Here is a 72,089-nt window from a genome sequence, read left to right as displayed (position 1 = left end):
ACACAGTGCAATGATACATGAAGAACATAAGACAGGCTCTCTCCCCAACAGAGGAGACCACGTCTTATCAAGCCAATGTTTTCATCTCTGGTTGTTCTTTACCCTTCCTCCATTTCATTCACTATCCTGTCTTGAAAATATAAGATCTATGGATTAAGTTAAACTGATGATCAATAAGCCAGCTTATATTTCAGAGAAATGAAATTTGAGAGGGGGTAGAGTTAAGTATATAGGCATAGAAAAACTATGTATATGATGAACTCAAATAGTTATTGGTTCTACAACTCTTTACTTGGATGTATGTTGCATTTATAACTTTCTTTCTCTACCATATATTTCTCAACCAGCATCAAAGTTGAAGATGTGACTAAATCTGGTAGGCTTGAGCCCTCAGAGTTTCTTCTTATAAGGGTTTGGTGGACATGGGAGTACTAAGAAGTGGTCTAGAGTATTCCTTGGTTTCCAGACACATGCCTCCCTGTCTACTGTGTGTAGCAGTAATTCTCTTTCCTCTTGATAATTAAGATCAACTACTGAAGCTACAAAATCTCCCTGTTTCACCTATTCAGTGGCATTAAGAGACCCTAATGGCAGAATGGTATCATAATTTGGAATTGAATGGAAATATTGTTGTGATTCCTGGTCTAAGCTTTTCACCCTTTGATGCGAAGACCTCTAAAATATATGAGTCCAGTAGTAGACCTTTATGAGTGGTTCAATAGATATAATAGTGATAAAGTCTAACTATCATATAAATAGCACCATTTATTGGTAACTGCTTTAAAGTATATGTTATATCCTGTTGCATCACACCCAAAGATATTTTTTTTTAATGCATGATACTATGAATTGGTCTTCAGTCAACCATTCTATTTAATCTATAAGGATACCTATTTCTGGATTATAGAAAATGTGGTAAGACTAATAAAACTGTTAAGAATCAATACATTGCCTTAATTAATTTGTCCTAAAAGGATTTCCTTCTTGAGAAGCAATGTTACATTGGATACTATGATTATGAGTAGGGAATTTAGAAAGTTAATGGATAGTGATGCAGGTATAACTTCGATAGTGAAGAAAGGTAAATCTTTATCATCGATGTGTATATTCCAGTGAATAATTATTCCTGTCCCATCCATTCATTAGAGAAGGGGTCCAGGCTCTTTTGTCAAATTGAGAGGAAGTCCATGTTATTGAAACTTGTGTAAACTTCATCCCTGCTGTCTTGGCAACTTTGTTCATCAGAAGACAGAACAAGCATTGTCATGGCTGGTGGAAAGCACTGACTATAATCTACTTGGTGGAAGGCATTGTAGGTCATCTATTAAATAACTGCCTCAGGGAACAGCAGCTTTTGGCAAGAATTCACACCAGACACTCATATCTCACACTGTGGGCCATTCTTAGAGATCTAAACATGTATTTCTTCCAGAAAGCCTTTTTCGCAAAGTCTCCACCCTTTTTTCTCCCAGTTCTCTGTTTACTGAGTTAAATTCTTTGTCCCTTTTCATATGCCCCACACGTTATCTTTCATTCCATGCAAAGAAGAGATGTATCACCCACAACTTCTTTCCACTAATAGAATGTCACTTCTGTATCCCTGAGGGCCACGCTGAATAATTCTGTAACAACACAGCGCTCCACTTCTGGCCACTGCTGCCATGAAATTCAGAGATATCTATGGATGAGACTCAAGTAATTTTGTTTTTGTTTTTGCTTTTGCTCTTTTTCTTCTGTATTCCCCCTTCTTAGGCAACTGTTCATAGAAAAATGTGGCAGAGCCCACTAATTAATCACAAAACCCACATTGTCTCCCTCCTAGATATATATTTATACCATATTTTTCAGCCTTCCTAGTAGTTAGGTATGGGCATGTGAGTGAATTCTGGTCAATAGGATGTAGATCAACTGATGTGAGCTGCATAGTCCATAAAAAAAACTCTCTTGCGCCATTCTACAAGTTGAATTCTGGGCATATTTTAAATGCAGAGCTGAAACAGTTTATAGTTGGACTGGATATGGGGTTATGAGAAAGAGCCATCATAAAATCACTCCAAGGTTTTTGGCCTGATCAATGGAGAGAATGATATAGCTCTTAGCTGATATGAGGAAGACTAAAAGAATCAGATAAAAGGGGACTTCAGGACCTCATGCTTGTAACATTTTGTTTCATTTTCATCCAAGATATAGCTTTTATTATAGCTTTTATTACCTTTAATTTGTATTTTAAAATTTATTTTATGTTTTATATGTATACATTGTAACCCCTGACTGTATTTTAAGCCAGTACCAGTGGGGCATTTACATAGATTTACAAGGAGAATGAGAGAGACAGAGACAGAGAGAGAATGATAGATGTTTCTCCATTAACAACTAGAACTGGCTCATAGTAGTTATTCGGTAAGTATTCATTGAATGGATGAATCAATGAATAGATTGACTGACAATATAATAGATTATTCACCAGAATGCTTTCTAAGCATGAGTAACTACTTCTAGTCTTTCTTAAATTAAATGAAACTTGATTGTTGCCTACTACCAAAACAGTGAGTTCAAGTAAAAGCAACATTTGCTTTAAATGTCTTTTCTGGGTCCTTGGTTAAAATAATGAAAGAACTGATCTAAGAACATTAGTAAAGCATAATGAAAATAATCAAAAGAATTATTGGAAATGTCAGCTATATGAGTTTAAAAAATCACATAGTTTTGAAGAACTGGCACTTTGTAGGTAAATTCATGGGGACATTTAAGTTCGAATATGCATTTCTTCTTACAGTGAAATACAAAGCCATTTTGAGAAAGAGTAACATTTTGGAGAGAAAAATGAAGAAACCTTAATGTTGTTTTTATTTTATCATCATTAATAGTATTGATATATAAAAGAACCAATGTATTTAAATAAGCAGATGACAATGCAGATGAGTGCATTGCTCTCTTTGCTTATATCCACAATCTCAAAGAGGACAAATGCCTTCCCCTTTCCCACCGGCAGTAAGTTTCTTCCCAGTCTCTACTCATGGGGCCCATAGTTATCAAGACTTGTTTGTGGGGACCCTCCCCTCCTTTCTGTCCTCATTCTCATTCTGCCTCTTTCCTTTCTTTGCTGCTTCTTCTCCATCCGCCTCCCCAGATCATCTCCTGCCCTCCTCTGCCCTGACTCTGCTCCTGAAGGTTGGCGTCTGCAGACAGGTCACCTAGGCTCTTCTGTTCTGACTTCTGGATAGATTTTGCCAGTAGGAGGCATGGACAGAAGACCAGAGTTTGGGAAGGGAAAGACACTGGGTTGTTATTCTCCATCGCCCAGCTCCCTCCCCACACTTTGGTGGCTGCATCCCAGAGCTCCAGCTCCCAGTCTGCAGACCCTGTCCCATGGCTCCAGCTTTTAAAAACACAGACAAAGCCTAAATTTAAAACCTCTGTGCCTCTCTATTTATTATTTTTTATTGAGATATAATTGACATATAACATTACTTTCAAGAGTATAACATAATGATTCAATATTTATTGAACTCTCCATGTCCTGCTGGATAAGATGCATACTCATCTGCATGGCGTTTAATGTGCTTTAATCTCTGGGCCCTACTCTCAAGAGTCCATGATTTTATCCATGTTTTCCCCTCAACTGATTTTTGTTAGCTTACTTTTAGTTTTGTTTTCTTCTGATTCCTTTACTAATGAACTTTTCCTTATGTTTCAAATCTAAACCCAGAGGTTTTCTTTTTATCTATTTATTTATTTGGTGAGGAAAATTGGCCCTGAGCTTACATCTATGCCAGTCTTCCTCTATTTTGTATGTAGGATGCCACCACAGCATAGTTTGATGAGACTGTGTAGGTCTGTACCCAGGATCTGAACCTGTGAACCCCTGCCACTGAAGCAGAGTGTGTGAACTTAACCACTGTGCCCCTAGGCTGACGCCCACAGAAGTTCCCTTTTCTGTGAAATTTTCCCTGATTCTGGTATAAAAAAAAAACCCTAATAATTTCATCTACTGTAACTCAAAAATATTTAGCACATATAAATATTGTGAAACATAGGATGTCCTATAGTAATAAGTTTAACAAGCTTATATTTGAGTATATCCTTTGACTTTTTAAGGACAGACACTGTATACTGATTCTCACAATAATCTCAACAAATAGTTGAACTATTAACATTCAAATTCAATTAATATATGCCAAATCAGTTAATTACATAAACAAAAAATTAGTTGATATAAGGAAATAAGAACTACCAGATTGTTACTAGAAACCAATTATTGATGTATTTGTCTTTAGAATTAAAGTTGGGTAGGGAAGAAACTTAACAAAGATGATGGAAGGAGTAAATGAATGAAATGAAGACAAGATAATAGCAACTTAGAATGAGGTAATGGAAATTGTGTTTAAAGAAGAGATATTTAAGTAGAAAATCTAAGAGTGTTATATGATTTTTGAGTTATTAAGTATTACTGGATCACTGAAGGCCAAAACAAAACTCAAATGGATTGAAAGAATAAGCAGCATTTTTTCCATGGGATGAGAAAAGATATTGTTGGAACATGGCCAAGTTAAGCATCCATGGACACTTTATGCAGCTGGAAAATTAATCAAGTGGTCAGAGTGGGTATCAATTGAAATAAATTAGGGTTTAGAAGTGAATTGGACGTAGGAAAGAAAGAGTAGGTGTGAGGAACGGAAAAGCATGGATTAACTTCATTGATCACAGGTGAAAACTTGGCAGCAGCTCCTCGTTGAATTACACTTTCTTCTGACTATGTGTGGTTTTCTGCATTTGTCTTTTTCTTTACATCATAAATTTAACACTCCTTATTGCACACATTATGTATCAAAATGGTGTTTTGCTTTGAAACGACTACAGTTTTCCCTGCAAACTATTGAAGGATTTTGACTCAGCTTGGCCTAAATTTTTAAAGTTTACTTTAGGAATTATAAGGACATTAACTTAGAAGTATGAGTAAATCATGTATTAAAGTAGGCCTATAGGGTAGGATTGAATGTACATTTTTCATCGCAATGAAAATGACGCTTTTTACTAAAAATCTCAAAGTTTCATGAGGATTAAAAGAATGACTATATAGAAAGCACTTGTAGCAATGCCTGATACCTAGGAATCCTTAAATAAATACTGGTGTGTGCTTTTTCTTCTTATTAATATCATTTTCATGACGAATCAAAGAGATTTCCAGGGTAAGAGTTATCCTAAGAGGAGGAATGGTTGTTCTGAGTACAACCTGTTGGTTGTTGGACAACGTTTCCCAGTTCACTCACATGGGCTCATGTTTGAAATTCAGAGAAAGAAAAGGTTGTAGCTAAATCTTTGTAAAACATCAGAACGTAAAAGTTTGGTATTCATTCTAGAAGAATGTAACATAAAAGAGAAAATAAGCATTTTTCTCACTTAAAGCCCAGAACATAGCATAAAAGTAGCACTAAGGGCTCCAGATAGCAAAGCACCACCTTGGGGATTCCGGGAGTTTCCCAGGATCAGCGAAGGGATTGGTGGTGCCCAGTATCAGGGCCAGGTATGGCAGTGGGCAGCTGAGTGCAGGACTGGAAGATCAGGGAACATGTCTAACCTTCTCACAGGGAACAGCAGCAGCAGTCATCTCCAAATTGGTCCCACATAAGGCATTGGAGGAAACCACACCAAGGGTGCCAGGGGTGGGCAGGAGGGGGAAGAGTGATGAATCAGCAGAGCTGAGAGGAATTTTAGGACAGTGAAATACTCTATATGATATTATGATGATGGGTGTATGTCATTATACTTTTCCCCAAACCCATAGACCCAATGAGTTTTCCCAAAGGCATACAACACCAAGAGTGAATCCTAAGTCAAACTAGGGTAAATTGATGTGTCAATGTAGATCCATCAATTCTAACAAATGTACCATCATGGTGAGGAAAGTTGATAATGGGGAAAGCTATGCATGTGTGGGGTCAAGAGGTATTTGGGAAATCTCTGTAACTTCCTCTCAACTTTGTTGTAAAGTTAAAACTGCTCTAAAAAATAAAAAGTCTTTAATTTAAAACAAAAGGATGTCCTCATGTAAAATCTACATATTAGCTTCTAGTCTAGAGCTCTTCAATTCTGATGATAAACTAATGAGAAATTTTCAAATCATGGCACTACAGCTCTTTTTCTGGGTGGTGAAACTGGTGGAGCACCCCACACAAAGCAGTGAGGAAATAACATTGAACAGTGGCACGTAGTAATCAGACTGTAGAACTGTTTTAAAAGAAGAAAGAAAAGGTAGTACTTATTTACAGAGTGATGGGGACATTTGTATTTTTAAATAAAAGCTATTGTATAAATGCCATATATTCATTCAAAACTTTAAATTAAAAGCTCCAGAGTATTCTTATGATGATGATAATAAAGATATTAGGCAAGTAAATCCTCAAAGGAAAATGCCAAAATTGTCTTTTGCAAGGGGTGCAAGGCCTGGTTTGTATGTCCCACAAGATAAGTTCAGTCTCTTGATGCGCTTCATTATCATTCCCTGTAAACCGAGAGAACACTCCACTGTGCAAACAGGAGGAACGCTTTTCTTCTGTGGGTCCCATGCTTCGCATTGAAGGGAGAACTTTAGTCTCACCTAAATATCTTCCTTCAGTAAGACATTTTTCTAAGACTGAAATAATTATCACCATATAATAAGTCGTGTCTCGCCTACAGAAGCTACCCCCTTGTTATAATTATTTCATTGCTAACAGCTCCTCCTCTGAACACCCCACGTGTGTGGCTTCTGAGGAGGCAACATACAAACCTGGTATTTTTGAAAGGAATCTAGTAATAGTAACACCATATTTTTCTTTCTCCAGATGCCCAAGTATCATCATTTACTTTTATTTTTTCCTTCTTTTACTGACTTTTCCTTCTAAATGTTCAGTATGTCTATTATCACTTATTCTGAACTAAATCTATATGTGTGGAAGTTATTTTTCACTTTTGCCACTTATTCAAACTCCTAGTAGAAAATTCTAAAACATATAAGGCCTGGATAACCTCACATAGATTTAAAAATTTATTGTAAACTTGATTCTTATTTACATCAGCAAAAATCTTCTCAAGTTCTATGAGTTTTTGCATTTCTGTGAAATACAAGGGTGTTAATGGTGATAACTAGGATCTATTGAGTGCTTACCATTTAGAGCCAGGTGCAGTTCTAAGAGCACAGCATTTGTAAATCATCTGGAATCAACCCAATGAGATGGGGACAGTATCTGCCTCATTTTACAGATGAAAATTGTGCTATCAAGTGTTTTAGTAATCTGAGGGCAAAAGTTTAAATGAATCTCGATATATTCTTAATTTCCTTAAAAGTTTAAGAACTCCAGTTATATTTGTCTACTGCTCCATTTAGGCAAAATGAGAGGGCCTGGAAAGACATTAAATTCTCTTATACAGGTGCGAGCCCCAGTGTCCTAGTGGTTAAGTTCACCATGCTCTGCTTTGGCAGCCTGGGTTTGGTTCCGGGTGTGGACCTACACTGCTCTGTTAGCGGCCATACTGTGTTGGTGGCCCACATACTAAGAAATAGAGGAAGATTGCCACAAATGTTAGCGCAGGGCAAATCTTCCTGAGTAAAAAACTCCCAAAAAACAAAAAAGGTGCCTATACAGAAAAATCAGAAGAAGACAAAATATTTTTTTAATTTTTTTATTAATGTTATGATAGATTACAACCTTGTGAGATTTCAGTTGTACGTTTTTGTTAGTCATGTTGTGGGTACACCACTTCCCCCTCTGTGCCCTCCCCCCACCCCCCCTTTTCCCTGGTAACCACCGATCAGATCTCCTTATCAATATACTAATTTCCACCTATGAGTGGAGTCATATAGAGTTCGTCTTTCTCTGACTGGCTTATTTCGCTTAACATAATACCCTCGAGGTCCATCCACGTTGTTGTGAATGGGCCAATTTTGTCTTTTTTTATGGCTGAGTAGTATTCCATTGTGTATATATACCACATCTTCTTTATCCAATCATCAGTTTCTGGGCATGTAGGCTGGTTCCACATCTTGGCTATTGTAAATAATGCTGCGATGAACATAGGGGTGCAACGGACTCTTGAGATTTCTGATATCAGGTTCTTAGGATAGATACCCAGTAATGGGATGGCTGGGTCATAGGGTATTTCTATTTTTAACTTTTTGAGAAATCTCCATACTGTTTTCCATAGTGGCTGTACCAGTTTGCATTCCCACCAACAGTGTATGAGGGTTCCTTTTTCTCCACAACCTCTCCAACATTTGTCACTCTTGGTTTTGGATGTTTTTGCCTATCTAACGGGTGTAAGGTGATATCTTAGTGTAGTTTTGATTTGCATTTCCCTGATGATTAACGATGATGAACATCTTTTCATGTGTCTATTGGCCATATTCATATCTTCTTTTGAGAAATGTCTGTTCATGTCCCCTGCCCATTTTTTGATCGGGTTGTTTGTTTTTTTGTTGTTAAGCAGTGTGAGTTCTTTGTATATTATGGAGATTAACCCTTTGTCGGATAAGTGGCTTGTAAATATTTTTTCCCAATTAGTGAGCTGTTTTTTTGTTTCAATTCTGTTTTCCCTTGCCTTGAAGAAGCTCTTTAGTCTGATGAAGTCCCATTTGTTTATTCTTTCTATTGTTTCCCTCAACTGAGGAGTTACAGTGTCTGAAAAGATTCTTTTGAAACTGATGTCAAAGAGTGTACTGCCTATATTCTCTTCCAAAAGACTTATTGTCTCAGGCCTAATCTTTAGGTCTTTGATCCATTTTGAGTTTATTTTGGTGTGTGGTGAAAAAGACTGGTCAATTTTCAATCTTTTGCATGTGGCTGTCCAGTTTTCCGAGCACCATTTGTTGAAGAGACTTTCTTTTCTCCATTGTAGGCCCTCTGCTCCTTTGTCGAAGATTAGCTGTCCATAGATGTGTGGTTTTATCTCTGGGCTTTCAATTCTGTTCCATTGATCTGTGGACCTGTTTTTGTACCAGTACCATGCTGTTTTGATCACTGTAGCTTTGTAGTATGTTTTGAAATTGGGGATTGTGATTCCGCCGGCTTTGTTTTTCTTGCTCAGGATTGCTTTAGCAATTCGCGGTCTTTTGTTGCCCCATATGAATTTTAGGATTCTGTGTTCAATATCTGTGAAGAATGTTCTTGGGATTCTGATTGGGATAGCATTGAATCTGTAGATTGCTTTAGGTAGTATGGACATTTTAACTATGTTTATTCTTCCAATCCATGTGCATGGAATGTCTTTCCAACTCTTTATGTTGTCGTCAATTTCTTTCAAGAAAGTCTTGTAGTTTTCATTGTATAGATCCTTCACTTCCTTGGTTAAGTTTATCCCAAGGTATTTTATTCTTTTCGTTGTGATTGTGAATGGGATTGAGTTCTTGAGTTCTTTTTCTGTTAGTTCATTGTTAGTGTATAGAAATGCTTACCTATTTGGATTCCTTTTATTTCTTTTTCCTGCCGAATTGTTCTGGCCAGCACCTCCAGTACTATGTTGAATAGGAGTGGTGAAAGTGGGCACCCTTGTCTTGTTCCTGTCCTCAGAGGGATGGCTTTCAGTTTTTGTCCATTGAGTATGATGTTGGCTGTGGGTCTATCATATATGGCCTTTACTATGTTGAGGTACTTTCCTTCTATACCCATTTTACTGAGGGTTTTTATCATAAATGGGTGTTGGATCTTGTCGAATGCTTTCTCTGCATCTATTGAGATGATCATGTGGTTTTTGTTTTTCATTTTGTTGATGTAGTATATCACGTTGATTGACTTGCGGATGTTGAACCATCCCTGTGTCCCTGGTATAAATCCCATTTGATCATGGTGTATAATCTTTTTGATCTATTGCTGTAATCGGTTTGCCAAAATTTTGTTGAGGATTTTTGCATCTATGTTCATCAGTGATATCAGCCGGTAGTTCTCCTTCTTTGTGTTGTCCTTGTCAGGTTTGGGGATCAGGGTGATGTTGGCTTCATAGAATGTGTTAGGGAGTTCTCCATCTTCCTCAATTTTCTGGAACAGTTTGAGGAGACTAGGTATTAAGTCTTCTTTGAATGTTTGGTAGAATTCTCCAGAGAAGCCATCTGGTCCTGGACTCTTATTTTTGGGGAGGTTTTTGATTACCGTTTCTATTTCCTTACTTGTGATTGGCCTATTCAGATTCTCCATTTCTTCCTGATTCAGTTTGGGGAGATTTTGGGAGTCTAGGAATTTGTCCATTTCTTCCACGTTGTTCAATTTGTTGGCATATAGTTTTTCATAGTATCCTCTTATGATCTCTTGTATTTCATTGGTATCTGTTGTGATTTCTCCTCTGTCATTCCTAATTTTATTAATTTGCGATTTCTCTCTTCTTTTCTTGGTGAGTCTGGCTAGGGGTTTGTCGATTTTGTTAATTTTTTTGAAGAACCAACTCTTTGTTTCATTGATCCTTTCTATTGTCTTTTTTGTTTCAATATCGTTTATTTCTGCTCTTATTTTTATTATTTCCCTCCTTCTACTGACTCTGGGCTTTGTTTGTTCTTCTTTTTCTAGTTCTGTTAGGTGTTGTTTGAGGTTGCTTATGTGAGCTTTTTCTTGTTTAGTGAGGTGAGCCTGTATTGCGATGAATTTCCCTCTTAGGACTGCTTTTGCTGCATCCCAAATGATTTGGTATGTCGTGTTCTCATTTTCATCTGTCTCCAGATAATATTTGATTTCTTCTTTAATTTCTTCTATGATCCATTGTTTGTTGAGAAGCGTGTTGTTTAGTCTCCACATTTTTGCACCTTTCTCTGCATTTTTCTTGTAGTTGATTTCTAGTTTCATAGCATTATGATCAGAAAAGATGCTTGATATTATTTCAACTCTCTTGTATTTATTGATGTTTGCTTTGTTTCCCAAAATATGGTCAATCCTTGAGAATGTTCCATGTGCACTTGAGAAGAATGTGTAACCTGCTGTTTTTGGATGAAGTGTTCTATATATATCTATTAAGTCCATCTGGTCTAATTTTTCATTTAATTCTATTATTTCCTTGTTGATTTTCTGTCTGGATGTTCTGTCCATTGGTGTTAATGGTGTGTTGAGGTCCCCTATTATTATTGTATTGTTGTTGATGTCTTCTTTTAGTTCTAGTAAGAGTTGCTTTACAAATTTTGGTGGTCCTGTGTTGGGTGCGCATATATTTATAAGTGTTATGTCTTCTTGGTGGAAAGTCCCTTTTATCATTATATACTGTCCCTCTTTATCTTTCTTTATCTGTTTTGCTTTGAAATCTACCTTGTCTGATATTAGTATAGTGACACCTGCTTTCTTTTGTTCATTATTAGCTTGGAGTATTGCTCTCCATCCCTTCACTCTGAGTCTGTGTTTGTCTTTGGGGCTGAGGTGTGTTTCCTGGAGGCAGCATATTGTTGGATCTTGTTCTTTGATCCATCCTGCCACTCTGTGTCTTTTGATTGGGGAGTTCAATCCATTTACATTTAGAGTGATTATTGAGATGTGGGGGCCTAGCACTACCATTTTGTGTCTTGTTTTCCATTTTTCTTCAGTTTCCTTTGTTTCTCGTCCCATGGTTTAATCTGTTCTGATGTAGAGCTGCTACTCTCTGTTGTTGTCCTTCTACTTATCTCCTCTGCTCTTGGTTTTGTAGCCCCTTTCCTTCTTTGGATTTTTCAGGAATGAGGGTTTTCCTGAGAATTTCCTGAAGAGGAGGTTTTGTGGCAATGAACTCCCTTAATTTTTGTTTATCTGCAAAAGTTTGTATTTCTCCATCGTATTTGAAGGGTATTTTTGCTGGGTAGAGAATTCTTGGCTGTAGATTTTTGTCCTTCAGATTTTTGAATATATCATTCCACTCTCTTCTAGCCTGTAAAGTTTCTGCTGAGAAATCTGCTGATAGCCCGATGGGGGTTCCTTTGTAGGTTAGTTTCTTTTGCCTGGCTGTCCTTAGTATTTTCTCCTTGTCGTTGATTTTGCTAGCTTCACTAATATATGCCGTGGGGTTGGTCTTCTTGCATTGATAAAGTTTGGAGATCTATTGGCTTCTGTCACCTGAAGATCCATCTCCCTCACCAGATTTGGGAAGTTCTCAGCCATTATTTCTTTGAATAGGCTTTCTGCCCCTTTCTCCTTCTCTTCTCCCTCTGGTATACCTATAATCCTTACGTTGCATCTCCTAATTGTGTCTGATAATTCTTGGAGAGTTTCTTTATTTCTTTTTAGTCTTGCTTCTCTCTCCTCCTCTGCCTGCAGCAATTCTATATTGCCATCTTCCCAATTGCTAATTCTTTCCTCCATAATATCTGCCCTACTTTTCAGAGCATGTAGATTTTTCTTAGTCTCCTCTATTATGTTCTTCATTTCCAATATTTCTGTTTGGTTCTTCTTTATCGTATCAAACTCTTTTGTGACATAGCTCCTGAACTCGTTGAGTTGTCGGTCAGAATTCTCTCTTAACTCATTGAGAATTTTAATGATGGCTGTTTTGAAGTCATCATCATTTAGGTTATATATCTCATTTTCTTTGGGATTGTTTTCTGTGTATTTGTTTCTTTCTGTTCTGGAGATTTAATGTATTTTTTCATATTGCTTGATGTTGTTGATTTGTGCCTCCGCATGGAGATAGAGTTTAGTTGCTCCTTTCACTTGTTTCAGCTGCTGTGGTGGGGGAGCAGCTGTTTATACTGCACCAACCAGGAACCCTGTCCGCAGTTGCTAACTGGGCCTGGGCCCCTCCTCGTAGCCACAGGGGCCCTTTGGATTTCCTCCTCTGCCGTGGGGGCCATCACAGGGGGGCTTCAGGCTGCTGGTGCCTACTGTTGCAGCCCACCTAGATGTGCTCTCTCCTTGGGGTCTGCAATGGTGTTATGGGCTTTTCCAGCGGCCTGGGGTGGGATCACTTATATTTGTCGCTCCGTCACTGTCGGCACCCACAAAATCTCACTTGTCCTCTATGGGTCGCAGCAGAGCTATTGGCATCTTCTACAGTCTGTGGTTAGTTCACCTAGCTATGCTGCTTTTGCCCTGGGGTCTTCCAGCCTTGTGGCTGGCGGCTGGGTGCCTTCTACTGGTGCTGTGCAAAGGCTTTCCCTAAGGCTGCTGTGAGCCTGTAGGGTTTCCCCCTAGGCTACGAAGCTGGGTCTCTGGAACTCCCCCCAGCCCCAGTCCTCTCCGTGATCTCCAGCTATCCCTAGTCCCACGGGGCGGGCAAGGGCAGCTGGGGGTCGCCCCACCCTCTGGGATTCTCTCCAGGCCTCTCCCAGAGCCGTGAATGCTGGGCATGGCCCCTCTGCTAATGGCAGACAGAGAGTTTTGTTGGCTGCCCGGGCGGAACTCCGACACTTCCCCTCCGGGTCGCAGAGCCGGCCTTTGAAAGTTCCCCCAGCCCAGGTCCTCTCCGAGATCTCTGGCAATCCCTAGTCTCACAGGGCGGGCAACGGCAGCTGGGAGACCTCTGTACCCTCAGTGACTCTCTCTGGGACCCTCCAGGCGCTGCAAACACCAGGCGGGGTCTCCCCGCCAATGGCGGGGAGAGACTCTCTCTGCGGGCTCAGGTGTGCAACTCCAAAGTTTCCCTCTGCATTTAGGAATAATTGCGGGGGGTTTAGGTAGGGTTCTGGTCACCTGTTTCCACCGTCACTCCTCTGTTGTGTTCTCGCTCCTGCCCTAGATGTGTGTAGATCCTCTGGGGGCGTCCGTTGGAAGAAAGCTGCTTGCGGGTACTAGGCTGCTCGTCGGGGTCGGAGAGTTTTCACCTATTTCCACATCCTCCCAGAGGAAAGTCCGTCCGCCTTCCGATGTATAGTCGCGTGGGTATCTCAGACATCCTGAGATGCTGTCTGGATATCCTTTGTCAAGCGATAAGTGTCCAAATAATTGTAGACTCGAAGGGGGAGAGACAAAGAGGACTACTCACGGCGCCATCTTGGATCTCCTCACAATGTCAAAGACAAAATATTTTTAGAAGAGATTTTGAACTCAGGGATCCACTGTGGGGGTTCTGTTATCCACAACCCCCCCCCCCATTTAAGGCAAGCTACTGTGTTGTCCCATGTCACACAGCTGGTAAGCTGTCAAACACAGATTTGAATCTAGGCTATCTGATTATATAACTTACAACATTATACTGTATGCATTGGAATTACATTTTCTGTTTTGATAGCACTTGAATGGTAAAAATCACATATTGCTTGGAGGTAATTTTGGTTAGTAAATTATCGACCTTAGGAACAGTGGAACAAATTCGATCATTTTGCTGACTTAAAAGGAAATATTGTACTCATATCCCGGCACTGACAATAGAGAAATAAATTCTATTTGAAAGATTGAAAATTTTAGCCATTTCATTTTGCTCATACGTGATTTTTGAGATCATGCAAAATTTTCAGTGACACTTTATAAAAGTACGTACTGGCAGCATATTTGTAAAAATGGTTGTATATATTAGCTTTCGTAGTTTGTTTTCTTCTTCTCGTGGAACTCACCATTAGTTGAAATGCTTAAGGTTAAAATGATTGTACCAGGGTCAAATTTTAAGGAAAATAAGAGGTTAGCAAGTAACAAATATAATGATGGGGACGTTAACCTAAAAGAGCACTTCTATATTTTACTAGGCTTTTATTTTCATCACTTTGCAAAGAAAGTGAATTTGAGAAAAATACGTGCAGGCCAACGTATACGGTCATGCGAGCTGTGTCCTGCACAGGGGCCCTCAGCCAAAGGAGCCTGTTAGGCTCAAACCCTTCTCAATATGCTACATGATGTGAGGTTGCATTAGCCCTGAGAGAACCATGCCTTTTTCTAGTTCATCTTTCCAGAGGGGCACCTGTTTCTAATTCAGGAAATGGGCCTTACATAATAGCAGCAGCCCTGAATATGTGGGCTGACCAAAATATTTTGCAGAGAATTTTTTTTATCAAAGTTTTTACTGAATGAGTATTTTGCAGGAAGAAGCAAATATTGCCAGGCCCAGGATTCAAAAGCACATAACTAAGTCCAGGCTTTGCAATAACTCTATAATTCTGGCAAAATGCCTAGTTTACATTTACTAGGGGAGATGTTTGTTCAAAATTATCTCTATGTCATTTTGTTCTTTAAATTCTGAGATTCATGAATTTATTATCAATGTTGGCATTCAAATGATCTTGGAAGGTATAGAATCTAAGTATATTTCCTGTAACGTTTGATATTCCTGATGTATTTTGCCACTGACATCGGAGTTAACTTTCATCGTTGAATCATCTCATGCACAGGACTCACCAACTTTTATTTTATAAAAGAAAACTATACTCTTGAGACGTACTGAAGAAATGACTAGACAATGAGCACTATAACTATCAAAAATTATAATAAAGATAGATGCACTTTCAATAAAATACATTAAATAATTCAGGAATCAAGAGGAAGAATAGTTCCTAGTTTGAAATAGGCATTTTGAATAGTCAGTGGCATCACTGGAGGTAAATCAACTCAGAATTATGATGTTCAGTTTATTATAATCCTTGCTGGTGGTATAATAATAAGTAAATTTAAAAAGTGAATAAGAAAATCCTAACACTGGTTATTAAAATGATGACAGAGTTCATTCCCAGCTTTGGTTCCCCTCACAAGAAAGCCAACTAGTAACTATTCATAGACAAGATACCATTGTGTTTATATACACTAATAATGAACTATCTGAAAAAAAATAAAGGAAACATTTACAATACCATCAAAACGAACAAAAGTACTTAGGAATAAATATAACCAAGGAGCTAAAAGATCTGCACACTGAAAACTATTAGACATTGATGAAAGATATTGAGGAAGCCATAAATAAATGGAAAGATATTCTGTGTTCATGAATGGGAATAATTAATATTGATAAAATGTCCATAGCACCCATAGCCATCAATAGATTCAATGCAATCTCTGTTAATATTCCATGGCATTTTTTACAGAAATAGAAAAAACAATCCTAAAATTTGTATGGAACTGTGAAAGAACCTGAATAGCCAAAACAATCTCAAGAAAGAAGAACAAAGCAGGAGACATCACATTTCCTGATTTCAAACTATGCTACAAAGCTATAGTAACCAAAACAGCATAGTAATGCCAGACACATAGACCAATGAAACAACTCTAAGACCCCAGAAATAAACCCATGAGTGTATGGTCAATTACTATTTGAGTAGAGAGACAAGAATACTCAATAGGGGAAAAGATAGTCTCTTCAATAAATTGTGTTGGGAAAACTGGATATTCACATGCAAAAGAATGAAACTAGATTCCGTAATTACACTATTCATAAAAATTAACTCAAAATGGATTAAAAGGGGAGTGGGCAGAGCAAAATGGCGGAGTGAGCTGACCCGGGATTCTCTCCCCTCCAAAATACAACAAAAGATTGGAAGAACTGAATTTCAGAGAACAAAAATAATGCCAGTTCGTTAGAGACCTACAATACCAAGAAGGCGGAGATCATAAACCTTGCTTACACCCTCGGAGGCGCTGGAACGGTAGGAGAGAACATCGCTCCCTCCCCTAGAGTCTGCGATCGCTGTGGCATGGGTTGGGAGGGAGCAGGGGAGGGGCCTCGCGACAGGGGGATCATCCAGGACTCCTGCCGCTGATTCAGTGGAGACCTGCTGACGGGGGGAAAGCTTCCATCTGCGGGGACCCTATAAATCAAGGGCCTTGGGAGACCAGAGAACAGAACTGATCTGAACCCAGACCGGCGCGTGTAACAGCCCCTCCCCCCCAGCAAAGCCAGTGGGCGCAGCCATCTTGCCCCAAGGCGGAGAGCTAACATGCCGCTCTCGACCCCCATCTAGTGGCGACAGGCTGTAACTGCAACTGAATTCTACCACCATGAGAAAAAACCGCTCCTCTACCATCCAGCAATTTATAAAAGCCCCAGACCAGAAGGAAACCAATAAAAACACAGAATTAAGTCCTGAGGACTTGGAATTAGGTAAACTAAGTAATAATAAATTCAGAGCAGCTATAATCAAAAAACTCAATGAGATAGAGAGAAAGATAGAGAAACAAGCCGAGTTCTGGAGTTACTTCACAAAAGAGATTGAAATCATAAAGAAGAATCAAACAGAATTACTTGAGATGAAAAACACAATGGACCAGATAAAACAGAATACGGATTCCCTGAATGCCCGTGTAGACAACCTAGAGGAGCAAATCAGCATAATCGAGGACAGACAGGGTGAATGACGCCAGACAGAGGAAGAAAGAGAACTAAGAATTAAAAAAAATGAGGAAAATCTCCGAGAGATAATGGATTCAATGAGGAGTAAGAACATAAGGATCATAGGAATTCCTGAGAATATGGAAAAGGAAAATGGAGCAGAAAGTGTGCTTAACGAAATTATTGAAGAGAACTTCCCAAATCTAGGGATCAACGGAGAAATGTGTGTAGAGGAGGGTTTTAGATCTCCTAGATTTGTCAATGTAAAAAGACCCACCGCAAGGCACATAATAGTAAAGTTGGCAAATAGGAATGATAAGGAAAGAATACTTAGGGAAGTAAGAAAAAAAAAGAGAATAACCTATAAAGGAGCCCCTATTAGACTGTCAGCGGATTTCTCTACAGAAACCCTACAAGCTAGGAAAGAATGGAGTGATATATTCAAAGCTTTAAAGGATAAAAACCTTCAGCCAAGAATACTCTATCCAGCAAGAATTTCCTTCAGATATGAGGGAGAAATTAAATCTTTTCCAGACAAACAAAAGTTAAGGGAATTTGTAACTAAAAGCCCTCCATTACAAGAAATCCTCAAGAAGGCTCTCATACTTGAAAAAAGAAAAAAGGGAGAAAGGGGACACAATCCACAGACTAGGGAGACCGATGGATAGAACCAGAACAGGATAGCAAATATTCAACTATAGCATTAGGGTGAAAATAAGGAAACTACCAAAACAAGGATGATCTTAGCACTCTAACTACAAATTAATAAGATGAGTTGGAATAAAAAATGAAAATAATTACTTAGGAGGGGAAGAGCAAAGGGTCTAAATCAGTATTGGTCGAGTAAGTAAGAGACCACCAGAGAATAGACTATATTATACATGAGATTCTAAATAGAAACTTCAAGGTAGACACTAAAATAAAGTACAGAACAGAGTCACAAATCATAGATAAGGAAAAATCTAAGAAACCCAGCATAAGAAATTGCAGTATTAAATGGGTAGTCTAAAGCACACAGGAAAAGAAACACAGGAAAACAAGATAATGAGCGACAGATTGACAGCATTAAGTCCACATGCATCAATAATCACTCTCAATGTGAACGGATTGAACTCTCCAATAAAAAGACACAGAGTGGCAAAGTGGATTAAAGAACAAGATCCAACAATTTGTTGCCTCCAGGAAACACACCTCAGCCCCAAGGACAAACACAGACTCAGGGTGAAGGGGTGGAGGACAATACCTCAAGCAAATAGCAAGGAAAAAAAGGCAGGTGTTGCAATTCTCATATCAGACCAAGTGGATTTCAAAATAAGACAGGTAAAGAGAGACACGGAGGGACAATATATAATGATCAAAGGGACACCTCATCAAGAAGAAATAACGCTTATAAATATCTATGCACCCAACACAGGAGCACCAAGATTCATAAAGCAACTATTAACAGACCTAAAGGAAGATGTTAAAAACAACACAATAATAGTAGGGGACCTCAACACCCCACTCACATCAATGGACAGATCATCCAGACAGAAAATCAACAAGGAAATAGTGGAGCTGAATGAAAAACTAAAACAATTGGACTTAATAGACATATATAGATCACTCCACCCTGAAGGAGCTGAATACACATTCTTCTCAAGTGCACATGGAACATTCTCTAGGATAGACCATATGTTGGGAAACAAGGCAAGCCTCTATAAATTTAAAAAAATTGAAATAATAACAAGCATCTTCTCAGATCATAGTGCTATAAGGCTAGAAATTAACTACAAGAAAAAAGCTGAGAAAGGCACAAAGATGTGGAGACTAAACAACACACTACTGAACAAGCAATGGATCATTGAAGAAATTAAAGAAGAAATAAAAACATACCTGGAAACAAATGAAAATGATAGCATGCCATACCAACTCATATGGGATACAGCAAAAGCTGTATTAAGAGGAAAATTCATCACAATACAGGCACATCTTAACAAACAAGAAAAATCCCAAATAAGCAACCTTAAAGCACACCTAACTGAACTAGAGAAAAAAGAACAAATGAAGCCCAAAGTCAGCAGAAGGAGAGAAATAATAAAAATCAGAGCAGAAATAAATACTATTGAAACGAAAAAGGCAGTAGAAAGGATCAATGAGACAAAGAGCTGGTTTTTTGAGAAGATAAATAAAATTGACAAACCTCTAGCCAGACTTACAAAGAAAAAAAGAGAGAAAGCTCAAATAAACAAAATCAGAAATGAGCGAGGAGAAATAACAACAGACTCTGCAGAAATACAACAGATTATAAGAGAATACTACAAAAAACTATATGCCAACAGAATGGATAACCTAGAGGAAATGGATAAATTCCTGGACTCCTACAATCTCCCAAAGCTCATGCAAGAAGAGGCAGACAATTTGAACAGACCAATCACAAGGAAAGAGATTGAAACAGCAATCAAAAGCATCCCAAAGAATAAAACCCCAGGACCAGATGGCTTTCCTGGAGAATTCTACCAAACTTTCAGAGAGGATTTAATACCTATCCTTTTCAAGCTATTCCAAAAAATTAGGGAAGATGGAACACTTCCTAACACATTCTATGAGGCCAACATCACGCTGATACCAAAACCTGACAAGGACACCACGAAAAAAGAGAACTACAGGCCAATATCACTGATGAACATAGATGCAAAAATTCTAAACAAAATTTTGGCAACCAGAATTCAGCAATTCATCAAAAGAATCATACATCAGGATCAGGTGGGATTCATACCAGGGACACAGGGATGGTTCAACATCCACAAATCAACCAACGTGATACACCACATCAACAAACTGAGGAATAAAAACCACATGATCATCTCACTAGATGCAGAGAAGGCATTTGACAAGATCCAACAGCCATTTATGATAAAAACTCTGAACAAAATGGGCATAGAAGGAAACTACCTCAACATAATAAAGGCCATATACGACAAACCTATAGCCAACATCATACTCAATGGGCAAAAACTGAACCCCATCCCCCTGAAAACAGGAACGAGACAAGGATGCCCTCTATCACCACTCTTATTTAACATAGTACTGGAGGTCCTGGCCAGAGCAATCAGGCAAGAAAAAGGAATAAAAGGAATCCAAATAGGGAGGGAAGAAGTGAAACTCTCGCTGTTTGCAGACGACATGATCTTATATATAGAAAACCCAAATTATCCATTGGAAAACTGTTAGAAGTAATCAACAACTACAGCAAAGTTGCAGGGTATAAAATCAATTTGCATAAATCAGTAGCATTTCTATACTCCAGTAATGAACCAACAGAAAAAGAACTCAAGAATACAATACCATTCACAATCGCAACAAAAAGAATAAAATACCTTGGGGTAAATTTAACTAAGGAAGTGAAGGACCTATATAATGAAAATTACAAGGCCTGTCTGAGAGAATTGGATGACGACATAAGGAGATGGAAAGACATTCCATGTACATGGATTGGAAGAATAAACATAGTTAAAATGTCCATTCTACCTAAAGCAATCTACAGATTCAACGCCATCCCAATCAGAATCCCAACGACATTCTTTACAGAATTAGAACAAAGAATCCTAAAATTCATATGGGGCAACAAAAGACTCCAAATTGCTAAAGCAATCCTGAGAAAAAAGAACAAAACGGGAGGCATCACAATCCCTGACTTCAAAACATACTACAAAGCTACAGTAATCAAAACAGCATGGTACTGGTACAAAAACAGGTGCACAGATCAAGGGAACAGAATTGAAAGCCCAGAAATAAAATCACACATCTATGGACAGCTTATCTTTGACAAAGGAGCTGAGGGCATACAATGGAGAAAAGAAAGTCTTTTCAACAAATGGTGCTGGGAAAATTGGAAAGCCACATGTAAAAGAATGAAAATTGACCATTCTTTTTCACCATTCACCAAAATAAACTCAAAATGGATTAAAGACCTAAAGGTGAGACCTGAAACCATAAGGCTTCTGGAAGAAAACGTAGGCAGTACACTCTTTGACATCAGTATTACAAGGATCTTTTCGGACACCATGCCTGCTCAGAGAAGGGAAACAATAGAAAGAATAAACAAATGGGACTTCATCAGATTAAAGAGCTTCTTCAAGGCAAATGAAAACAGGATTGAAACGAAAAAACAACCCACTAACTGGGAAAAAATATTTGCAAGTTGTACATCTGACAAAGGCTTAATATCCTTAATATATAAAGAACTCTCGCAACTCAATCACAAAACGTCAAACAACCCAATCAAAAAATGCGCTGGAGACATGAACAGACATTTCTCCAAAGAAGATATACTGATGGCCAATAGGCACATGAAAAGATGCTCATCATCGCTGATCATCAGGGAAATGCAAATCAAAGCTACACTAAGATATCACCTTACACCCGTTAGAATGACAAAAATATCTAAAACTAATAGCAACAAATGTTGGAGAGGTTGCGGAGAAAAAGGAGCCCTCATACACTGCTGGTGGGATTGCAAACTGGTGCAGCCACTATGGAAAACAGTATGGAGATTCCTCAAAAAACTAAAAATAGAACTACCATAAGATCCAGCCATCCCACTACTGGGTATTTATCCAAAGAGCCTGAAGTCAGCAATCCCAAAAGTCCTGTGCACCCCAATGTTTATTGCAGCACTGTTTACAATAGCCAAGACGTGGAAGCAACCTAAGTGCCCATCAACAGACGAATCGATAAAGAAGATGTGGTACATATATACAATGGAATACTACTCAGCTGCAAAACAGAACAAAATCATTCCATTTGCAATAACATGGATGGACCTTGAGAGAATTATGTTAAGTGAAATAAGCCAGCGAGAGAAAGATAATCTGTGTATGACTCCACTCATATGAGGAATTTAAAACTATGGACCAAGAACAGTTTAGTGGATACCAGGGGAAAGGCGGGGTGGGGGGTGGGCACAAAGGGTGAAGTGGTGCACCTACAACATGACTGACAAACATTAATGTACAATTGAAATTTCACAAGATTGTAACCTATCAATAACTCAATAAAAAAAATGATTGTTTCTAAAAAAAAAAAATGGATTAAAAGACTTAAATCTAAGGCCTTAAGTCATAGCATAAAACTCCTAAAAGGAAACTTAGGTAAAAGCTCCTTGACATTCGTCTTTGCAATGATTTTTGGATATGACACCAAAAGCAAAATCAACAAAAGCAAAAATCAACACATAGGACTACATAAAACTAAAAAGCTTCTGCATAGCCAAAGAAGCAATCAAAAAAATGAAAAGGCGATGGGAGAAAATATTTGCAAACTGTCAATCTGATAAGGGGTTAATACCCAAAATATATAAAGAACTCATACAACTTAATAGCAAAGAAACAAATATGATTAAAAGATGGACAAAAGATCTGAATGACTTCTTTTCCAAAGAAGATATACAAATGGCCAACAGGTACATGAAATGGCTCTCAGCATCACTCACTAATCATCAGGGAAATGCAAATCAAAACCACAATGAAATATCACCTCTCTCCTGTTAGAATGGGTAATTTAACAGATATAGGCCTATTCAAACTAACTTTTTTGTATGAGATTTGGCTGATTGCATTTTTCAAGGAATTCATCCATTTCATCTAGATTGTCAAATTTGTAGGCATAGAGTTATTCACAGTATTCCTTTATTATCGTTTCGATGCCTATGGGATCTCTAGTGGTGTTCCCTCTTTCATTTCTGATATTACTAATTGTAATATCCTCTCTCTTCTTTTTCTTAGGCTGGCTAGGGGCTTATCAATCTTATTGATCTTTTCAGAGAGCCAGCTTTGGGTTTCATTGATTTTCTCTATTTCCTATTTTCAATTTCATTGATTTCTGCTCTAATTCTTATTCTTTCTTTTCTTATGCTTACTTTGGGTTTAATTTACTCTTCTTCCCTAGTTTCCTAAGGTGGAATCTTAGATTATTGATTTTAGATTTTTCTTCTTTTCTAATACAGGTGTTCAATGTTATAACTTTTCATCTAAACACTTCCTTCACTCCATCCCACAAATTTTGATAAGTTGTGTGTACATTTTCATTTATTTCAAAATATTTTTTCTTTCTCTTTTGAGATTTCTTCTTTGACTCATGTTATTTAGGAGTGTGCTGCTTAATATCCAAGCATTTTATTATTTTCTAGCTACCTTTCTGTTATTGATTTCTAGGTTAATTCCACTATTGTTTGAGAGTAGACATTGTATGATTTCTATTTTTAAAAATTTGCTGTTTGTTTTATGGCCAAGAATGTGGTTATTTTGGTTAATATTCTGTGTGAGCTGGAGAAGAATGTGTGTTTTTCTGTTGTTGGATTAAGTAATCTTTAGATGTCCATAATATCCAATTGATGGATGGTGTAGTTGAATTCTACTGTATCCCTCCTGATTTTCTGTCTCCTGCATTTCTGGTAGAGAGACACTGAAGTCTCCAACTATAAGAGTGGATACTTCTATTTCTCCTTGAAGTTCTATCAGGTGTTGCCTTACAGAGTTTGACACGATATTGTTAGGCACAAACACATTAAGGATTGTTATGTCTTCTTAGAGAACTAACCTTTCTTAATTATGTAGTGCCCTTCTTTATCCTTGATAACTTTCCTTGCTCTAAAGCTGGCTCTGTCTCAAAGTAACATAGCTATTCCCACTTTCTTTTGATTAGTGTTAGTCTAGTATATCTTTCTCCATCCATTTAAACTTTAATCTACATGTGTCTTTATTAAGTGTGTATTTTGTAAACAACATAGACTTGGGTCTTGTTTTTTGATTCACTCTGACAATCTCTGTTCTTTAGTTGGTGTATTTAGACCAATGACATTCAAAGTGAATATTAACATAGTTGGATTAATATCTACCACATTTGTTACTGTTTGTTGCCCTTATTCTTTGTTTCTATTTTTGTCTTCCTTCTTTCTCTGTATTTTGTGATTTTCATTGAGCATTTTATGATTCTTTTTTCTCTCCTTTCTTAACATATCAACTATCCTTCTTTTTTTATTCTATTAGTTGTTGCCCTAGAACTTGCAATATATACTTACAACTAATCCAAGTCCTCTTTCAAATAACACTATGCTGCTTTATGGCTACTGTCATCACCTTATAATAACAAAATAATCCTAATTCTCCCTTCCTGTCCCTTGGTCAGGACAATGAATTGCTGTCATTCATTTCACTTATACACAAGCATACAAAAGCATATATATAAATAGTTATAAAATCAAATACTTGGGTGCTATTATTGTTTTGAGCCAATTTTTTATCTGTTATATCAACTAAGATTGAGAAAAATGTTTTATTTTACCTTCACTTACTCCTTTTTAAATGTAAATCCGTTTCTGACCTATATAATTTTCCTTCTTTCTAAAGATCTTCTTTTAACATTTCTGGTAAGGCAGGCATACTGGTAATAAATTCCCTCAATTAATGTTTATCTGAGCAAGACTTTATTTTCCTTTACTTTTGAAGATAATCTTACAAGGTGCAGAATTCCAGGTTGGTGTTTTTTTCTCTAGACACAAAATTTTTCACTCTACTCTCTTCTTACTTGTATGATTTCTGAGAAGTCAGATGTAATTCTTGTCTTTGCTCCTTTATAGGTAAAGTGTTTATCCTCCTCTCTCTGACTTTTCTCGGAAATTTTTTTTTTATCTTAGATTTTCTGTAGTTTGAAAATTATATGTCTAGGTGTATTTTTTTGGCAAAGGGGCATTTATCTTGCATGGTGTTCTCTGAGCCTCCTGGATGTGTGGTTTGGTGTCGATATTAATTTGGGAAAAGTCTCAGTTTCAAATATTTCTTCTGTCCCTTTCTCTCTTTTTTCTTCTCTGATATTCCCACTACATTTATGTTAAACCTTCTGTCATTGACCCACTGTTCTTGGATATTCTGTTCTGGGGTTTGTCTTCTTTTCAGTCTGTTTTTCTCTTTGCAGTTTGAGAGTTTTCTATTGAGATCTCCTCAAGTGCAAGGACTTTTTCCTCAGCTGTGTCCCGTCTACTAATTAGCCCTTCAAAGCCATTCTTCATTTCTGTTAACAGTGTTTTTGACCTCTAGCATTTCTTTCTGGTTCTTTTTAGATTTTCCATCTCTCTACTTACATTGCACGTCTGTTCTTGCATACTGTCTACTTTATCCATTAAACCCCTTAGCATAGTAATCATAGCTGTTTTAAATTCCTGGTCCGATAATCTCAACATCCCTGACATGTCTGGTTCTGATGTTTGCTTCAAACTGTACATTTTTTAATTAAGGTTATGAAAGTTAACATCCTTGTGAAATTACAGTTGTACATCATTATTAGTCATGTTGTAGGTACACCACTTCACCCCTAGTGCCCTCCCCTCAACCCCCTTTCCCCTGGCAACCACCGATCAGTTCTCTTTGTCCATATGTTAACTACCACCTATGAGTGGAGTCATACAGAGTTCGTCTTTCTCTGTCTGGCTTACTTCACTGAACATAATACCCTCAAGGTCTATCCATGTTGTTGTGAATGGGATGACTTTGTCCTCTTTTATGGTTGAGTAGTATTCCATTGTATATATATATATATATATATATATATATATATATATATATATATATACCACATCTTCTTTAACCAATCATCAGTTTCTGGGCACTTAGGTTGGTTCCATGACTTGGCTATTGTGAATAATGCTGTGATGAACATAGGGGTGCATGGAACTTTTGGAATTGCTGATTTCAGGTTCTTAGGGTAGATACCCAGTAATGGGATGGCTGGGTCATAAGGTATTTCTATTCTTAACTTTTTGAGGAATCTCCATACTGTTTTCCATAGTGGCTGCACCAGTTTGCATTCCCACCAACAGTGTATGAGGGTTCCCTTTTCTCCACAGCCTCTCCAACATTTGTCACTCTTGGTTTTGGATATTTTTGCCATTCTAACAGGTGTAAGGTGATATCCTAGTGTAGTTTTGATTTGCATTTCCCTGCTGATTAGTGATGATGAGCATCTTTTCATGTGTCTATTGGCCATCCGTATATCTTCTTTGGAGAAATGTCTGTTCATGTCCCATGCCCATTTTGTAATTGGGTTGTTTGATTTTTTATTGTTGAGTTGTGTGAGTTCTTTGTATATTATGGAGATTAACCTTTTGTTGGATAAATAACTTGTGAATATTTTTTCCCAATTAGTGGGCTGTTTTTTTGTTTCCATTCTGTTTTCCCTTGCCTTGAAAAACCTCTTTAGCCTGATGAAGTCCCTTTTGTTTATTCTTTCTATTGTGTCCCTCATGTGAGGGGTTATAGTGTCCGAAAAGATTCTTTTGAAGATGATGTCAAAGAGTGTACTGCCAATATTCTCTTCTAGAAGACTTATTGTTTCAGGCCTAATCTTTAGGTCTTTGATCCACTTTGAGTTTATTTTTGTAAATGGTGAAAAAGAATGGTTGATTTTCATTCTTTTACATGTGGCTGTCCAGTTTTCCCAGTACTATTTGTTGAAGAGACTTTCTTTCCTCCATTGTAGGCCCTCAGCTCCTTTGTCAAAGATTAGCTGTCCAAAGATGTGTGGTTTTATTTCTGGGCTTTCAATTCTGTTCCATTGATCTGTGCATCTGTTTTTGTACCACTACCATGCTGTTTTGATTACTGTAGCTTTGTAGTATGTTTTGAAGTCAGGGATTGTGATGCCTCCAGCTTTGTTCTTCTTTCTCAGGATTGCTTTAGCAATTCGGGGTCTTTTCTTGCTCCATATGAATTTTAGGATTCTTTGTTCAATTTCTGTAAAGAATGACATTGGGATTCTGATTGGGATAACATCGAATCTGTAGATTGCTTTAGGTAGTATTGACATTTTAACTATGTTTATTCTTCCAATCCATGTGCATGGAATGTCTTTCCATCTCTTTATGTTGTCATCAATTTCTTTCAAGAAGGTCTTGTAGTTTTCATTGTATAGAACTTTCACTTCCTTGGTTAAATTTATCCCAAGGTATTTTATTCTTTTTGTTGAGATTGTGAATGGGATTGAGTTCTTGAGATCTTTTTCTGTTAGTTCATTGTTAGCATATAGAAATACTACTGATTTATGTATGTTGATTTTATACCCTGCAACTTTGCTGTAGTTGTTGATTGTTTCTAATAGTTTTTCTATGGATTCTTTGGGGTTTTCTATATATAAGATCATGTTGTCTGCAAACAGCGAGAGTTTTACTTCTTCATTGCCTATTTGGATTCCTTTTATTTCTTTTTCCTGCCAAATAGCTCTGGCCAAAACCTCCAGTACTATGTTGAATAAGAGTGGTGAAAGTGGGCACACTTGTCTTGTTCCTGTTCTGAGTGGGATGGGTTTCAGTTTTTGTCCGTTGAGTATGATGTTGGCTGTGGGTTTGTCATGTATGGCCTTTATTATGTTGAGGTACTTTCCTTCTATACCTATTTTATTGAGGGTTTTTATCATAAATGGATGTTGGATCTTGTCGAATGCTTTCTCTGCATCTATTGAGATGATCATGTGGTTTTTGTTTCTCATTTTGTTAATGTAGTGAATCACGTTGATTGACTTGCGGATGTTGAAGCATCCCTGTGTCCCTGGTATAAATCCCACTTGATCATGGTGTATAATCTTTTTGATATATTGCTGTATTCGGTTTGCCAAAATTTTGTTGAGGATGTTTACATCTATGTTCATCAGTGATATTGGCCTGTAGATTTCCTTCTTTGTGTTGTCCTTGTCAGGTTTGGGGATCAGGGTGATGTTGGCTTCATAGAATGTATTAGGGAGTGCTCCATCTTCCTCAATTTTCTGGAATAGTTTGAGAAGGATAGGTATTAAATCTTCGTTGAATGTTTGGTAGAATTCTCCAGAGAAGCCGTCTGGTCCTGGACTCTTATTTTTGGGGAGGTTTTTGATTACTGTTTCTATTTCTTTACTTGTGATTTGTCTATTCAGATTCTCTATTTCTTCCTGATTCACTTTGGGTGGATTGTATGAGTCTAGGAGTTTATCCATTTCTTCAAGGTTGTTCAATTTGTTGGCATATAGTTTTTCATAGTATTCTCTTATGATCTTTTGTATTTCTTCGGTATCTGTTGTGATTTCTCCTCTCTCATTTCTAATTTTATTTATTTGAGACTTCTCTCTTTTTTTTTTAGTGAGTCTGGCTAAGAGTTTGTCAATTTGGTTAATTTTTTTGAAGAACCAACTCTTTGTTTCATTGATCCTTTCTACTGTCTTTTTTGTTTCAATATCATTTATTTCTGCTCTAATTTTTATTATTTCCCTCCATCTACTGACTTTGGGCTTTGTTTGTTCTTCTTTTTCTAATTCTGTTAGGTGTCGTTTGAGGTTGTTTATGTAAGATTTTTCTTGCTTATTGAGGTGAGCCTGTATTCCAATGAATTTCCCTCTTAGGACTGCCTTTGCTGTGTCCCAAATCGTTTGGTACGGTGTGTTTTCATTTTCATTTGTCTCCAGATAATGTTGGATTTGTTCTTTAATTTCTTCAATAATCCATTGTTTGTTCCATAGCATGTTGTTTAGTCTCCACATTTTTGGCACTGTCCCAGCTTTATTCTTGTAGTTATTTCTAGTTTCATAGCATTATGATCAGAAAAGATGCTTGATATTATTTCAACCCTCTTGAACTTATTGATGCTTGCTTTGTTTCCCAAGATATGGTCTATCCTTGAGAATATACCATGCGTGCTTGAGAACAATGTGTAACCTGCTGTTTTTGGATGAAGTGTCCTATATATATCTATTAGGTCCATCTGATCAAATTTTTCATTTAATTCTATAATTTCCTTGTTGATTTTCTGTCTGGATGATCTGTCCATTGGTGTTAATGGGGTGTTGAGTTCCCTACTATTATTGTATTGCTGTTGATGTCTCCTTTTAGTTTTGTTAATAGTTTCTTTATGAATTTTGGTGCTCCTGTGTTAAGTGCGTATATATTTATAAGTGTTATGTTATCTTGGTGGAGCATCCCTTTTATCATTATATACTGTCCCTCTTTGTCTTTCTTTATCTGTTTTGCTTTGAAGTCTACTTTGTCTGATATAAGTATGGCAACACCTGCTTTCTTTTGTTCATTATTAGCTTGGAGTATTGTCTTCCATCCCTCACTTGAATCTGTGTTTGTCTTTGGGGCTGAGGTGTGTTTCCTGGAGGCACCATATTGTTGGATCTTGTTCTTTGATCCATCCTGCCACTCTGTGCCTTTTGATTGGAGAGTTCAATCCCTTCACGTTTAGAGTGATTATTGAAATGTGGGGGCCTACTGTTGCCATTTTATCACCTGTTTTCCAGTTCTTTTGCATTTTGTCCTGATGGAGAGCTGTTACTTTGTGTTATTGTCCTTCTGCTTATCTCCTTTCTTCTGGATTTTGTAACCCCTTTCCTTTTTTTGATTTTCAGGAATGATTTTCTTCCTGAGCAATGCTTGAAGAGGAGGTTTTGTGGCAATGAACTCCCTTAACTTTTGTTTATCTGGGAAAGTTTTTATTTCTCCATCGTATTTGAAGGATATTTTCGCTGGGTAGAGTATTCTTGGCTGCAGGTTTTTGTCCTTCAGAGTTTTGAATATTTCATTCTAATCTCTTCTAGCCTGTAAGGTCTCTCCTGAGAAATCTGCTGATAGCCTTATGGGGTTTCCTTTGTAAGTTATTTTCTTCTGGCTGGCTGCCCTTAGTATTTTCACTTTGTCATTGACTTTTGCTAGTTTCACTACTATATGCCTTGGGGTTGGTCTTCTTGCATTAATAAAGTTTGGAGATCTATTGGCTTCTGTCACATGAAGTTCCATCTCTCTTCCCAAGTTTGGAAAGTTCTCAGCTATTATTTCTTTGAACAGGCCTTCTGCCCCCTTCTCCTTCTCTTCTCTCTCTCGTATACCTATAATCCTTATGTTGCATCTCCTAATTGAGTCAGATAATTCTCGGAGAGTTTCTTCATTTCTTTTTAGTCTAAGTTCTCTCTCCTCCTCTGCCTGCAGCATTTCTATATTCCTATCCTCCAAATTGCTACTTCTGTCCTCCATATTATCGACCCTACTGTTCAGAGAGTCCAGATTTTTCTTAATCTCCTCCATTGTGTTCTTCATCTCCAGTATATCTAATTGGTTCTTTATAGTGTCAAGCTTTGTTGTGACATAGCTTCTGAACTCATTGAGTTGTCTAAAAAGAATTTTCTTTTAACTCATTGTGTTTTTTAATAACGGCAGTTTTGAAATCTTCGTCATTTAGGTTATAGATTTCATTGTCTTTGGGATTGTTATCTGGGTGCTTATCATTTTCCTTCTGTTCTGGAGATTTAATATATTTTTTCATACTGCTTGATGGCATGGATTTGTGCCTCCACATAGAGATAGAGTTTGGTGTTGTTTCCACTTGTTGCGACTGGTGTAGGGGGTCAGCTGTTTAGACTGCACCAACCAGGAACTCTGTCAGCTGTTACTGACTGGACTTGGACCCCTCCTTGTAGTCACAATGGTCCTGTGCGGTCTCTTGTCAGTTGTGGGGGCGATCGCAAGGGGCCTCAGGCTGCTGGTGCCTACTGTTGCAGCCCACTTTGACGCGCTCCCTCCTTGTGGTCTGCAGCAGTGTTGTGGGCTTTCCCAGCAGCCAGGAGCAGGATCACCTATAATCGCCACTTTGTCCCTAACAGAGCCCACAAGATCACACATGTCCACTATAGGTCCCAGCAGAGCTATGGGTATCTTCTTCAGTCTATTTTTAGCTCATCTAGCTGTGCTACTTTTGCCCCAGGGTCTTTCCGCCTTGCAATTGCCAGTCGGGACCTCTCCATTAGTGCTGTGCAGAGGCTTTCGCTGAGGCTGCTGTAGGAACCTGGAATTCCCCTCTGGGCTACGTAGCCATTTCACTGGAGCTCCACTCTGCCCCACTGCACTCTCACGGGATCTCTGGGAGCCCCTTGCCTCATCTGGGACATGGCCAGAGTCCGTGGGCCTGGCGATGGCTTGTAAGTTGCTGCCTTGTGGTGAATTCTGCTCTAGGGAGCTTCCTGGTGTTCCGAATGCTGGGCGAGGCCTCCCTGCCAATGGCGAGCAGAGGCCCTCCCTGCTGGTGGGGTGCCGGACCCTGGAGCGTTCCCCCGGGCCGCAGAGCTGGGTGTTGGAGCTCCACCCAGTCCCCAAGCACGTCCATAGGAAGTCCAGGCACCTCCTGCACCGACCCGTGTGCTGGAGACCGTGGGCCCAGCAGCAGCTCGCGGTCTGGTGCAGTGCCAGGGAATCCACCTGCTGGGAGCTTCCCTTTGTTCTGGGTTCTGGGCGGTGCCTCCCAGCTAATGGGGAGCAGAGGCTTTCCCTGCCGGGGGGGTGTGGGACCCCAGAGTCCCCCACCCGAGCCACAGAGCTGGGTGCTGGAGCTCCAATCCTGTCCCCAAGCATGTCCACTGGAAGTCTGGGTGCCCTCTGCACTGACCTGTGTGCCGGAGAGCGTGGGCCCAGCAGCATTTTGTGGTCTGGTGCCGTGCCGGGGAATCTGCCCTCCAGGAGCTTCCCTTTGTTCTGGATTCTGGGCGGAGTCTTCCAGCTAATGGCTAGTGGAGGCCTTCCCTGCCCGTGGGTGCGGGACCCTGGGGATTCCCCCTGGGCTTAGGTGTAATCGTGGGGGGCTTGAGTAGGGCTGTTGTCACCTGTTTCCACTGTCGCTCCACTGGTGAGTGCACTCTCCCGCCCTTGGTGTGTGACGATGCTATGGGGGAGTCCGCTGGAAGAGAGCCTCCTGCAGGAACTAGGCTGTCCGGGGGTTGGGGGTTGGGGGTCGGAGAGTTTTCACCTATTTCCACCTCCTCCCGGGGGGAAGTCCGTCCACCTTCCAATGTATAGTAGCAGGAGAGTCTTAGGCATCTTGAGGTGCTATCTAGATATCCTTTGTTAATCGGTGAATGTCCAATTAGTTGTAGATTTGACGGGGGAAAGACAAAGAAGACCACTCACTCCGCCATCTTGGTCCCACATATTAGCACACTCTTATTGCAAGTGTCCTCTTAATTGGGTATGTACCCAGTGTAGCTGGTTGCTAGGCTCAGGGGCGTACAGTTGTGATAGGCCTGAGGCCAACAAGGCTGATGTCAGTTCTCTTAGGAGTGCAGCTGAGTAGGGCTAGCCCTTGGTATGGAGGCACTTAGTTGTTTCAGGCTTTGAAAGGTGGGGCTGATCCTTTTTATGGCTATTTGTGAAACACAAGTCTTCTGCCGCTGATAAGCCTCACCCCCCCTCTGGACCACATGCACAGTCAGCACAGTCCTGGTCCATGCACACTTCTCAACCCCCTGGATCATACCTCACCGCCACACTGCAGAGGCCCCCACCTCTGCCCCAATGCCCCACACAGTTCACCAGGTCCTCACACAAGCCCTGCCCCACAGAGGCAGACACCTTTGCCTGCCTGTAGAGGATCAAGGCACTCAGTCAATGCAGGCTGAAAAGTAGCCTGAGGGCTTGGTGATAGGTGGGCCCAGTCCCTAGGGCGGGTTGCCTGCCCTGGCTAAACTGGATTAAATCTGTGCTCTAGTGGGTGTGGCAGACCCCTGGGCTAACAGCTCAAGGGACGCACCTCAATGGCCCCCACCTGTGTCCGTATCAGCACGCCTGGACCAGCTCAGAACAACGGCCCACACCAATGTCTCAGTCTCCGGAGAGGATCCTCCTCTCACCAAGATGCCCTCAGCCCCCACTAGGTGAGTCTCGTTTCACCAAAGGACAGTGAGCCTTCTCCCTGGTGATTTTAGGTTGCTGCAAGGAGTGAGTTTGTGCTTGGGCCCTTTAAGACCTGGATCTTTTTGGCTTTCCACCAATAGCTTTTCTGGGGTGTCCTCGCTGCAGTTTATAGCCAGCAAAGCCAGACAGTAAGAACCCCTCTCAGTTGGGCTGAGTCCAAAGGATGGTTATAGCAGTATTGCCCCCGCTCCGGACCTCACTCCTCCAGGGAGGGCTCGTATCTTAGGGTGGCTCCCACCTGGCCAGCTGAGAAGCTCCGCTGCTCCCAAAGGTGGCTTTTTTCCTCTCTGGCCGGAGTTACTGCCTCTTCTGCTTTCGTCAGGACTGACCCTTGTCGTGGGGGTTCTTTTTATCCAGTTTTCAGTTTTCAATCCAGGGTGATTCTTCCTAAAATTGTTGTAACCTGGTTGTGTTCGTGGGAGGAGGCGAGTTCAACGTCTGCTCACAGCGCCATCTTGATGAGAACCTTCTGGTCATGGGCCACCTTCAAACTATATTTTTTACCTTTTAATATTTCTAGTAATTTTTTCCTTGATGGTTAGGCATGAAGTACTGGGTAAAAGGAACTGCTGTAAATAGGCCTTTAGTAATGTGGTGAGGTGTGAGGGGAGGAGAAGTGTTCTACAGTCCTACGATTAGGTGTCGGTCTTTCAGTGAGCCTGTTACTCTGGATTGTGAAAGCCTCACATGCTTCACAGTCCCACCCACTTAGGTGGAACAGGATGGCTAGAGTTGGCTGGAGTTGTGTAGTTTCCTTCTCTCAATTAGGCTCTGATAAAATCCTAGCAGGTGAGGCTCTGATTAAATATTTTTTCCTGAGAGTAAATCTTGTTAAGATGAACATAATGCTATGGTGTATTTCAAAATGGTTCCTTTTACCTTCTCGCTGCTGGAAGCATGAGGCGATGCTTCTCCAATACTCACTGTGAGAAGCTGGTAGAGCTCTGGGAAGCAAAACTCACAAAAGTGTGTAGCCCCCTAGTAACTGATCTCATTGGAGTCTTTAACTGTCAGAGTTCTCCACCTTGAACCTCCAGTGATTTGTCAGTTACAGTTCAGGTTTTCCTACCGCAGCACTTGTTACTGCACAGGTTGCTGCCCATGGATTTCTGCTTTAGTACGTTGTGATTCTTTGTATTGTCCTATTGGTCTCTCCATTTTGGGGATGTGGGTTGTCTTGTGACCTCATTACTGTTATGGATCTAAGAAGAATTGTTGATTTTTTTTTAGTTTTGTTCAGCTTTTTACTTGTTGTTAGGATGGAGTGGCAACCACCAAGTTTCTTACATGTTGGAGAATCCAGAATCCTGTTTGTTTGTTTTTTAGAAATGTGTGCATCTATCAGTACTGTAAATCACAAATGCATGGAAAGAACTTATTGCTTTTATTAGAATTTATTCATTCTCTAGTTAACATTTCTCTTGGGAAACATGGATATATTAAATGTTAATTTTTTTCTTCCCGACTTCATGTTTCAATATATGAAATATATTAAATCACCTAATCTGTGAACATTTGGGGTTATCAGTTATTAAGGAGCAAATTTTTCTTGCTTAAAATGAAGTGAATCCCATCTCTTGTACTGGGAAAATAAACAATTACCCAGATGGAAACGTTTATGCATTTGAAGCATTTTTTTTAACTTTCAGTTTATAAAACCAAAATGTATATACTAAGATAAATTCACACATTATCACAGCCTCTAAGTTTAAACCACTTCTTTTGTTACCTTAAAGTCAGGTCAACTCAACACAATTCACATATCAATGATTTAGTACTTACCTAATGACATTATAAGTAAAATTCTAATATAAATAAATTGAATCGCTACTTCTAATCCTTTGAAAATAGGACAAAGAAAATTGAAGAGCAAGCCAGTATTCAAATAAATAAATTATAAAGTGTACTGAATCATCACTAAAAGATCCCTTCTTCTGATATGAGGCACACCACAGCACATGTGTTTAAACAGGAAGCTCATACTACTCTTTGAGAGAGAGAATCCTTGAGACAGAGGCAACACAATGAAGACTGGGGGATGCTGAGAAAGTGGGAGATGTCACAGGATACCATCCTATGTACATATGGTCATGATCTCTTCATTGTTCTTTTCCATTGGGCAGAAAGTTCTCTGAGAGTTTCTTGATCTCTAAAATCTATGTTAAAGTTAGGCCACAATTTGATGTCTCTCAGAAGATGGTTTGGGAATTGCATTTTAGGGAAAATGCTTATGATCCTTTAACTCATGTTTCAATCCTCCCTCTTCTTTCCCAAGGAAAACCCATGTTGGAAGAATACTCCTAGGATTCCCAATGGGATAAGGAGTGACCACTGATGCCGAGAGCCTGGAAGTCATTGATTTGGTGCTAATGTGGTCTGCCCTTCTTTGCCTTGGAGCTGCCTTCTGTCGTCTGACAAGTGATCTATGTTCTCTTCAGTGATATTTTCATATCACAAGTACAAGGCTTCCTCAATCCTCATCCATCTGAGTAAAGACTTGATAGTATCTGGCTAACCTTTCTCCACCTGGGTTGAGAAATTTTACTCAGTGAAAAGGTAACATTAAAAAAAAAATGCATTTTGGCTTTGAGTAAATGCCACAATCACTCATCCAACTTTACTAATAATAAAATAAATACTTAAAAAAAATTCCTACTAGTACCCTCTGTCTATTCCAATTGGTTCAGGAACTGAAAAGGAAGACAGGTGGGTAATTAGGTACCCCTCCCAAAAATGTTAAAAATCTTAACAAGTCAGCAAATGAAACTTATTAGAAGAAGTCTACATGAAATTTATAGATATGTCATAATATTTTTATATTAAAAGAGTAAAAAGTACCACTCATTTCCATCTTTTAAAAACTATGCTAACGATAAGTGCTAAATTGAATCTTTTAAGTTTTCTGATTCACTTATACTGTGTTCATACACAAAGGTCAATAAGAAATATTAAGGAATAATTATGGGCTTACATTTAATTTAAGAAAATCTTAATTTTAAATAAAATGTGCTTTGATTATTGGGCCAACACTATAAAGCTTTTTTTGTATGCCAGAAAATAGTATGATGCAAAACCTAGTGGGTCTGACAAAGGTTGAGTGCTACAAGCAAGAGTGGGGTTTGGGGAAGCCTTGGAAGGAGGTTCCGTAGAAATCCTTTTTGTTACGTGGAGTAGTGGTATTCAAGGTCAGCTGCACTCTAAGCAAGAGGACACTATAACCAAGCCAGCAGCGTTTGAGCTGGTGACGTGAATAACAGCAGTGTCTGAATGAATCTGTCTGAATCATAAAGGGATTACCTTTAAAAGGAGTAAGATCTTCTGTAGTGTTAGCATTAGGGAAGAGTATAATCCACATGTGTGAAACTTCAAATGCATTTTGAAGGCAACCTCTCTGTTATAATAAACATCAGAATTAGAAAGAATCACATAGAGTATGCTTCAAGTTAGAGTTTGATGTACCAAAAAGAAAAAAAAGACAAAAAAAGTTAACAGGGTTCTGCAGGTTATGCTCATTACTACCCAAGGCTAAGCACCATAGTGGGAACAATAAATCTGATATCTGAGAGGAGGATTATATCAGCAACCAAATAGGATGCATCCTCATACTATGAAAAGAAGCTCTCAATGAATATTTAGATAAATAAAAATGAAATGAGGCAGATCCAAGAAAAACACACTATTTTTTACACTATTTGAGAATCTAGTACTGTGGCTGGAGTAGGTTTCATAATGCAAATTTAGTAAACACATAAATACATAAATGCTCATAAACAATAAAGGAACACATATCTAAAAGGAGCAGAGGTTGAAGACGTTGCTAAAAAGTATTGTTCTTAGGAAATCGAATACTTTTGAAAAATTATTGACATAATTTAATAAAATGAAGATTTAATAAAATGACACAAGCTGAGATAATAAGAAGCAAGGCTTAGATGAATTAGGAATTCCTTGATAGGCATTCAAAATATAAAAAAGATGAATAAGATAAAGGAGGAGCTTATTAGAATTAAGATTACAAGGAAACAATAAAAAATGCATTAGAAGTAGTTTATCTATTCTGAATAGTAATCTAAGGTCTCTGACCTTTCTTAATGTTCTTACCTTTCTCTTCATTCCCTACAATAAAAAAGGAATTACTACGGCAAAGTTGAGAACATTAATGGGACCCTCTTTCTAGTGGCGAGTCACTGAAGATTTGGATCTTCTCTTCTACTTTTTCAATTGGTGTCTTCAGACTAACAATAGAAAGGGATGGCTTCTGCACAAGGTAAGGCCTGGCCATCATTCTCTCTCTTCATTTTCTTCTCTCATGTGACATCCGCAGCAGCACTTAAGTGGGTTAGCTCTGCTCTAGGTTTGAAAGAAAAACACAACTGTTCATAGTCTTTATGATTATGATGGGCATGTTGGACAATCATTTTCCCCAAATCCTAAAAAGATTTTAGATTTTATTTGGGTATTGAGCGTAGGGAAAGTGAAACAGACAGCACAGTTCTCAGAGCCTCTTTTTGCCTTATATTCTTTCAACTAGCGTAGAATAAAGAAATGCTATATTTCTCTATCTGCATGTAGATACATGACAGATGATAGGTGATAGATAGATAGATAGATATCTTAGAAATCACTTAAATAAGATAGTTTGGTCCTACCTGGAACAACAATTAGGTATTCTTCAGTTTAGTAGCCCAAGAAATACTCTGATTTCATTTCCATCAAGCAAGAGTGACAAGAAGAATGACTAGGGAAAAAGCTTTGCTGTGTATGAGAATTTGGGGAAACTCTCCAAGTGTACAGAGGAACTGGACAAAGACATAATAAAATGCGGATAGAGATGACAGCTATAGAAGGTAAAGGATAGTATATGGAGAAATTGCCTATAATACTACAGAAAGACGAAAGAACAAATAAAATTTAAAAATCAATAGTACAATGGAAAAATGTTCTAGAGTTCGAGACTTAAAATTTATAAGTAAAGTAATGCTCACAGTGTACCATGGAAAAAGAATAAAGGATTCAAACCTAGAGACCCAAACATTTAGGATTTCAATAGTATTTTTTAAACTTTGTAAAGACCTTGGCAGGGAAAAGTTGTTAACCACAAATGATTTAAAGGAAAAGTAGTGAGTCCTTAGACTTTTCCTCCACAACAATAAATTCAGAGAACAATATATTGATATCTCATAAGGAGGTCATAAGGAGTCCCATGGCTGTATCCAGGACATAGACAGGCTTCGTTTAGCTCACACAACACTCTTCATATTGGGTATTTCACTTTAAAATTTTGTAGTCTGGTTTCTCCTAAATAATATTAAGATTTGGTGAAGATGGTCCCACATTTCCTCAAGGCAGCAATGAGCTACGGCTGTGTTGCCTGCGTCACATTCCTGGTTCTTCCAACTTTTTTTCCAACACTGAGAGAAATTATCAGTTGGCATTTGACATAGGATTTGCATTACTTTTCTTAAATAAAGAGATTTCTTTCCACTTATGGCTCTATCAACAGTGCAAAAATGAAAGAGAAACAAAGACTACACACTTTAAGAGAAAATGTTTCCATGTGGAGTCTCTGGTTTTTACAATGCAGATTGATATTCACTTTATCCATGATAAAAGAATCCCCCAAACTTGTTTTATGGTTTTACCTAATCTCCTTGTCTTTTCTGGGTATCTGAGGTTTGAAACTCATTTGGGGATTTGAAATGAAAGTTTGGTGCCTAATTGTTCTGCATTTTGGATAGCATTTTCTCAGAGAAATAGATTTTTCTAAGATACGCCACAGTTCACAGCTTACAAAACTCAAGTACCATCTCTTGGTGTAACAAACAAGCAGGCACGCAAACTAGTGGGAGCTTAAGGCTCACCAAACAATGAGTCTAAATAAAATTTTATTTCCTAACGTTGGATTTTCCCCCCAAATAAATATATTTTTATGTAGGAAATAAAATATATTTTGTAGAAAAATAGAAAACAAACTATACAACAAAGTTACATACCAACGTAAACAAGAAGCAAGATGAGAGGTTATGAGCACACATATTATTTGTTTTATAATTGCTTCTTGAACCATATTTATGATGCTTGCTGGAGTGTAACTACTCTGTCTTCCTCGTTCCACCTCTCTGAGTTCTCTTTCAGGTACCTCTTGTGTTATTACCAGGGTTCATAGCTGTCTTTGGCTAGGAAGAACAAGGAGAAACAAGTCTATACCATCTTCTCTGGACTGTTAGTCTCACAGAATACTCTTTGAAAATGAATTTACTTAAAATTCTCCAAGGAGAAAGTAGTGAAGACCCAAATGCTTTTAATAAATAATAAATAATGTAATACAATAAGAGTGTTTGCATTTGCTGTGAAAACATTTTAAGGTGGCTTGGATGACACTGTTTGGTAAAAGACCAACTGGTAATGTGTCAGTTATTCTCAAGGATAACAAATGTGAGACCTTTAAAACAGATGTACCTGAACATGTTTTTCTTTAAGATCCATCATTCCAAAATGTTCTTGAGAATTGTGGATACAGAAATAAAGCTTGGAACAGAGGTTGGAAGATTGGAACTTATCGAGAATCAAGAACAATTAATGACTTGACTTTGACCTCATTTGCAAGTAATGGGGTGATAAGTTACAATATAAGTGATTTCACATCAGCTGTCATAATATATTCTATCCCTACAGTCTGCTGTATTTATATAGGGAGATGGAATTTTCCCCAAAATGAATTTTCTACTATGCACTTTGCTTATTCTAAATGAAACAAAATAATATGTCATCAAGGAGATGTCTCCCCTACCCCATAGGCAATGATCTTTCTCTTCCAGAAGGAGAAGAAAATGGAATTAAAATCATTATTTGGCCCTCTGATATTGTTAACTATAAAAATTATGTTTATTATTACAAAGTCAGTTTCTTGGTGAAAAATATCCAATGGCCTGACATTGCCTAGGGAATTCTATACTATTTAGTTATCCATCTATTTATAGGGCAGCCTTATTCTATAAAGAATCACTATACAAAATGGCAAGATAGATAGGTAAGGAGATAGAGAGATAGATTAGATAGATAGATAGATAGATAGATAGATAGATAGATAGATAGATACATAAATGATAGATAGAATTTATTGTCTCTGATCAGAGGAAACATAAAGATATGAAAGTGATAAATCAGAGGTTAAGATTGATAAAAGTGATGCATGGCAAATGGCTGCACAGCTGCCACTTGGGATTCTCATTGAGAGAGCCTCATAAAGAAGACATTCTGTATAATATAACAAAAATTGGATTTGACAGTGTTCTCAAAATGAAACACAATGGTGAATTTTATATAAACCTTCTTATAATGTTTCTCAGAATATGATAAAGTGGATGGTATAAGGTCAAAATATAAATGAGTCAAAGTATTTCATCTACTTCTAATATCTTAATATCTACAGCAGAGGGAGCTCACAGTGTATTCTTTTGAGATTTGCTAAGTTACGTACTTTTACTTCCCTTGTTCAGTGGAGGGGTTGCAAAACTAAAAGGTCTAATTTTTACAAGGGAATTTTCATAAATATGTAATATAAGATATAATTTATCTACTATGCCATAGCAATAAAACATACACAAAAATAAATTTGATAACTTTACTGCATATGCATTTATTAAATTCAGTTTTAGACTTTAAACTTGAACTGCTTCCAAGTGATATCATTATTCTAGATTTCTGTGCCTTGCTCAGACCTTTTTCCTGAACTCCAGACTTTGATATCTATTCAGCATCTCCCCGAGTCCAAAAGTAATCTTCTCCCACTGCAATCCTGCCTTTCCACAGTCTTCCCCATCTTTGTTAGGGGCAACACCATCCTTACAGTTGCACAGGCCAGAAGCCATGAAGTCATCATGATTTACCTCTTTCTCATAAATCTTAGGTCTAACCCATCACATAATTCTGTTGGTTACTCTTTCAAAATATTTTCGGAATCCAACCACTTCTCAACACCCCTATGCTACCACCTGTCTCATCTCTCATTTAGATTACTGCAAGAGCCTACTAAATAACACCCTGACTTTTTACTTTGGAAACCACTTCCCTATTCTATTCTCAACACAGCAGCAATAATAATCTTTTTAAATTAATAGGTATGTCATGTCATTCCTTTCTTCAAAACCTTGTAATAGGTACTTATTTTACTGAGAATAAAAGCCCAAATCTTTGTAATTTTTCTAATCTAATCTAAGCTTTCTGTGATTTCTCTCCTCCTCCCTAGTTGCCTCTCTGACCATATCACCTGCTACTCTCCTTTGCTAGCTACAAGGCTGCTACTCAGCCTTTTCACTTTTCATCCAGGTGTGCTCCTAATTTAGGGTCTTTGAACCGACACTTCCTTTCTCTAACAAGCCTTTCTCCCAAAGATCTGCATGACCAACTCTATTAACTTTTTTGTTCTTCACTAAAACATCATCTCTCAGTGAGCTGGGCCTTCAGCAACTCGTATAAAATCACAATCCACTTTCCTCTGTCATCTCAATCTCTCTTATCCCATTGTACTGTTTTTTGCATAGTTCATACTATCTTTTAATACACTTTATAGTTTTTTTATGCCTTACATTTAGTCTCCCTTCTAAAATGTAAGTGACAAAGGACAAGGACTTTTAAAATCCCTGATGTAGTTTGGACACATAGAGCAATTCCTTACACATAATAGGTGATAAAAAATATGTTGGTTGAATAAGTATATAAATGATAAACATTAATTTTGATTATTTTTATGGTATATGTGCTGCTGTCTATTTTCAGTACCGTGCTATAGTAGCCATTCCTTTTATCCGATACACCAAGGTTAGGACTTCAAAAACAATCTTGGTGAGAATTATCAATTTTATATATATATTTGTATGTATGTCTAATAAAACATGGTAGGCATTCAATAAATGGAAACTGATTTATAGTGTAATGTACTTTGAACAGAAGGGTGCCAAAACTTTGTAATAATTTTCAGTAAAGAAATACAGTGTTACTTTCTCACGTAAAAGATTTTATGATAGGGGCTGACCCCATGGCATCGTGGTTAAGTTCACGTGCTCTGCTTCAACAGCCTGGGGTTCACCAGTTTGGATTCCAGGTGCGGACCTACGCATCACTTAACAAGCCATGCTGTGGCAGGCATCCACATATAAAATGGAGGAAGATGGGCACAGATGTTAGCTCGGGGCCAACCTTCCTCAGCAAAAAAGCTGAGGGCTAATCTTCTTCCACCAAAAAATATTATGATAAAATAATTAGTTCAAATCTCAATATAGCCTTTCTTCCAATTTATTTAAAATAATGATAATGTATTATGTAAACAAGATGAGTCTGTGGTATTTAAGCTGGTATTTTGGACTAGTAAGTATGTGTTTGCCTACCATAACAGAAAAATCATAAGTCATAACTATGTGGTTGGCTTAAGGAACATATAAGTTAAAGCATTGTTTTTATCAGCTTTATAGGCTATAATAAAAATATGATTAAATCTGCTCATTATTCAAAATGATTGAATAGCTCTCCTCCACTGTCTAAAGAACAAAATCAAAAGCTTTTGCATGGCTTCTATCAAACTACAACTTGTTTCTTTCTGAATCACACTAGGCTATTTATCCAAAGAACATGAAAACACTAATTTGAAAAGATATTTGTGACCCTATGTTCATTGCAGCATTATTTACAATAGCCCAGACTTGAAAACAACCTATTTACCCATCAACGGATGAATGGATGAAGAAGATGTGATAACTATACACCAAACATGCTCAAACTCAGGAACATTGGAATATGCTACTGTTCCTTTTTTTGAAATATTCCTGAGGGCAAACTCCGTCAGCTGTACATCAAAATCTGTTCTCCCTATCTCCAGATCCTTCAGCTCCCATTGCAGTTAGGTATGACACAACAAAGTGCTCTCTAGCTTCTGTGAGCTGAGAAGGATAAGGATAAGAAAAGAAAAGGATGCTGCTTCTAGGTGTGGCCTACGGAATTGCCCACAGGCACCCCTCCATGTGCTTCCCCTTTAGTTGATGAAGTATTATGCCTACGGGGATCTGGGGAGACACGTGTTAAAAATCCAAGCAATTATCAGCCTGGCCCAAATGTGTGTGCAGAGACTGCTCCGCTCTATAAAAATCTACCCTAGACGCCTGCATATGAAAGAAAGAAACTGTTTGTTCTTAATCACTGAATGGACGGGGCTGCTATTTGTTAAGGATTTTTAGCCTATCCTAACACAGGGCTAATAAATACCAAATACTTACAACTTTTTTTATTGAAGTAACAAGAGAAATACCATATAATTTCATTCATACGTGGAAGATAAAAACAAAAAAACAAAACTTACAACTATCGAATAGATTCCTTCTGTAACTTTTAACCCACTCACAAAGCAGAACTGGATCCTTTGTCCCTCTGAAATATCTGAATTTATTCCCCAGAGAAATTAAGACATTCAATGGTAAATATTTGTTTGTATATTTGTCTTCCTTTTACAATGCAAATTTTAAAGGACAAGGATTGAACTCTTTCTATCTTTGAGTCTCAGTTACCGGGTATCTAGAACATGCTGAGTCCTGAAGAAATAATTATTGCTTTATTAAATTAATACATGAGCGAAAGAACCCATGGCCTTAGAAATAATGCATATGTAATTCAGCTCAGGAACCCTTCCTTTATTAAAATATTAGGTACTCGAATCTTTAACAATTACAAAGTGATTCTCTTTTAGTCTCTTTTTCCTGCCTCACTCTTCTGTCTCTAGCCACACTGACATGTGAACTTGTTTCAGCGACATGAATGGTCAAGAGGCAATGTTAACCTTTTAGAGGCAAGGTGTCACCATTACTGTGGGGAAAAAATCTGAGCAAAAGAAAACAAAACTAAAACAGATCATTCAACCAACCAACCAACCATCGCCACAAACAACGAAACAGAAAGCCTACATTAATATGTCTGGGTGAAAACTATGTGTTAGAATTCAGATGGTCACATTGCAGAATATGAAGGATTTCCAGAAGTTCATCTTGTCAAATGAAGGTTACATTTTAAAGAAATTCATCATTTCATATTGAACACAAAAGAATGTAGTAGAATATAAACTATAATAAAAGTTGTTTCATTCAAATGGCCAATTGTCTCCTTGAATTGCGGGGACGATGCTTTCCATTTACACTAGAAGTGCACATCGGTCAGTGCCGTAAGGACACTGCCTTCAAAAGGTCATGGTTACTGTGTACACGGAAACCTTAATAAAATTGCATTACTCATTCACTGGTGGGGGTTAATTAGTTAAATCTTCAGCGCTGCTTAGTAATTTTCATACACATCACACAGTTCAAGTGCACACAATACAAAGCAATTACACAGCAGTAGAAATTTGACAAAGAAAAAAGGTAGATCAAATTGGATGATGCCCACCTCTTTCTTCTAAAAAGAATACAACTTTGGCTCAAAACATAACTCGTGCCTATTAAATTACTCTATATTGGAAAACAAAGTATCAGAAGAGCAAAGAGAAAGGATGATATATCAAGAGCAGAGCTAGCAATTAAACACACTGAGGGGCCGGCCCGGTGGCTCAGTGGTTAAGTGCACACATTCTGCTTCCGTGGCCCAGGGTTCGCTGGTTTGGATCCCGGGTGCAGACATGGCACTGCTTGTCAAGCCATGCTGTGGCAGGCATCCCACATATAAAGTAGAGGAAGATGGGCATGGATGCTAGCTCCGGGCCAGGCTTCCTCAGCAAAAAGAGGAGGACTGGCAGTGGTTAGCTCGGGGCTAATCTTCCTCACAAAAGTAAATAAATAAATAAAAATTTAAAAAAATAAAATAAACACACTGCAGAACAGCCACTACGGAGTTAGATGGTCCAGAATTGTAAATCACAGAAAAATTGTATCAAAACAGAAGAACTACAAGGCCATAGAAATATGGAGTAAGGCGTTAAGTTGGGAAACAATTTGATTATTTTTTTCTGTCCTATGCTTTGAAATTTGAAAGCTTTTTTTTTTTTAAATCTGCACTAACTCTTTTGAATAATTGTGCAATATTTTTAAATTATTTATTTTCAAAAGTCATCTCTTATGTTTAGAGTTCCAACAATCTAGGTCATTTCATATCAAGGGATAACACAATTCAAAATTAGACATATTTTCATTATCACTCTATTTCCTGCTTTTACAAATGCCTGTTTTTCCTGGCTGCTTCAAACATTCCATTAGAATTCATTATTTCGACAGAAAGGCACTCCTTCAGTTTGTTTATTATGAAGGGGCATATTTATAGATGCACCTCTATTAGAAGGTATGTTTTCTATGAAATTTATATTTGAAAGAATTGTTTTATAAATTTGTAGGACCATTGTATATGTATAATTTTAAATTTGCATGCAAACAAACCAATTGATTTAAGCAAAACTAGGAAAGGGGTTACCTCCATTCAGAGACTGATCAATAGGAACTCTGTCTTATACAAGTGGAGCCCTATAAACTTTATTTCATCCATTAACAACATGTTCTATATTCCCTTTAACTTCTGATTTAAAAAAAAGACAATTTGACAGGAAAAACGAGGACTGATAACATGTGCGATCACTTTGTTTTGTAGTAGGGTATTCACAGAAACATAAGACAAGATCCCTTCATTCTATGGTTTAAGGGAAATTAAAACAAATGTTATAATATGGATATATGATGAAACACATGTAAGGAAAGTTCATTGGTTGAACAGAACGAGAACACATTATTCTCTCCCAAGAAAAATTGAGAGTGCATTGAAAGACAAGTAAGATGTCAAGGGCATCTGAGGGGAAGCACAGGGAACAGTAATAACAAAGCAGTAAGTCAGGATCATTAATGTTAAATACTTTACCACAGCAAATGCAGAAACTGAGGATTTATACTGAAATATTATATTGGAAAGGCTGGGTGGAATTTTCTGGCCCCACTGAGTCCTCCCCTACACCATGCAGCTAACATCCCATAAATCATATCCCTAAGTTCATCTCCTCACACAAAAGTTTAAAGTTGGACTGGTTCATACAATGCTCTTCCAACTTGTTCCAGGTTCTCTCTGTCATCTAACCTATGTCATCTGAGATCAATTTATGACCTCATTTTGTACTGTGGAACTTACACTCCATGGATCTCCCCTCACATGGACCTCACACATTTGTCAAACAATATTTTACAAGCTTCACTCTCTTTTGAAAAACACTTCATGGAGCATCTGTGCCCTTTTCTCCCTGATCTCATTGCTTTTTATTTCCCTTTTCTCTCTGCGCTTCAAGTACATTGGCTGTTTGTTTTTGGTCTTTCATGACAGACGGGCTTTGTCCAAACTGAGGGCTTGCTTCTGCTCATTACTATATCCTCAGAGCATGGAATAATAAGTACATAACGTGCATATAATACATATTTGCTGACTGGGTTACCATAGTGACAAATAAACGGATATTCCTCCCACGGAAGGCTCAATCCCAATAATGTGGAAATCAAGTCTAACCAGGAGCCGTTTGGGGAAGGACCTTAATTGTATCCTGTAAGCAGTGGAGGATAAAATTTTATTCAGGCAGGTAGGATTTTAAGCTTCCAAAGGATACGCTACCCGATTCCTACACCCATCACTTCACTTTATTAAGTGCCATCATGAAAGGTTTGTCCCTTAATGCAGAATATTACCGATTTGACATCTTGACAAAGAATATAACCTAGAATTCTCTCGACCAATCTTTAGGAAAATCCTGGTTATAAGAAGTGTTATTTATAACTCTTACCTTACAACACGTGAAGTCTTCTGAATAGTCTAAATTTTGTAGTTGGGTCAAGCCATTGTATCAGGGGTCTATGACATTGGGTCGGAATGATTGGGCAGCAGATATTAAGAAAATTGGCAAATACTCATGAGACCTAAACAAAATAACTGCTGAGTATTTAAATAAAAAGATAACAATACAAATGGAATATGAATTTGAAGTTTAAGCAACATTAGATGGCTTAACAGTTTCTTCTGCTTAGAGTTGATAATAGATTAAGAATGTTAGCAAAACGCTAAGTGTGAAATACTTAATTCTTCTCGTAAAATTTAGAGATACTGTATAGCTCATTTTTTAAATGGAACCACTTACATATTCACTAATTAAAACCATGGAGAAATGATTCAAATCAAAAGAGAATGCCTTTAGTTTCTTTAAGAAGAATTGTGAACACATTGCCTTTTCAATAGAAGAGAAAATGTTTTGTTTAAAATTTAATTATTTAATGAATATAATTTTGTGAGCTTCATATCCAGCAGCTAAAGTGTAGAACGGCTGCTCAGTAGTTGCCAGTTGGCAAAGTGATTACAGACCTAAACTTAATTAGAATCATCAACAGAACTATGTACTAAAGATTTCCTATGTAGGTGGCAAGGTATAAGGCATTTTGAGAGTTTATATCAAATGGCTAAATACGGTAAAGCTCGGGAATTACAGTGTAAAGAATGATATGCACGTGGTTGTAAACACAAAAGATAATACATAAGACATTGTAATGGTAAAGCAATGACATATGAGGTTGTTTATGAGCAGTACCCACCTCTCTCTCTAGCGACAATTTTATGACATTTCTCATTTTAGAGCCTTAATAAAATAGTTGTCATTCTACAATTGCATCATATACTTACCTTCTCTTATATGAGTGTTTATTTGACTTTTTCAGGAGCTGACTGAGTGACCTCCTTGTGTCTCCTCTGTACATGCAAAACACACAGCCTCTGAAATCTGACGTGATGGCCTTTTGTCCTGTCTCTGCCACCTCATGCTTGTGGATCTTTGGGCAAAATCTTTAACCTTTCTTAGCCTTAGTTTTTCCTCTGACATGGGAAATAACAGGGAATGCATAGCATTGTCAAAAGTCGTACATGTAAAGCACCTAGTATAGTTTCAACCGCAGAGAAGACATTTTGCGTACCATAGCTGTTAATATTCTATAATCAATCACAAAACATCACAATGTATGATACCTGTTAATTTGTGTCTGTCTCTATTACCAGACTTCAATTTCTTTAAGAGCAAAGAACTTCATATGTTTTCTTTGTTATCTTTAGTTAGAACTTAGCAGAATATGTGGTATAATGGAAACAAGCAAGAAACGTTGTTGAATTAGTGAATGCAGGAGGATTGATGATATTCTCAAGTACTTATTTATAATCAGAAAATTAATTTAAGGCAAAAATATGTTAGAGAGCAATATACCATTAATTTCTAAGTCTGTGAATTAATATTTTTAATGGAGTTAGTCAATTAGACGTAATAGTAAAAAATTCCAAAGTAAGTCATTTGCGTTGGATAATATATATGCTTTGTTGCTTCTTTCCTCGTTGCCCTCAAGGTGTTAAATATAGTGGCAGACAGGAGGGACAGGAATCTTGCAAAATGATAGTTGTAACTAAGGCAACCATGTCATTTCTTTTTGTTTTTCTTTCTTTTCATTTTCTTTCAATCAATAAAAGCTTTCAAATGAAATGGAACATTGTGTTTATGCTAATTTTCCTTTCTGCTTGATTTTTTTCCAGGTGTGTTCCTGCTGTGTACATGGTAATTATTTTTATTTTTAAACAAAAGGGTACTCTTTTCAAGGAAACATTTAGGTCATTGCTTTATTAAAGTTTCTTAAAATTTGACACATAAAAGTAAATGGAAGTCATTATTAATAATAAAATTCCTAATATTTCATTAACACTGAAGTTTATTTTGTGAACTTTTGATATTTTGAAGCTAGTTTGCCAGAATATGAAAACATTTATTAGTAGACAATTCCATATGGAGATATGAAGTCTTCACAAAAATCCAGCTTAAAGGAGCAAGCACATAATGTAAAAATTGTAATTTTATATATAGTTAATGGAAAACAATGTACTCCTAGATGTTAATCATGTATTCTTGTTTAACAAGGAAAGGAAATAGCATTTCAACCCGTTAAATTTCCCTGAGTTACCTAATTAAAATTCTAATATTAACTCTATTAGCGTGTGAAGTAGTTTTATTTATCTTGGACTTTTAAAAGAAGTGACATTTGAATTCAAAAGCCTTGAAATAAAATTGATAATTATTTAGCTGTATGTAGTGAGATGAGTGGGTAATTAAAGACATTCCTGGCAGCGGACAGTACATATCAAATTCCAGAGGCATGAAAAACCATAATGCATTAGTAACACTTCAGGTGGGAATACAGAATATGTGGACAGGTAGGGGAAAGGACAAGAGGTGTCTCTTCGTTTTGCAGGAAAAGAATTAGGAAGCTAATAAAGAGTAGTTACAAGTTTGAACTTTGATGAGACCTAATGGAGCAGAGTTTAAGTTCTGTGCTTTGCTTGTGGCTGTATTTTCTGCACGTAGCACAGTGCCTGGAACATAATGGACATGAAATATTTTCTTCAGAAATATTTTATTGAATGTACATTGTTATTTGAATATCACAATGCTAATCTTAGAGCATGGTAAAGAATAGATTGGAAGAATGCAAGACTAGTATAGAAAGACAGGTTAGAAGAATCTTTCAAAAACCCAGAAAAAGAGGGTGAAATCCTCATCTAACAACACTGCCATGAGTTTGACGAGGGATGAAAAAGATGGGAGAGACATCTAGAGGATAGATACTGTAGGACTGGGTGAGACAAAGTTACAAAGTTTCTGATGTGGGAAACTCATGGATAGTGTTCTCTGAGACAAGAATTACAAAACAAGAAGGAGACAGAGAAAGGGTGTGGATAGGTAGAAGGGGCTAAGAGGATTCAACTTAGAACCATTGGAGATTTCCAAGTGAAAATGACAAGTCATTAGTAGGACCTGAAACTGAGCAGAGAGGTCTACAAAGTTTCCAGTCAGATTAGGAAGATGAGAAGAACACATATGAAAAATTAATGAACAAGGAAATAATGCCACCATTATAAAGTACATTTAACTAGATCAATTTCTGTTTGGAGAATTAAAAAATATGACAATTTATAATGAGATACTAATCAGCTATTCCAAAGAATAAGTACAAATGAAGTTGTAACCATAAAATCCAGTTTGAGCTGGTGTCATGATGAAGCCCTTATAGGGAGATTAAGCTTCAGTTTCCATCCTTATTTCAACTTTTATTTATTATTTTCTGGGAAAAATTAGCCCTGAGCTAACATCCACCACGAATTGTCCTCTTTTTGCTGAGGAAGATTGGCCCTGAGCTAACATCCATGCCCATCTTCCTCTATTTTATATGTGGGATGCCTGCCATAACATGGCTTCATAAGCTGTGTGTAGGTCTGCGCCCGGGATGGGAATTTGTGAAGCCTAGGCTGCCGAAGTGGAGTGTGCAAACTTAACCTCTATGCCATCCGGCCAGGCCCTCAACTATTTTTTTATTTAACTAGTTTCCTTGTGTCTCGGGGCAATTATCTCTCCTTTTTAAAAAAACTACTGATGGTTTTATTTTGCATAGGTCCACATAGTTTTTAAAGAAAGACCAGAATCAGATAGGCCTAGATTTGACATCAGACTCTACTCATTAGCAGTACTGTGATGATAGAAAAGTTACTTAATTCAATGTGCCTCTCTTTCCTTCTTCTTAAACTATTGATAAAATTAAACGACAATTGGGTTTCACCAGGTAAAGTAAGAATCAACTGGAATTGGAAATATTGGATAGTGAATTTATAGAACACATCCATCATCACAGAAAGTTCCATCAGATAGTGCTGCTGTAAATCATTATAGAAATAATATAAATATAAATAATATAAATATAAAATAACATTTGCTAAAATAAAGGCTATTGCCCTTGATGTTAATATTCTTTTAGGATTCCTAAGTTAGTTTCTCCACAATTTAAACAGAATTCTTAAATAGGACACAAAAGTCATTTACAGTAAGAAAAAAATGATAAAATTATATTTCATTAAGTTAAAAAAGAACAACGAGTTTATCAAAAGACACTATTTAAAAAGTAAAAAGCAAGTTACAGCGTAGAAGAAAAATATTTGTGTTATGTATGTCTGACAAAAACTTGTATTCAGAATAGAGAAAAATGTAAATTAATAAGGGAAAAGCAAACAAAAATAAGTAGATAAAAGAACAAGCATTCAAAAAAGATGATATACATATGAACGATAAGCATTTGAAGTGGTGCTCAATATCATTTGTCACCAGGGAAATGCAAAAGAAACATAATGAGATACCACTTCTCTTGTACTAGAATGGATACAGGTTTAAAAATAAAGTTGAAAATAGCATGTGAAAGTGTTGGCAAGCATATAAAATGACTTCTTTATATACCCTTATATGCTGCCTTTTGGGATGTATATTTCTACAAACACTCTGGAAAACCCCTGGTAAGTATCTACTAAAGTTGAATGTGTTCAAACTCTATGATCCAGCAATTGCATTCATAGGTATATACCTAGCAGAAATGTGTATTTTGTCCATCAAAAGACACAAAGAAAAAAGTTCATAGAAGCATTATAAATCCATTTTCAAGAAGTACACAACATAAATAGACTTAATCAGTTTTTGTATCCTCATCTCTCACATATATTCTTTCCTAAAACTGAGACTATTTCTTTCTCAATCACTTTTTTCCCTACAATTAACAAAGAAACCACTTGAAATATTGATCTCCAAGAAGCCTCCTTTAATTAAGGCAGTCTAAGTCCACATTAGGACTTTGTGTTTTTTCCTATTTTATACAGACTTCTATTAAATGCAAAGTGTGGCTCAAGAAATAGATAATTTTGATTTACTTGAGATGTTCAGAAATAACATATATTGCAAAGTAGAAGCGACAAAATTTTAACTAGACTAACAGTGAAAAAAGAAAGAGGATGTAAATAACTAAAATAAAAAAAAATGGAGACATTATTATTAATATTATAGAAATAAGAAGAATTATAATAGAATCCTAGAAATAATTGTACCTTGACAAATTAAATTACCTAGATGAAATGGACAAATTCCTAGAAATACATTAATCACCTAAGCTGACTCAAGAGGAAATAGACATTCTGAACAGATCTATAACAGATAAAGAGATTGAAGCTGTAAGCAAAAATCTTACAACAACAAAGGTCCAGGACCAGACAAATTCACTGACTAATTCTAGTAAACATTTAGATAAGAATTAATTCCAATCCTTCTCAAGCTATTCTAAATAATAGAAGAGGAGGGAACACTTCCTAACCCATTCCAAGAAGCCATCATTACCCAAATACCAAAGTCAGATAAAGACATCATAAAAAATGGACAAATGTCCCTTAGGAAGACAGATGCAAAAATCCTCAACAAAATACTAGAGAACTGAATAATAGCATATTAAAAGAATTTTATACCATGACTGAGTGGCATTTCTCCAAGGAATGCAAGGATGTTTCAATTTAAGACAATCAATCAATGTAACACATCACATTTATAGAATGAAAAAAAATTACATGATCTCAATTGATGCATAAAAGACCTTTGACATAATAATACTATGTTATATACTTAAAAGTTGCTAAGAGAGTTGGTCTTAAATGTTCTCATTACAAAAAAGAAATGGTAATTATGTGACATGATTGAGGTGTTAGCCAACATTATTTTGCAATATATAAGTGTATCAAATCAATATGTTGTATACCCTAAACTTACACAATGCTATAGGTCAATTATATCTCAATAAAGCTAGGGGAAAAGGTTTTTGAAAAAATTCAAAACGTTTTCGTGCTTAAAAAAAAGTACTCCAGAAAAGTAGGTATAGAAAGGAACTTGCTCAATATGATAAAGGAAATTTATGAAAAACCCACAGATACCATTATACTCAATGATGAAAAATTGAAGATTTCCCCAAAGATCAAGAACAAGACAAGGATGCCTACTACCACCACGGTATTTAAATTGTACTGGACTTTCGAGCCAAAGCAATTAGCTAAGAAAATAAAAATAAAGAAATAAAAGGCTTCCACATTGGAAAGGAAGAAGTAAAACTATATTGAAAGATGATGTGACCCTATATATAGAAAATCCAAAGAGTTTACAAAAAACCTACTAGAGCTAATGAATGGATTCAGCAAAGTTAACAGGGTATGAAATCCACACACAAAAAATAAGTAATACCTTTAAACATGCAATGAGCAATCCCAAAAGGAAATTTAAAAAATGATCCCAATTACACATTATATTCCATTTTATATTCCTGCGAGCAAAATTCCTAGGAATAAATTAAATGAAGAAGGTAAAGTTCTTATACACTGAAACTAACAACATTGCTGAAAAAAAGTAAAAGTGCTCTAAATAACTGGAAAACCATCCTGTGTTCATGGGTCGAAAGATTTAATATTGTAAGGATTTCAATAAAATCTAAAGTAATCTACAGATTCAATGCAATCTCTATAAAAATTCCAACAGCCTTTTTTTTTTTTTTTTTTTGCAGACATAGAAAATTCCATCCTCAAATTCATATGGAATTGCAAGGGACCACAAGTAGCCAAAACAATAAAAAATGTTAAAATAATCCTTTTTAGACTTGAAAAAGAACAAAGTTGGACATGCATATTTCCCAATTTCAAAACTTATTCTACAAAGTTACAGTAATCTGAACAGTGTGGTACTGGCATAAGTATAGACATATGGACTAATGGAATGGAATTGAAAGTCCACAAATAAACTCATTCATCTGTGGCCAAGTCCTCTCTATTGGGAAAGAACAACCTCTTAAATGAATCCCCGCATGCAAAAAAATGAAGTTAGACCTTTACACTTGATAAAAAACCGAACTCAAAATGGATTAGCAACCTAAATATAATAGCTAAAACCATAAAACTCTTAGAAGAAAACATAGAGGTATATATTTGTGACCTTGGATGTGGCAATGGATTCTTAGATGTGACACCAAATCACAATCAATGAAAGGAAAAAAGATAAATTGGTCTTCAACAAATTTAAAAACCTTTTTACATCAAAAAGTATTATATAATACTCCTACAATTCAACAAGCAAAAGGTGAACAACCTCATTAAAAATATCAAAACACTTAAACAGATGTTTCTCCAAAGGAGATGTACAAATGGATAATAAGTACATAGAAGATGCTCAGCATCATTAGTTACTAGAGATATGCAAATCAAAACCATGAGACACCAGTTTACAACTACTAGGATGGCTATAATTAAAAAAATGGAAAATAACAAGTGTTGGCAAAGATGGGGAGAAATTGAAATTCTCATACATTGCTGGTGAGAATATAAGATGGTACAGCCACTGTGGAAAACAGTTTGACAGTTTCTCAAAAGGCTAAACATAGAATCAGTGTAATACCCAGCAATTCCATCTCTAGGTATATACTCAAAAGAATTAAAAGCAGGGACTCAGATATTTAAATGCCAGTGTTCACAGCAGCATTATACAAGAGCCAAAAGGTTGTGTCCATGGATGGATGAATGGATAAACCAAATGTGGCATATACGTACAATGGAAAATTATTCAGTCTTAAAAAGGAATGAAGTTCTGACACATAACATGACATGGGGGAACCTGGAAAATATTATGTTAAATGAAATAAGCCAGAAAAATAAGAACAAATATTGTATGATTCCTCTTATATGAAATAACTAGTATAGGCAAACTCAGAGGGAGATAAAGTAGATTAGAAATTACTGGGGCTGGGGATGGGAAGTTGGAATGGGGAGTTATTGCTCAATCGTTACACAGCTTCTGTTTGGGATGAGGAAAAAGTTGTAGATAGTGGTTATGGTTGCACAACATCGTGAATAAAATAATGCTATTGATTTGTACATTTAAAAATGGTTAAAATGGCAAATTTCATGCTATATATTTTACCTCCCCTCTCCAAAAAAAAAAGGTATATTGTAAAGTAGGAGTGCAGGAGTGATGAAAATTTCTCCTTTGCCTTTGTTATCACTTGGCCAGTCAAAAAGTACATTCCTCCTGTTGAAGGATTCCATGAAAGCAAAGCAAAGAGGATGTTGGTGAGAATACCGAAGGAAACATTGCCCTAATTCATTCAGGCAATGAACTCCTACCAAGGCTCCAAAACTGCTTAACTATATATTTGTCTTAGAATTAAAACTTAGAAATTTTGTGATTGCCATTGGAACATATTTGAATTAAAATATGAAGTTAGACTTTTCATGTCACAAAATGTATGATTTGGCTGATTTGTATATAGAATGAGAGCTGACTCCGCCTTTAGTTTCTTTGGAGAAAATTTTCCATGAGCTGAGCTAAATCTACAGGTCAAGATTTTGATTTAAAAAAGGACATTTAACACATGACAAGCATATTATCAAAATAGTCTTTTGACAAAGATGAATTAATAATGGTAATAATGAATTTTCCCAATCTTTTCTGAGTATATTGGGTTAAATATACACATAAGATAAAGGGGAATAGGTATAATGAAAAGTTATTTGATAAGGTTTGGCAAAGTCTTCTGGCATAATCCCTACAAATTGAAGTCACAAAAGCATGTAATAACTAAGTAACGTGTCAGGTAGTTTCTAATTCTTTGTATTCCACAGAGATGAAGAGGACCAAATGAAATTGTTACCTAATAGATCACTTAAAGTATTTTCTGTTGATAGGTCACTATGTTATTTTTGGCAAATAACACAAATGGAGATTTAAGAACGGAATTATTTTGCTGTAACAAATACCTTCCATTTCCATCCACTTATGAGAGACGAGATTTTTCTGCTCTTGCATTTAATTAAAATAAAAAATTAGAAAATAATAGATTCCAAACAAATACTTTCTCATTGTAAAAGTAATTATTATTCAGGCTAGATACACGAACTAATTAACTAATTGGAAAGAATCCAGCTTTATCTATCTCATTAATAAATTTATTTCTGAAGAAGTTGACTTTTTATGTTTAATAATTATTTATTTATCAAAACATGAAATAGGTTTTTGTTATTTGGATCTCTTGTATACTCATGACAACTGGAACGATAACTCAGTCCAGACTTTTTGTTAACACTTAGAACTTCATGGTTGTAAGACATTCTTTAAAAATTTTTTAAAGTAATATATTTTATTGCAGAAAAGTATGATAAAATTCTGAGATAAAATTGGTATAGAAAAGATTTAAAGCAAACTCTATGGCTGTTAGAGAAGAAGCTATTTATATAGTTTTAAATAAGTGATTTGTGAATCAAATTGTTATGCAATTAGGTTCTTTTAGAATAATTTATATATGATATAAGAATTTTCCTTAAAATATAAATAATTATGTTTCATATCATTTTAAGCTATTTAAGCTTAAGGCTTTTAAGTATAAATTTAAAAATGTAAAAAGGGCTATGTAGCTTTTCCAAATTATTTTAGATCATATAAGAGCAAAATAATTTCAGTTCTTCATGATGTTTGCTAATCTCCAGGAATGAAAGGATAGATAATGCAAGGTCTGCCCGATAGGTGTCTTCAGGGCTACTAAAAGGGCCTGACATAATTTAATAATTTTGATTAAAAATGACTGTAGGAAGGAGGAGTGATGTCAGCAACATGATGGAGTGAGCAGTTTTATTTATCTTTCCCTCTTCAACCTACAACTAATTGGACATACATTGATCACCAGAGGTTACTCACACAGCACCACAGGACACCTGAGAGACCCATGCTGCTATACGTTGGAAAGTGTATGGACTACCCCTGGAGGTGGAGATAGGCGATAACTCTCCAGCCCCCACACAGCCTAATACCTGTGAGCAACTCTCTCTTGGCTGACATGCTCATAGCACCACTGTGGCCCTGAGGGTGGGCATGTGCATGGGCACAACTGTGGAAACAGGTGACTATAGCCCTAAGCCCCCCATGATTGCTTTGTGCACCAGCAGGAAAATCCACAGTTCCACTGTGGCCCCAGGGAGTGACTGGGGCTCAGACTCAGTAGGAAGGCCCCACTCTCCAAGCACAAAGCCTGGTGGAACCTAGGAGCAGATGCAGTGCAACTGAGTGAGCTACCCACTGGCTCCATTAGATGCCCATATCTCTGCTGCAGCCCCGAGGAGGCAAGTGAGATCCAGCAAGACCATGCAAGTGGGTGGTGACAATCTGCAGCCCCAGTGTGATTGCTCCTTGTTCCAGTGGGAAAATCCATGATCCCACAGCAGCCCCAGGGAGAGTCTCAGCTCAGCCCTAGTGGAGAGGCCCTGTCCACCAAGCACAAAGGCTGGGCAACCTAGAAGTAGATGCAGAAATCTATAACCTAAATGACAAAGAATTCAAAATAGCTATCACTTAAAAACTCAGTGAGTTAAAAGAGAATACAGGTAGACAATTCAATGAGTTCAGAAGCTATGTCACAAAAGAGTTTGATAGTATAAAGAAGAACCAATCAGAAATGTTAGAGATGAAAAACACAATGGAAGAGATTAAGAAAAATCTGGACTCCCTGAACAATAGGGCTGATAATATGGAGGACAGAATTAGCAGTCTGGAGGATAGGAATATAGAAATGCTTCAGATAGAGGAGGAGAGAGGACTAAGACTAAAAAGAAATGAAGAAACCCTCCAAGGAATATCCGACTCAATTAGGAATTGCAATGTAAGGATTATAGGTATCCCAGAAGGAGAAGAGAAGGAGAATGGAGCAGAAAGCCTGTTCAAAGATATAATAGCTGAGAACTTCCCAAACCTTGGGAAGAGGCTGGAAATCCATGTGACAGAAGCCAATAGATCTCCAAACTTTATCAACATAAAAAGACCAACCCCAAGGCATATAGTAGTGAAGCTGGCAAAAGTCAACAACAAAGGGAAAATATGAAGGGCAACAAGGCAGAAAAAATAACTTACAAAGGAACCCCTATCAGGCTGTCAGCAGATTTCACAGCAGAAATTTTACAGGCTATCAGAGAGTGGAATGATATAGTCAAAATTCTGAGACAAAAACTTTCAGCCAAGAATACTATATCCAGCAAAGATATCATTCAAATATGATGAAGAAATAAAAATTTCCCAGATAAATAAAAGTTAAGGGAGTTCATCACCACAGGAAATCCTGAGGAAGGCCCTCATACCTGAAAAAAAAAAAAAAAAAAGGAAAGGGGTTACAAATCCCTGAGCAAGGAGATAAGTAGAAAGACAAAATTAGAAAATTACAGCTTTCCATTAGAACATGTTAGCAAATGCTTAAGTATAACACTAAAGATAAAGGGAAGGGAAACACTAAGAAAAGATATAATCTTGTCATTTTGACCACAAACTCACAACACAAGAAGAAAAAAAGATGTGACAACAACTTAGAAGGGGAAGAGGAAAGGGATGGAACTGGCTTAGTCTAAGGAAATACGAGGCTATCAGAAAATGTACTATCTCATCTATGAGATGTTTTATAAAAACCACATGATTACCTCTAAACAAATAATTAGAACAGAGACACAAATAACAAATACAGAGAAAACTAAGAGAACCAGCATAGAAAACTGCCTAACTGAATCGGTAATCTGAAATACATAGGATGAGAAACAAAGGAAATGCAGGAGAACTGGAAAACAAGCAATAAAATGGCAGCACTAGGCCCCCACATTTCAATAATCACTCTAAATGTAAATGGATTGAATTCTCCAATCAAAAGACACAGAGAGGCAGGATGGATTAAAAAACAAGACCCAATAATATGCTGCTTCCAGGAAACACACCTCAGCCCAAAAGACAAGCACAGATTCAGGGTGAAGGGATGGAAGACAATACTCCAAGCTAGTAGTAAACATAAGAATGCAGGTGTCGCCTTACTTATGTCAGAGAAAGCAGACTTCAAGGTAAAACAGGTAAAGAGAGACAAAGAAGGGCAGTATATAATGATAAAAGGGACACTCCACCAAGAAGACATAACACTTATATATGCATCCAACACAGGAGCACCAAAGTATGTAAAGCAACTATCAACAAAGCTAAAAAGAGATATAAATAACAATACAATAACAGTAGGGGACCTCAACACCCCTCTAACACAAATGGATAGTTCATCCAGACAGAAAGTCAACACGACAATTGTAGAATTAAATGAAAACGTAGATCAAATGGACCTAATAGATATATATAGAACATTCCATCCCAAAACAGCAGGTTACACATTCTTCTCAAGTGCGCATGGAACATTCTCAAGGATAGACCATATATTGGAAAACAAAGCAAGCCTCAATAAATTTAAGAGGATTGAAATAATATCAAGCATCTTTTGGACCATAATGCTATGACACTAGAAATCAATTATAAGAATAAAACTGGGAAAGGGACAAAGATGTGGAGATTAAATAACATGCTTCTGAATGGGCAATGGATCATTGAAGAAATCAAAGGAGAAATCAAATATTATCTGGAAACAAATGAAAATGAAAAGACACCATGCCAGCTCATTTGGGATGCAGCAAAATCGATGCGAAAAGGGAAACTCATTGCAATACAGCTCACCTCAATAAACAAGAAAAATCTCAAATAAGTAATCTCAAACTACACCTAACAGAATTAGAAAAAGAAGAACAAACAAAGCCCAAAGTCAGTAGAAGGAGGGAAATAATTAAAATTAGAGAAGAAATAAATGCAATTGAAACAAAAAAGACAGTAGAAAGGATCAACGAAAGAAAGAGCTAAATCTTCAAGAAAATAAACAAAATTGAAAAACCCTTAGCCAGTCTCACTAAGAAAAAAAAGAGAGAAGACTCAAATAAATAAAATCAGAAACGAAAGAGGAGAAATTACAATGGATTCCACAGAAATACAAAAGATAAAAGTAAATACTATGAAAAACTGTATGCCAACAAATTGGACAACCTAGAAGAAATGGATACATTCTTAGACTCTTGCAACCTCCCAAAACTGAATCAAGAAGAAAGAGAATCTGAATAGACCAACCACAAGTAAAGACATTGAAACAGTAATCAAAACCCTCCACAAAATAAAAGTCCAGGACCAGATGGCTTCTATGGTGAATTCTACCAAACATTCAGATATTTAATGCCTATCCTTCTCAAACTAGTCCAGAAAATTGAGGAAGATGGAGCACTTCCTAACACATTCTATGAGGTCAACATCTCCCTGATCACAAAAACAGACAAGGACAACACAAAGAAGGAAAACCACAGGCCAATATCACTGATGAACACAGATGTGAAAATCCTCAACAAAATGTTGGCAAACCAAATACAGCAATACATTGAAAAGATCAGGGCCGGCCTGCTGGCGCAGCAGTTAAGTTCACACGTTCTGCTTCGGTGACCTGGGGTTTGCCAATCCGGATCCTGGGTTCGGGCATGGCACTGCTTGGCAAGCTATGCTGTGGTACGCCTCCCTCATATAAAGTAGAGGAAGATTGGCAGTAGATGTTAGCTCATGGCTAATCTTCCTAAAGAAAAAAAATCATACACCATGATCCAGTGGGATTTATACCAGAGACACAGGGATGGTTCAACTTCTGCAAGTCAATCAATGTGATACAGCCTACTAACAAAATGAGGAACAAAAACCATATATTCTCTCAATAGATGCATAAAAAGCATTTGACAAGATCCAATATCCATTCATGATAAAAACTAGCAATAAAACGGCTATAGAAAGAAAGTACCTCAACATAACAAAGGCTATATTTGACAAACCCACAGCCAACATCATACTCAATGGGCAAAACCTGAAAATCGTCCCTCTGAGAACAGGAACAAGACAAGGGTGCCCATTCTCACCACTCTTATTCAACATAGTACTAGAGGCTTTGGCCAGAGCAATTAGGCAAGAAAAAAGAATAAAAGCAATCCAAATAGGCAATGAAGAAGTGAAACTCTTGCTGTTTGCAGACGACATGATCTTATGTATAGAAAGCCCTAAAAAATCCATCAGAAAGCTACTAGAAGTAATCAACAATTACAGCAAAGTTGCAGGGTACAAAATCAACTTACATAAATCAGTTGCATTTCTATATGCTAATGATGAATTAACAGAAAGAGAACTCAAGAGCATACTCCCATTCTCAATTGCCACAAAAAGAATAAAATACCTTGGGATAAGTTTAACCAAGGAAGTGAAAGATCTATACGATGAAAACTATGAGACTTTCCTTTAAGAAATTGATGACAACATAAAGAGAGGGAAAGACCTTCCATGCGCATGAATTGGAAGAACAAACATAGTTAAAATGTCCATACTACCTAAAGCAATCTACAGATTCAATGCAATCCCACTCAATCCCAATCACATTCTTCACAGAAATAGAACAAAGAATCCTAAAATTCATATGGGGCAACAAAAGAACTCGAATTGCCAAAGCAATCCTGAGAAAAAAGAACAAAGCTGGAGGTATCACAATCCCTGACTTAAAAATATACTACAAAGCTATCGTAATCAAAACAGTGTGGTACTGCTACAAAAACAGGCACACAGATCAATGGAACAGAATTCAAAGCCCAGAAATAAAACTACACATCTATAGACAGCTAATCTTTGACAAAGGAGCTGAGAATATATAATGGAGAAAGGAGAGTCTCTTCAACAAATGGTGTTGGGAAAAATGGACAGCCACATGTAAAAGAATGAAAATAGACCATTCTTTTATGCCATTCAGAAAAATAAACTCAAAATGGATCAAAGACTGAAAGGTAAGAAATCTTAAGACTTCTTGAAGAAAATATAGGCAGTACACTCTTTGACATCAGTCTTAAAAGGATCTTTTTGGACACCATGTCTTCTCAGACAAGGGGAACAATAGAAAGAATAAACAAATGAGACTTCATCAGACTAAAGAGCTTCTACAAGGCAAAGGAAAACAGGATTGAAACAAAAACACGACCCACCACATGGGAAAAAATATTTGCACATCATATATCAGACAAACGATTAATCTCCATAATATATAAAGAACTCACATAACTCAACAACAAAAAATCAAACAACCCATTCAAAAAATAGGCAGGGGATTTGAACAGATATTTCAACCAAGAAGATATACAGATTGCCAATAAGCACATGAAAAGATGCTCAACATCACTGATCATCAGGGAAATGCAAATCAAAACTACACTAAGATACCATTTACACTGGTTAGAATGGCTAAAATAACCAAAACAAAAACTAACAAATGCTGGAGAGGTTGTGGAGAAAAACGAACCCTCATACACTGCTGGTGGAAGTGCAAACTGGTGCAGCCACTGTGGAAAACAGTATGGAGATTTCTCAAAAAATTAAAAATGGAAATACCATATGACTCAGCCATCCCACTACTGGGTATCTTTCCAAAGAACTTGAAATCAGCAATTCAAAGAGACCCACGCACCTCTATGTTCATTGCAGCATTATTCACAATAGCCAAGATGTGAAAGCAACCCAAGTGCCCATTGACTGATGACTGGATAAAGAAAATGTGGTGTATATATATGGTGGAATATTACTCAGCCATAAAAAGAATAAAATCGTCCCATTCACAACAACATGGATGGCCCTTGAAGATGTTATGTTAAGTGAAATAAGTCACATAGAGAAAGACAAACTCTGTATGATTCCACTCATACGTGGAAGATAAACAAACACATGGACAAAGAGAACAGATTAGTGGTTACCAGATGGAAGGCGGGTGGGGGGTGGGCAAAAATGGTGAAGTGGTGTACCTATAATGTGACTGACAAATAACTGAAATTTCACAAGGTTGTAAACTATCATAACCTCAATAGAAAAAGAAAATGACCATAGGCAATCCAGTCCTGCCTCAATGACAAAAGAAATGCATTTTACATATAGAAAAGAGCAGAGGTTAAGAACGTCACTCAGGGGCATTAAACCAGAAAGGTCGCATCTCAGTTACCACAAGACAACTTCATCTTCATAGAGTAGACTAACAATTAACATAGTGGATAATTTGGGGATAGATATATCTTCATATTTATGATATTTCAGTAATGGGGTAGATTTTCAAATCAGTGGGGAAATAATGTTCTGTTCAATAAATGTAACTGGATATTCATAGCATAGATATGTGAAAGGCCAAACAGAAAAATAAGAATAAAAATACTAGGAGAAAATATAAGCTTTTAAAAAAATCTTATAATGATAAAGGAAATATTATTCCAAACAAAAATCTATTCAATATTTTACATATTAAAAGTGGATTGACAGTTTTTCATGCATACATTTTTTAAATACTTTTTAATAAGATACTCCTTAAAGTTTAAAAGACAAGCAAAAGGAGAAATATGAGAAAGAAATAATTTAAAAAAGTATAAATGAAATTTATACTGATAGTTTTGATGTTATTTGAGCACATTGCTTTGAATGAAAACAGTCTGGCAACACCTTATCAGAGAAATTTGAGAAGACACAGAGCAGAGGAAGCAATGATGGTTCCATTCCAGTATCCTCAACTGTGCTATTATAGATGAGAAAGGGACAGAAGAGTGCAGAACAACACAACTGGTGCTGCTATAAGTTCATTGGTGTTCTTGGAGAGAGAGCAATCTCATTTCAAGAAGATCATGGCCAGGAGTTCTGGACTGTGGAGGCAAACAAGGAAACAAAGATGTATAATGAACACAGCAGCAGAAAGGTACAGACGTTCTGTGGGGCCCTTGCTGAGTAGACAACTCAGATGAGACATAAAATTTCTCTTCCCACACATTCTCAATATGTACGAGAGGAAACCAAACCTTGAAGAATGTGAGTTGCAGGTGATTGATATTTAGAAGGTTTTAAATAACTAGTAGGAATAGAGTAGGTTTTTAGGAATTATGCACCTGGATGGATGAGTGAATAAATGGCTACCTTGGTTGAACAAATTATCTTAATATGCTTCGTAACTAGAGATATCCTTATCGGTATTCATCACAGTCTTTCAACAAGTAATATCTGTGTACCATATAAGTAAGTTTTAAATAGTTTCTCACAAATTCCTGCTTTTTATCAGCTGCAAGGGGGTGTGTTAGTTAAGTAAGCAAATACTAACAAAACATTATTTTTACATTAAAGTAGTACTTGCTCAAATAGATCAAAGATATTTCATTTATTTATTCTTACCATTGTTTTAAAAATTTCTTTGCAATATTCTCACATAGTTTCACTCTCATAGCTAATTCTTGCACTAAATATTTGACTTAATGTGCATTTATATTCTATTTTCTAATTCATGATGTTTCTCAGTGTTTTCCAAGAATTAATTACCTTTTTAACAACAAAATATCTAAGCAATTTCTGATATACTTAAGTACACCTGTTTATTGTACTTTCTTCAACATTCGTTTCTTTTTATTATTAAGCTATAATATTAATTATAGCATTAATGATTATGCTTTCCCATTATATAGTTGTCTATATTCTCTAAAGCTTGTTCATTATTGAGGTTTTGCAGGTTTCAAAGGCTGGTATGTCTTGGTTGTTGTGATAGGAAATACATATTATATATAGGTAACATAGAGATATTTACCAAATCATTGGTCAATGCTTTGGGTTTTATTTTTTTGTTGGATCGATGTTTTGTTTAAGTCAATCATTAGCAATTACACAATCTTTAAATACGTTCTTATGAAAATGAGTGTAAATGTTGTCCTACAGTGTTATCGAAGGTCGTTTGAACATAAAATGTCTTGACTGTTTTTGAATGGATGTAACACTTATACTTTTCTATCAAGATGTCAAAAATAATATTGTGTTTAAAAGATTTTTTAAAATATTTTATAACAGTTGCTTTATTGTGCAGAACAAAAAGATTTTGCATTGTATTTTAAAATTAGTCTATTTGAATTATTTAATTTTTATTTACACAAAGAAATGGTTTCAAATAATATTTTTAATAATCTTATAGCGGCATAATTTACATACCATAAAGTTTATTCATTTTAAGTGTATAATTCAATGATTTGGGTAGATTTAAAGCATTGTGCAACCATCACCACAAACTAATTTCAAAACATGTCCATTGCCTTCCAGTACTCCCTTGCCCATTTGGAAGGTCACTCACGGTGCCTACACCTGGCCCAAGTGGTCACTAATCTACCTTCTGTCTCTGTGGATTTGTGTTTTCTAGACATTCCATCTAAATGACTCATACAATGCAATATGTGGTCTTTTGCATCTGGCTTCTTTCACTTAGCACAATCATTTGAGGTTCACCCACTCTGCAGCATGTATCAATACTCCATTCCTTTTTATTGCCAGACAATATTCCATTGTGTGGATTTTCCACATCTTTTCTTTATCTAATTCAACAGTTAATGGGCATTTACATTCTTTCCAATATTTTGTCTGTTATGAATTATGCTACTACGAACATTCGTGGACAAGTCTTTTTGTGAATATACATTTTCATTTCTCTTGAGCAATACCTAAGAGTGGAAATACTGGGTCATATGGTAAATTTATGTTTAACTTTTTAAGAAGCTACTAAACTATTTTCCAAAGTAATTGCACTATACCACATTCCCACCAGCAACATATGAGAGTCCAGTTTCTCTACATCTTCACCAACACTTGTTATTGCCTCTCTTTTTTATTATAGCCATCCTTGTGGACTTAAAGTGGGATCTCAATGTGCTTTTAGATTCATTATATATACTACATTTTTATTATAATAGTATTATGAAGTTAAAGAGCATTAATTATTTACGATATTATAACAAATTCAACTACCTAGTACAAACATGTTTACATCTGTAGGATGCAAACAATTTTCTCTAAGCTAACACTTTAAAAATGTGGATTCCTGTAATATACAGGCACAATCTCAAGGTTACAAGCAAACAGTCCTATTAAAACAAGCCTCCTAATATTAGAGAAAGGCTCTGGTTTAAGCAGCATAGCATAGCAGTTAAGAGCCTAGATGCTAGACAGATTGCCTGAATTCAAGCTCTGGCTTAACCACTTAGCTGTGTGACCTCTGGAAAGTTACTCAATCTCTCTTTGCTTCTATTTCCTTATCTGTAAAATGGAGCTCATAATAATAACTATCCTAGAAGTTTGTGTGTGGATATTAGATGAGTTAATATATGTGTATGATTCTACGTCCCATTAAGAAAATAGAAACCAATCTAGGTATTTAAAACAAAGAGAGAATCAATACAAGGAACTGATTGCAACTGTATTGGAAGAGCTGGAGGATATTACTCAGAGACAGTAACTGTAGGAGGCTGCTACTACGCTTGGGGTTGAAGAAAAGAAGGACCTCATTTTCCAGTGACTCCACTGGAGTGCTCTTGCTGTAACTGCTTCTGTTAGAACTGCCACTGCTGACACTGAGAAGCAATGAGGGAGCCTGTGGGAACCCAAGATCTGCACTCCTTTTGCTGCAGTGACTGAAACCACAGCATTTACTGCTGGAGCCTGGCCGTGCCCATCAATGCCAGAGCCAGAAGTATCGTCATCCTCCCCATCCTCCCGTCTTCTAATCTCAGACAAGAGCCTCCCATTGTTAACAGTTGGCAGAGTTGTCTGGGAAAGACAATTCTGTAGTCCTGCAGTCCAGAAGACAACAGGAGGATGAGAACAGAGCTGAGAACTAAGACAGTATGTGGAACAACAGATAAGCCCAGAGAAAAAGTCCTGGCACATATTAACTGTTCTTATGATTAGACTTATTTTTACATTTTTAATAACATCCTAAGAAAGACTCAATGATGACCGAGCTCAAAATAAGTATTAATTTAGCTTAAATTTTATGGTAACATGTATGACCTCTTCCTTCTTCTTTTAAAATGGACTGTAATTGCTAACCTAATGTCTGTTCAAAGCACTCCTGTCAATAGATATAACACTTTCTCAAAAATTCTAATTTGCTGAAATTAAAATTTTTTAATCCTAGTTACAATTTGAATTTCAACCACTGCTGAATTATAGAAACACAGAGTTTATCAAGCTTTATTTCCATAATCAAGGTCTTTAGACCTTTAGAGTTTGGAAACCAATTTTTCAGAGTTGTGTTATTCTTTGCTTGGTAACAGCTTCCACTGTAAATTGCAGTTGAGAGACCAAATATATGGTTGTCTAGATATAGACTTTTCCAGATCCTGGATTAAGGAAGTGCTGTCGTGGTACTTGGTCACATCTGGCAGTCCGTTTACGTCACTCTACATGTGTAGAGTAATAAGTAGATGGAAATATCAGCACCAGGATTTTGCCTCCTGGTCACATCTCAAGTGAGTACATTTCTAAACAAGTGAAACACATCTTAGAGCTGTGTTTGTACTGTCTGATTTCCCATAAAACAAAATCTTAACATCTCCATCTGCTTTTGCAATCAAGAATTAGAAAAATGTATATAGTGAGCAAGATAGAAATATCCTCTAAACATATTCTGTAACAATATCGGGATCACCTTGAACTGTATTATGTTGGAAATGTTCATTTACTGTGTTTAAATTGCTTTATTTTTGACATTCAGAAAACGACCTGAAACTAATAATACTAACATTTTTAGTAATATTATTTTCTCCTTTCCTTATCTCCCCACATTAATGTAGACATCTTTAGTGATTCATAAATTCTTACACTTTGACCCTGAAGATGAATATATATGCCTGTAATGGTCATAAAATTGAGAAAAGTTGACACTTAAATATCTCATACATTATTCCATACTTTTATTGAATGATTTGAAATACTTTAATTACATTCTTTAGGAGTTTTGCACTTGAAAATGTAAAAAAGTACCATTATGCTCTAGATACTTAAAGAAAGAAGTATAGAACATATTATGAAAAACAGTGATATTTTGACTCAATAAAAAATAGAGGAAAGAAAGGATGTGCTAGTTTTTTAAAAAATTTTATTTATTCATTCAGCATGTATTTATGAAATACTTATGATGTGCTGGGCACTGTAAAAGCTAATAAAATACATTAAAAAATTAAAAGATATGTTTGCCCACTGTGATGTTAATTTTGTGTGTCAACTTACTGGGCTAAGAGATGCCCAGAAAGCTAGTACGATGTTATTTCTAGGTATGTCTGTGAGGGTGTCTCTGGAAGAGATTAGCATTTGAATTGGTAGACTGAGTAAAGAAGAGCACCCTTACCAATGCAGTGGGCATCATCTAATCCATTGAGGGCCTGAATGGAACAAAAAAGGTGAGGGAAGGGAGAATTTGCTCTCTTTTGCTTGAGCTTGGACATCCATCTTCTCCTGCTTACACATCAGCAATCCTGTTTCTCAGGTCTTTGAACTTATAGTGAATTACATCACCAGCTTTCCTGGTTTTCCAGCTTGGGGACAGCCAATAGTGGGACATTTTGGCCTCCATAACGGCATGAGCAGATTCCTATAATAAACCCCTCTTACATATATCTCTATGTATCCTATTGGTTCTGTTTCTCTGGAGAATCCTGACTAAGACAGATTTTAGTATTGAGAGCAGTTTTAAAGGAATAGAATTTTATGGATGAGTTTTCCGAACTGGGGGTCTGGGGTTTCTGGAATTGGCTCTCTAATCTGATTAAAGATGTGAATGACTCAGCACTGATAGTCTATAGCATGAACTGTTGATAGAAATATGTAAAAATGTCTGCATCGGATACCACTTTTCAACCACTTATAAGAAGCAAGGAACTAAGTGACTCTGTGTATGTTACTTTTGAATATTTTTTGAAAACTAAAGAAGATAATAATGTTGGTTGGTTGCTCCTAATATCAGTGAATAAAGTGGTGAAAGAAAAGGATGAGCTCAGGGATTCAAATTCTCAGCTCAAGCACTGCATAAATGACCTAAGCACTCTATGTGTGCCCTGAAGGAGAGACCTATTTCTTGTAGCTGCTGGGCTGAAATTGCTGAAAATCAAACGCAGCACCTCATCCTGCTGTTGGCTGAATTAAGTTGAACTCTCAGCATCACAGTGTCTACTGTTAAAGTGAGGGTATTGATCGGGAAAGAATGAGTTCCTGTAAATTGGGATGGGAACATGTGGGAAGACCCTGATGAAGCGGGGGACATTGAGCCCCTGAACTCTGGTGAGTCTCCTTTGCCAGTGGAAAAGGTCTCCCCACACCCAGCACAAGTGGTCTAGTAATCGTGGATTTTAAGTTCTATTTGAAACTCCTAGAGTAAGAAACCACTATCTGCACAACTCTTTTACATAGTAATTAACTAGAATTCTGAGCATTTAATAAGTGTTTAGCTAGTACATAGCTGTCCATCCTTTGAATAAAGATACAAAACAAAAATTTTCAGTATTTAATCTGATTAACATCTAACAATACTGAGTAAGTGAATAAGTGAATAACACCTAACAATACAGAATTATATACTTCATTCTGCTGTAAGATTTGCATAAATTTGCATGTAATTAAGAGATCACAAATAATTAGGACATTTGACTGTCATAATATTTAATTACCTTTTGTGAGCATAGAGGAAATTACGACTGAATAAATATTTAGTTTCTTATTTTAGAATTTCATTTCTTGACACTAGGATTTATGCCATTCTTTAGGTAAGACTCAGCTGGAGAAAATATAAAACAGAAAGATTTCCAATTAACTATCATATTGGTAAATTAAATGGACAGAAGAAAAAACAACCCGTTACGTAATTTCTTCTTTTATTGTTGGGCAGAAGAGATAAAAGAAATGCATTGAGAAATTTTATTTATAGCTGAAATTATGGAATAGAAAATACTTCTGTTAATCTTTTATTCATGACAAATGAAATGTATTTTCATTTCAACAGCTTCTTTTGTAAGATTGTCTTCTTTGTCCTTGCTTTTAGCCAAAATGTCTATCAATTATAATCTTTCTAATGGTGAGATACCAAATAGTAAACAAACTGGTTAGCAGGCTTCTTTATAAGCCTACAGAATCCATCTACACCATCTACCAATGGTAAGGAGTACACTGTGTCATCAAAATAAGCTAAGAAAAGAAAAGCAAGAGATCATAATATTTAGGCTACATACAGGTAAGGTGCTGAAAGGTCTCATTGTTATTGGTAGGCTGTTGGGTCAAATTCTTCCAGACAGCAGCCATTGTTCTTTCCTCTCTCTAGGGAAGGGTGAAGTGTGTGGGTGACTGTCCTCATTGGCCTTGAGTTCATGCCTGATTGTTCTCTAGTAGATGGAGTAGGACTGGACAGAAAAATTCATGAGGAAATGAAGCTTATCTTCAGAGCCCAGGCTCTGCCCTTTCTTATACTTTCAGAGGCCCAGAGCCTCCTGCCTTATCTCATTCGTCTTCCCTCTCAGCCACAAGTCAGGTGTCAAGAAGCTCCACTTGTGGGTGCAGTTTATTCCAGGGGTAGTTCCATTTGAAGTTTACATCTAAACAAAGTGATCAGTTAAGTTTGTCACACTTCACCAAGATCTTTCTAAGGGTGGAAATGATTATAGGATTATTTTATGAGTGGAGTCTCACAAAATGTCTGTAAAATTTTCAGAGTAAATATAAACACGCTTTGAGTTTCCTTAAATTCTCTCATTCTTATTGACTTTACTGTTAGCTGCTATAAATATTAAACTCTTATTGTAAGTAGTGGAGATACAGCGGCCTGTGCATCTTTCTAATCCATAGTGATGATTAGAAGGAGGAAACAAGGCTGATGTTTTCCCAATAATACATGTAAAGTCAGTGTTTTGTTTTTTTGAAATGAGAAAAAATCAGCCACATTTTGAAACTGCTGTGAGAAAACTTATTTTGATCATCGTTATTGACTATGTTCATCATTCTGAAAAAAATGTTTAGGCTCTGTTAAAAGAGCATTCACAGCAGGATCCTGTTGCAGAGACCTGTAAGGAGAAATCTGAATAAGTGATTTGCAGATACACCGTTAGAACTAAATTTACATCTAGAATGAATTTCCACTTCTCAATTATGAGGCCACAGAAACATGTGGGGACAACATAAAAAAAATGAAAGGCTATTTTTGTGAAATAAAAACAAAGTCAACATATATGAACAAAAGTGCAAGCTCCATGAACTCAGGAAAACTTCCAGACTTGTTTACTCATCTCTGCTCAGCTCCTGCCTTATGTCTGACAATTAGTGGGACTTTGATAAATGCCTGTGAATGAATGAATGAGTTTAGTCATCAACAGCAATAAGATATTCAGTGTTAGTGAACACAAATCTCTCTCTTAAATCTTCAATCAAGAAAAATAACACATAATGTCAGTAACAGAGGACTCAACTATAATTAGTGCAAAGGAAAACTGTCACAATTATGTAGTGACTTGCTTGGTACTTGTGGTGACATAAAATATCAAAATTGAAAGAACTGATAAAGCTTTAACCAACTATGGCCAAGAAAGGGAGTGCTCTTATTCTTTCAAAAGACGTACCTCTAGATAGGGAAGACAATCCATCCGACTGGAATGGCTTGAAGAACGTATCTCTTGGGAACATTCATTACTCCAAAGTGTAAAACATTTGTTGAACTGAAGACCTAAGATGAGCTTGCTCTCATTACAAATCTTGTGGCTATCCTGAGAATCAATCAGCTCGAGAGTTAGAAATTCTGATCCTAAATCCTGCCTCTGTTTTTATTTTCTCAAAAATTTAGGCCAAACACTTATCCACTGAGGCCCTTTGTCCACAGAGTAAGTTGAGTAACCAGATCCTTCAGCTCTCAGCTGCTCAGTGGAATCTCCCGATACGCAATTAGAAGTGGGCTTCCCCACTCTTCATTAGAGTATTTCCTTTATGTGAGGCACCACCCTAAAATTATCTTGTTTACTGGCTCATCTCTCTTGTCCTTCTCCCAGCTAACTCGAATGAACGCTCTACGAGGGCAGACACGTAGCTTGCTTGTGTTCACTATTGTACCTCTCGCGCCTAGAACAGTATCTGGCATACGATAAGAACTTGATAAATATTTATTAATTCCATATTTTTTGACTCAATGAATGAATGAATGAATGTCCACCCATCTTTCATCTAGTATCCTGAACTGACTTCCCTTCCTAAGAGCTCTGTGCAGAACCTAATTCTTAAGTCAGACTAATCTCCCACTGATGACTATTCATTAAAATCCATGTTTTCACATACTTGTTTTGAGTGAGCAGGCAGAGGCAGTAGGCATATGTAGATCATGGAAGACGGAATTACTGTAGGTGAACTTGTGAATTTAAATTTCAGAATCTGCAGATGCAACAACTAGGCACTGAGCAGCTATGACTTTATCAAGCTCAGTCAAATAAGTTAGCCTCTTTTTCTGACTTCTGGCATATTGTAAAGGAAAATTCTTTTGGCCAATTAATTACCTGTAAAGTAATCAGGCTTGATAGAAATTACTTG

At 36.9% G+C, this 72,089-nt stretch overlaps 1 long non-coding RNA gene across 1 annotated transcript; it reads left to right on the top strand.

Annotated features, from left to right (window-relative positions):
- Window positions 1-35,168: 35,168 nt before the first annotated feature.
- LOC139080217 (uncharacterized) lies at window positions 35,169-48,401 on the top strand. The gene is made up of 3 exons (XR_011534535.1): window positions 35,169-35,449; window positions 37,024-37,160; window positions 47,596-48,401. It is a non-coding gene; the product is annotated as an uncharacterized lncRNA (long non-coding RNA).
- Window positions 48,402-72,089: the final 23,688 nt, after the last annotated feature.

This window comes from Equus przewalskii, chromosome 29, assembly GCF_037783145.1.
Source record: "Equus przewalskii isolate Varuska chromosome 29, EquPr2, whole genome shotgun sequence".
In the NCBI taxonomy this organism is placed as follows: domain Eukaryota; kingdom Metazoa; phylum Chordata; class Mammalia; order Perissodactyla; family Equidae; genus Equus; species Equus przewalskii.
The sequence above is the reverse complement of the archived record's forward strand: the minus strand, read 5'-3'. Positions and strand labels throughout refer to the sequence as shown.